A 56,912-nucleotide genomic window follows, 5' to 3' on the forward strand; every position below is an offset into this window, starting at 1 on the left:
TCCACTATATGGACATACATGTGTACATCGCACAACCACAAAAGAAACACACCGGGGAAGTCGAGATTCAGGTGAAGGTTGGCTCTGAGTTTAGCGGTGTTCAACTTAAACCTTTTGTGCAGTGACAGTCAGTCAGTACACCTGCACACATTTATTCTAAACAGAACGCCCAATCTTTGATCACACTTTAATCATTTTTAAATATCATTTCATTACTTTATCGTATAATAGTGTCTTGAATAAAACCAGCAGTAACAGCATCTTAAAGCACACAGGTAGCCGTATTGATTTTGGTGTTCAATATATAATTTCTGCTTAATACTGAGATGAATTAGAAAGAGCAGATGCTTGAACTTGAACAGAGTGATGCTTGTGTGCCATTTGTGCACTTGCAGCTCTTGAGAAGCTGTTTAATCTGTTTGACTGTAGAGTGTTTTCAGCATGTTTTGCATAGTGACATACTTGAAGGCTCAGTGAGAACAGTATGTGAGTTGCAAAAGCAGAATCTGATGGGGAACTGTTGAGTTTATCTGTTTTTCGTCACTCGCTGCATGTTGCCCGAGGTCTGATTGTGGAAGAGCAGAACAAGGTTGTTTTACCAGCTCTTGGACCAGCTTGAACACTGTCAGAGCAGCGAGGCGTCCCCTGTTTTCTAAAAATGAGTTCAGTGAGTGAGTTCGGAAATGGATTTTGTCTGTCAAGATCTATGCACTACAGATCTTTCAAAGCAGTCAAAATGAGGCAAAAATGATTGAGTATTTATTTTACATACGTATTTTATGAAAGCATTTTGTTTGTTTGCTGTTGCTTTAACGTTGGTCCAGTCTCACAATTGCTGGGTTGCAGGTGACATCACAGCGTTCTAAAGGCCTATACTATTGTATGGAGGAAAAATTATTTTGTTTTTGAGGAAATTTTTGGTCTTGTACAGAGAGATCATGGACCCAGTGACTGATATTAAAGATAATTTTTCTAATTCATACATTTTCTTTTGAGCTACGACTTGTGGAAGTGTAATGCTGTTAATAGGAAAAACTGGCTCCTGCCCCCCGCTGGGCCCGATGACATCATCACATTCTAGAACCTGCAACCCAGCAATTATTACATTTTGTGATATTCATCCATCATGTCCTCAGTGAAACCCTCTGCTTCTATCTTATCACTGGTGCCTAGTGTTTCTAAAAATACTGCAGAGTTCAGCTGAGACTTCACTAAGGTAATTTCATCCTGCAGGTAGTAGGTACATGCAGTGCTTGTTTTGACTGATCATATCACTTTCTCTGCGCCAAGGCTCCAATTGATTCAAGTTCTATAATTAACCACTTGAACCTGAGACATCTTCTTTTTTTTGTACCCTACCTTTTAGTGGCTCAGATGGTGGGGTAGGTTTTGTCTTATAGCTGGAAGGTTGACGAGTCGAATCTCTTGTAGGTGCAGACTGCAGACTATTGTTGCGTCGTTTAGCAAGACACTTCACCCACTTAGTCTCTGATGGTGTGTGAGTGAGTTGCTGACGGTTTTCGAAGGGGCCAATGCAGCCTGTCAGTCTGAATTAGTATAGCCTATAATAAAAAATGAGTCATTTATAAAAGGCAACACCGACTCTTCTTGCTGCAACAGACACTTTTTTGAGATCTCTTGGCCATGATTGAGATGCTTAGCTGCGCAGTCCACATGTTGTTATTATCCTGTAACAGCAGAGGGTGCCACTGGGCTTTAGATTAATGCCCAGCATTATCGGTCTCCTTTGTGATTTGCGTTGGAAAAATATAAATGTTGTTGTTTTGCCATCTTCTTCTCCGTTTTTCATGTTACAATGTGTTTGAATCGATATATTTTCAACATTTCCGACGACAGTGAAGAATCCTCCCTCGACGTCATCACGTATCCCAGACGCCCTCTAACCAGGAAGTGACACGGGTTTGGTTTTCGGCTTTGTTGACAATTATGATGGAGGAAGAAGAATTTGAATTAGCTGAAGATTTAGAGGCTATTTTGCATCTCACACCCGAAGTGCAACTTGCAATTGAGCAGGTATTCTTTAGTCATCTGATATTTAACTGCTTTGGTTTGTACGTGGTTGTAGCTTTAGTATTGGATCAGCTGTTAGCTGTGGGGCTATCATCAATTTCTGTTGGCTACATCATCATCTACCTATATGTATTTCCGATTGTTAATGCATTGTGGTGCACTGGTGCTGTTCGATTTTGGAGGGGAAGAAAATGTGCTATTTTTAATTGATTGAAGTGATTAGATAGAGGGCTCGTGTTTTACAAGTAAGGTGAAGAAGATGTTCACAAAGTGGCACATTTTCAATATTTCAGGGAGCACCTCACTTGAGAGAAGACTTCAGAGTTTTTTTTTTAAAATATATTATTATTATTATTGTTATTATTATTTTTCATTTTATTTTTTATCTTTTATCAAAGAATATTGCCCAAACATATGTATTTGCGGTTTGACTACAGTGTGATTATTTGTGAATTATTTTATTGTATTTTTTTCCTCTCTCAGAACAACGAGCAATGTCATTACAGCTGGTTTTCTCTTTTGGTCTTTTAGGTTTTTCCAAGTCAAGATCCACTGGACAGAGCAGACTTCAATGCAGTGGAGTATATTAACACACTTTTCCCCACAGAGCAGGTACTGTCTTTTCATTTGCTGTCCTTTTTTCATCTACTGTTGATGTACATTGTAGAGCTATGTCAAACACTATTATTTCTTATCAAATTAGATTTAAATAATCATTGCAACACTAATTCTAAACTTGTTTTGCGAACTTGAGTACCTGAGTAAATGGAAAGTGGATTTGTGTGAATTTGTCATCTCCACAAGGGGTCGGTATAACGCTACACTTTTTATTCTTACTTTAACTGCAAAGCAATAAAATGATTTCACTAAAAGTCTCCACTCATATTAAATGAATAAATAGATCAGTACAAGAATAATAAATTAGCTCTATTTTACTATTATTGTGTTGATTTATAAGGTTAAGCAAGTTATTATTTTTATTTGTTTTATGGTATTCATTAATGTAAAGCCTTTCTTTTTGATTCTTTCAGTCTCTAGCCAACATTGATGATGTTGTCAATAAGATTCGCCTCAAAATCCGGTGTGTATACACATAATAATAGACAATTTATATTTAATAATTACTCTTTGAGATCACTATTGTTTTACGTCATTCTGTTTTGCTTTTTACAGGCGCCTGGATGACAACATCAGGACAGTGGTGAGAGGACAGACCAATGTGGGCCAGGATGGCAGACAGGTGACTGTAATTTAAAGCCTTGTTGTGGTTGTTGTTGTTGTTGTTGTTGTTGTTGTTGTTGTTGTTGTGCATGGTATGGTCTTCTTCTATCTTGAATCCATCTTTTTCCATCCACAATGGGAACTTAAAATGCTCTGCGTCAAGGAACCATTCACTCACTAACATTCTCACACCTGTGTAGACTTTGGAGGCAAGGTGCGTGAAGTATCTTGCCCCAAGAAAACAGCGGCAGTAGCACTGTCCGGACATGGGATGGAACCACTGACCTTTGGATTAGTCAAAGATTATTCAGGGTTTTATAATAGGGACTGCTTCCAATAATTGCCCCCAACTCAGGCAAACATGTTCTTTTCCCCTCTCCGTACGGCTTCTGTGGAAAAGGACAGGATGACTCAGTTCCAGGCCGTGCTTAAACTGCAGCTCTATACGGAAAACGTGTCTGGGAAATGGATGCCTGTACACAAATAATATGATTTCTTGGATTCCATTTTTCTTCTCGTGGTTTTATGATAGGGAAAATGTTTTCATGTTGGTCGACCCCGTTTTCCTTCCCTGTCATGAAACAGTGCTTCAAACGGAACACGGCGCTTGATGAGAAAATTGCGTGTGTGTGTTCTGACCACTTGACACATTTCGGTGTGTGCTCCCGTCGCAGCGCCTGGCCTTGTTTGCTACTGTTTGGTTGCATGCAAAAACACTCCCAATTCCCCCAGACTAATAGCGCTGTACAGTCATACACAATCATTTTGGGTTTTTTTTTCCAGTCCCACTTAGCTATGCCAACTTTTCTAAGGAAACATTCTTCCTTGCAGAGATGGAAAGATGGAGATGTGTTGCAGAAAACAGTTAAAGAACAATACAACAGTTCAGTTTTTCTCATCCCATGAAGAAAACAAAGACGACCAAGTTTTATTGCGCTATGAACAAGTAAAATGCCAAATATACAGCTTTTGTTATCATTTTAGAGCAGAGAGTGATCCTCTTGACTCTCAGAAGTCTCAGTGCTTTGAAGTGTTAAGTAACTGTTTGCCATTTGATACTAAATTTGCTTTCAGATACATTGCATAATTCCAGTGTATTTGTCGCCTGAACCATGTTGGGTATAGGATGCGATATGTTGGATGCATCATGTTAGGATGCCAAACCGAGGCATGAAATGCACTGGTATGCGTTTGCTCAAGCTTTGTGTGAAAACAGATATGATCTTGGGCATGGAGGCGCCTGGGCAGTGGTCCTTCTGAGCTTTCCTTCAAGGCTAAATACAGGAAATGAGCTTGTGGAACAGTGACCTGCTGGGCTGAATGCACCAGTCACTTTTGCAACATTGTAAACTCGGGTTACATTTGGTGGCACTCCCTTCCTATTGTCCTGAAAGACATTAAGTTTCCTACATCATTGCATTTACACATATAATTGTGAGAGTGTTTAATATTTTATGTGTCATGTTTTCTGTCCGCATATTACAGTAAATTGTACTTGTCTCTCTTTTGGAACAGGCGTTGGAGGAAGCACAGATAGCCATTCAGCAACTGTTTGGCAAAATCAAAGACATCAAAGACAAGGCAGAGAAATCTGAACAAATGGTACGTACACGTTGCATCTAATGTCGCGTCACATCTCTGTGTCCAGTTGCTCTTTGGTTCATGCTCGTGCAAGCTCGTGATTACTCTCTAAAGGGATATTTCAGGATTTTTGACATGGGTCCTCATTTCCTAGTTATCCAGAGTGTTGTTGATTTCTGGAGATATTTTGAATTCATGTAGTCCTTATATTTGAAGAGTTAAGTAAGAAAGTCTATATAAATAAAGATCTTCTTCTTCTTCTTCTTCTTCTAAGTGGCGCTAGGCTAGTGCTTGGCTAGCACATGTCTATGGTAACTAGTAGCCTGCATTAAAAACCTCTTCAAAATCATCGGGTAGTCATCCAAACGTTGTATATATCTGATTTGTAGAAAGCTCCGCTGTGTATTCCACGTGTAGCAATGCCGGCCGCAGGTAGACAAACTACGGTAGATCCGGTAACCTTGCAGATCACTCCGCCACTGTGTAGCTTACAACCAGGAAGCTGATGTTGCTCAAATATAAGTTCTTAATTGCAAAATGGTTATATTTCAAAAATTACACAGACACAACACAGACATTTATATGGGTAGTCTGGTGTTATAAGTGATTTGCCTCAGGTGCACTGTGCTTGGGTCAGACTGTTTTTAATGCAGGCTACTAGTTACCATTGACATGCGCTAGCCTAGCAATAGCCTAGCACCACTAACCTCTTCAAATATAAGGACAGCATGAATGAAAAAAAAATAATAATAATCTCCATTTGTCAACAACACTGGCTAACTAGGAAATGAGGCCCTATGTCAAAAATCCTGAAATATCCCTTTAATTCTTGGGTGTGTCTTCCCTCTATTGTCTCCCGTGTTTTAATCTCCTTCCTGCACAGGTCAAGGAGATAACGCGGGACATCAAGCAGCTGGACCACGCCAAACGGCACCTCACCACATCCATCACGACCCTCAATCACCTGCACATGTTGGCTGGGGGCGTGGACTCCCTCGAGTGAGTGCTTTTGCTTGAAGGACAGGCACACTTAACATTTGCGCGTCAGAGAATTTTTAGTCCTCTTTTTTCATTTGTATTCAACTTTTTATTTACACATTTATCTGTAGATTTAACCATAATTTAGTTTTAGTCACAATTAATATTTTAGTTTAAATTTAGGTAGCAAGAAACACTTGAACTCATATCCAGTGAAATAAATGCTGATACACAGTTTTTTTTACTCAGAAGTGAGCATAAATATCTAAAATTGTGTGTTTGTAATTAATGTGTGTAACATTTTCTTTCTTTTTTTAGAGCAATGACTAGAAAAAGGCAGTATGGAGAGGTGGCCAACCTTCTGCAGGGTGTGGTGAATGTGCTTGAACATTTCCAAAAGTACATGGGGATTCCACAGATTAGGCAGCTGTCTGAAAGGTAACCAACATCGTAGGATTAGATCAGAGGCAGTGCTGCAGGATTTGGAAAAAAATAAATATCTAATTGTTATTTTTCTGGCAAGTCGGGCGAGTAGATCTTCAGAATTCTCATCACAGGGAAATATGTAAACATGAGCAGAAGCAAAACATCTTTGTGATATGTTTTTCTACAAGAGCGATATATTAACTTCTAAACTAATATAATAATGCCATGTAATTCAGCCGCATGTTTCTAGAGATCTTAACTGCAGCATTAGGTTTTAATTGTCCACGGTAAAAAATGGCAGAACTTGCAATATATTTGCCACCATTAAATGGTGATGCATTTGGCATAATTCTGTTGCACCATTGCGCTTTTGATAATCATCTTTCACTGTTGCTGAAATATCCAGTCCATCTGCTGGAAGGCAGAGAATGAAAGGTTTGATTATTCATGTAAGCATTGTGAAGTTCATCCGGTTTGTACACACCCAAACGTACCTTTGAAAACATTCAGGAAGGAAGCCAAACACATGCGGGATTCAGTCCTAATTTTTCTTCAGGATGTTACTTTGTGTGAAGACATTCATGTGGAGTTTGTTAACTATCTGTACACTTAAAATCCATATGATGACATGCAGTGCAGTGAAGATGTTAAATAAGTGAAATATGAATAAATAAGTTTAATCTGATTTTAAGCTATGCCCAGCCAGGTTTGTTGGGGATAAAATACTTGTGTACATTCACATGGTGTTAGACATTGTTCATCATGAAACATACATGTGTATAAGATTTCTGAAAACGCTCTACTTTTTCCAGAGTAAAAGCTGCACAAAGTGAGCTGGGTACTCAGATACTGGCAGATTTTGAAGAAGCCTTCCCTGCACAAGGCTCCAAGGTGATGGCGACCTGGCTGTGTTTCATTTCGCCAAACTTTACCAAATCATGCACTTAATACACGTTTACTTAATGCTTTTTTCTTGTAATCCTACAACCCAACAGAGAACAGGGGGACCCAGTAATGTTCTTCGAGATGCTTGTCTTGTGGCTAATGTTTTGGACCCACGCATCAAACAGGAAATCATCAAAAAGTTCATCAGACAGCACCTATCTGAATACTTGGTCCTTTTTCAAGAAAACCAAGATGTAAGTCACACTTGTCACAGATTCTATTCTTTCATTACATTGTACCTTGAAGTGAAAGTGTGTCTTGAGGGAATTGTTTTGAATGAGCACATGAAATCCCATGCCAACTGTTGCACAGGTTGCCTGGCTTGACAAGATTGATCGGCGTTATGCTTGGATTAAGCGGCAACTGGTAGACTACGAAGAGAAGTATGGTCGTATGTTTCCTGAAGAGTGGTGCATGACTGAACGTATCGCGGTAGAATTCTGCCATATCACAAGGTAAACTGCACTATCAAGATATTTTAAAATAATTTGACTTTGAAGACATTACAAAAAGTATTTCTTTTCTTTTTCTAGAGTGGAGCTGGCAAAAGTTATGAGAACACGAGCAAAAGAGATTGAGGTGAAACTGCTGCTTTTTGCCATTCAGAGAACCACAAACTTTGAGGGTCTGCTGGCTAAACGCTTCACTGGATGCACTCTGACTGATACACCAGGGGTAAGAAACATGAAAGCAGTACATTTAGCTTTGTTTGGTTGCTAAAGGCCAACCTCACTGCGTTTACTTTTGTTAAAAGGTTTCAATAGATCTCAGTCACTATTTGCACATCTTAAAAGCATTTATTGAATGATCTTTTACAGCAGAAGAGAGCAGAAAGTCCTCTCGAGCCCACAAATCCTTTCCTTGAAGATGAGTCAGGTGAGGATTTAGGCGGGGAGAAGGATGATGATCTTTCTAGTAAGGTAAGCAACAATCCTTTTCACGTTATTGTTTTGAAAATATTTGATTGTGCTAAAGCAATGTATCTTATTGAACTTCCAGCCCAAGAAACCTAAAGCACCAGACAACCCTTTTCATGGCATAGTGTCCAAGTGCTTTGAGCCTCACCTATATGTCTACATAGAGTCTCAAGACAAGTAAGAAACTATCATAGACCAAAAAACAGAAGTCATGTGACATGTAAAAGTCTCCCTGGATGATTCCTTTCTATTTTAATTTTAATGCGGGTCTTCCATTTTGATTTTTTTTTTTGCATCTCTATTGATCTTTCTTCAATGATCTCTCTTGATCTGACTTATTTTACCTTAGCTCCCATTCCTCTTGTCTGCATCAAGCAAGTCCTCAAGACTTCTCTTATTGTTTGACTGCCCAAAGAAAACCAGCGCTGAGTCCAAAGACCAGAAGCCCGTGCTCAGTGGGACATAACAATGAGAACAGGGGCCTGTTTGTTTCAGCTTTATTAGAATTAGGCCTCACATACGGCAGCACTTTGAATCCACCTCCTGTTGTATTAGTATTGATATATTACTTATTACTTATATTACTTATTTTTCCATTTGGCATCCTATTTTTTTTATGTTTCTTTGTAACTTGTGTCTAAAACTGTCTGTGTTCACACAGGAATCTTGGTGAACTTATTGACCGTTTTGTCGCTGACTTCCGAGCACAGGGCCCACCCAAAGCGGGCACAGAGGAAGGTGGAGCGGTGCTGCCAAGCTGCGCTGACCTATTTGTCTATTACAAGAAGTGCATGGTGCAGTGCTCGCAGCTCAGCACCGGGGAGCCAATGATTGCCTTAACGACTATATTTCAAAAATATCTACGAGAATATGCTTGGAAAATTTTGTCAGGCAACTTGCCTAAGTAAGTATTGAAACTCAATATAAAATGTACTTCTGGAAACACTACTCTTTAAACTATATATCATAAACAGTATTTTAGAATAAAAATAACATTTCTGATAGTAGCATTCCCATAGTCCTATAAACCTAAAACTGCCGAGCCTATAAGTGTACTTTATATAATAGTAGATGTTACTTATTATCTGTCATCTTTAGATGAATCGTGTGGTATGCTGTGTGTCTGGGTTATATACTCGGTCAATTGTATGGCTGGCTTAGGTTATTTTGTGGCAACGCCTAATAAGGCACCAGAACATACTTGTATCAACACATTGTTGTGTTTGGCCCTTCATCATAATTGCACATTGGCTGTTGCAGAGAAATAGTGTATATATGCCATAATCGAAGCCTCATGCACTTGAGTGTTGAGAGCGTTGAGACCCTGGAAAAGCAATTCTGCTATGTCTCTGAATTGGCGTATGTTCATTATTATTAGGTTGGCTGAAGGCACTGTATCCTTTAGTTCTGTTTTTTTGGTTATTCCTGCTGTCAATGAACATGACTGTACACTAACTGTATATTTAATACAGATATGGTTGTTTAGTGTGTCGGGTAATATCTTCTATTGTCAACAGGTCCAATAGCAACAGCGTAGGGCTGACCATCACCAGCCTGCTGAAAGAGAAGGAAGGATCAGAAACTGCAAAATTCACTGTAGACGAGCTTTGTCTGATTTGTAGCATCCTTAGTACTTCTGAGTACTGCTTGGCCACAACACAACAGGTAAGTGTCAAGCATCTACTGCAAATACCAGATTTTTGATTGATAGCATATTGTTATGCTAACAGTTTTATATTATTTGACTATACTTGTAATTATAATCTATTCACCTTCTGAAACTACAATGTTTAACATGTTTTAGCTGGAAGAGAAACTGAAGGAGAAGGTAGACAAGCCTCTTGTTGAGAGGATTAATTTGACTGGGGAAATGGACACTTTCAGCACGTAAGTTGCCTGTGACCTTCTACTCAGAATTTCACAGTTTAACGCAATTGTTTTGTTTTTTTCAGTGTAATCTCCAACAGTATTCAATTATTGGTCCAAGATCTCGATGCTGCCTGTGACCCTGCACTCACTGCCATGAGCAAAGTAAGTTCATGTTGAAAAGTAAAAAATTGCGTCTGTGTCAAAAACCCTTACTATCTGAGCCTTCTAATACTATGAAGTTTTGTCCCTCTGTAAATGCTACTGAATCAAGGGCTCTTCTGGAAACTAAACAGTCATCTGGATCTAGATCCAAATACAGGTTTACGACTTTAAGAATACAATTTCTTTTTCTCTAGATGCCATGGCAGAGCGTAGAGCATGTAGGTGATCAAAGTCCTTACGTCACATCCATCATTATGCACATTAAACAAAATGTGCCCATTATTAGAGACAACCTGGCATCAACTCGTAAATATTTCACTCAATTCTGCATCAAATTTACAAAGTAAGGTCTCACACAAAGAACCTGTTATTAGAGTGTTTTTGTGACAATTATTAATACATTTGCCTGTCTCATCATCAGCTCTTTTATTCCTAAATTCATCAACCACCTCTTCAGATGTAAGCCTATCAGCATGGTAGGGGCTGAGCAGGTAAGCACTTTCCCAATTAACTTCTAAATTTACATCTGAAAAGCATTGGTGTTAAATATTAACTAACAGAGTTTTGTTTTATGCTTTTAAGCTCCTTCTGGACACTCACTCTTTGAAGACGGTGCTGCTAGACCTGCCTTCAATTGGTTCACAGGTGCTCCGTAAAGCCCCAGCCAGTTACACCAAAATAGTAGTGAAAGGAATGACACGAGCAGAGATGATCCTTAAGGTGAGCCAGTTGTGGGTCTGTTAATACAACGTGCACTTCAGCACAAGCGCTTCTTTTCAAACATAAACTTGGTTCTTGAAGTCAAGTATTTTTAGTGGAAGGTAGATTTACTTCATCCTGGATTTATCATCATGGTCACTCTAATTTTATGGAATACTTGAGGTTTTTTATGATGACATTTAACTTGTGTGTATCGTGTCCTTTGCTGCTTTTTATTACTACAGTCTTTTAAGGTGCCTTTTAAGGCTCGGAAACCCAGATACAATAGGTGTGTTCTTAGCCTCTTAACAGAGATGATGTTAAAACTCTGTCAAAGACATTTAAACAATCACTTTGGTTGCCTTGCTAATGCATGACCAATGTACAACAAGCACTAACTGCTTTTTCCAATCACTGAAGTTCATGTCTGTTCTGAAACGAGAAGAACGAGTCCTCTACTCCTGTATATCGTGTTTGTGGCCGGACTAGCAAGCTAGAGTTAAAATATTTGTCTTGACTCAGTCAAGCAGATCATCATCTCATGTATAATTTCAGTCTGAATAACTCTTTAATTGTCTCTTTAGCCGTTCTGACAATTGCACTTCATGGCGATGTTTCCATAAACAACCCTTGCCTGAGATAGGCAGTGAATGGAGCAAATGAGCCAGCTTTACTGGTTTAATTAGTGCAGCAGTTAATGTGTCACACACAGGCATTTAGTTACACAGTATGGGGTCGACCCTGAGCCAAGCTGAGGGTGAAGGTGTTAAACCAAATTCATGCTGCCCTCTCTACCTAAAAATGCATAGATGTTCATTATGTCTCCATGAGTAAATTATGTAAACTATTATCAAGCGTCAAGAATTACCTTTTGTCCCAAGAGAAGAGTGGTATGTGGCAGCTGCCTATCTCAATCAAATCCACCGTCGCTTGGGAGTACAGAAATGTGTAAACAGACACAGTGCATATTTGTCTGTCCCTTAATTTCCCAGAGTGCTTCATTCTTTCCTGAATGTTTCCTCTTGAGCTTGTTAACAGTGAGTGGGACCAGAGCTTCATTATAGAAGGGTGCATATTATACAGATATACAGTAGATTGGTTTAAAGTTGGGTTTCTAGGGGATCCCTTGAGGAAAAATATAGCATTTTTTTCTACTTCTTCAAGACAAAGACTGGCACTATTTGTGAGAGATTTTTGTTACAAGAAAGATTGCAGTCACTACAAATCAGACAAAGTCAAAATCCATCCATCCATCCATCCATTTTCTTCCGCTTTATCCGGGGCCAGGTCGCGGGGGCAGCAGTCTCAGCAGAGATGCCCAAACTTCCCGATCCACACACACTTCCTCCAGCTTTTCTGGGGGGACCCCGAGGCGACACCAGGCCAGCTCGGAGACATAGTCCCACCACCGTGTCCTGGGTCTTCCACGAGGCCTTGTCCCACAATGTCAAAATGATTGCAGTATATTTATTTTTCTCAACCATCAATGGATTGATATCATGGTTGTTAATATGGCAAATTAGAGAATAAAAAATCACCCCAAATAAAACAGTGCTGGTTTTACAAAATCTTGTAAACCAAATATGTCCCATTTCTCAGATGACTAGACTCATGGACTACGCAGTGTTCATCTACTATCTTTCATTCAAGAAATGTATCATGCCTATATACAGTCTAAAACATTGGCGCGTGACCATTGACCAACCTCACAAATAGAAAGGTGGTGTACTAGAAAAGGACTTAACGGAGAGTGGACGTCTTTGTCATTGATAAAAAAATTAAATTACAAACTGATGCACAGACAGCAGGATGGATACAAATAAGTTCATAAGTTTGCTTTACTGGCCCAGAGTAGTTTATTTAGTTTGGAAACCCTTTTAACTACCCCTGTTCAGCTTAATTGAGCTACCCCTCTTACTCTGCCACTTTCTCTTTACCTTTCTCATTTTATTAATTCAAAATCCCTCTCCCCTTTGCCGCTTTACAAGGTCCTCACCAGCCGTTCCTTGGCTCTGGTCCAGGACAGTTGCAAAGAAAATCACTCTGTCAGCAGGCCTGTAAGAAAGCAAAGAATTCCACTCAATCCACTGCTCCCGTGCCTGCTTCCTACGCTGCACATTTCTCAACAAACATTGTTCACTTCTACCGGTAGCCAGGAGTGTAAAGGCAATATTCCATCATGATCAAACCGTTTGCTTATGATTTTGAAATGGAAACAGAGGTAAAACATTTTAAAGAGATGGTCCCTTGCTCTACAAAATGGGCGGTGGAGGTCTGTCAGCCATGTGTTTGTAGAGGTCACCTCTTCCACGTTTTCCATGCAAGTGTCTACCGTTGGAAAAACTCAAAGCATTCACACAAAGTTTACTATTTACCACTTTGTCCAGACACATCACGCCGTGCTTATAGGATTACGATAATTTTGCCCACTCATGCAAAGAATAATTGGTGTGGAAAACGCAACAGGAGGAAGTAACATAGGCTTTTATCTGTAAAGTAGAATTTTGTGGAAATATTTTACCACCACGAAGCCCCCTTGAGCTATTGAAGATGGTAAATGAACACAGAATTAACAATGCAGTAATCAAAAAAGTAGTTGATGATGTGCTCCTTAGTTTGTAATACATATTGATATGAACTCTAAACACAAGAAGGTGGCTAGTTGCATCACAACAAGAAGGTCTCAGGTACATTACTTGAGGTGAGGGCTTTCCAATGTCTGTCAAACCCAACACATTCGCAACAGGCTAAAACGTCCAGCTAGATCCAGTTCAAGATCTGGAATTGGTTTTCTGAAAGGTTGTCCAGAGGCACTGGTTGAAGGTGTCAAATTTCCCTATGGGCGCTATAAGTCTATATTCTGTTTCCCAGGTGGTGATGGCACCACATGAACCCCCTGTGGTGTTTGTGGATAACTACATCAAACTCCTGGCTGATGGGAACCCCGAAACATTCCAGAAGATCCTGGACATGAAGGTCTGTTTTGTCCATTTGCCCTGAGAGACTTTGTTCCTCAGGGGCCATTACAACATCACAATAGGTTTGTCTTTCATTGCTCTTGTGTCTGTGTTTCCTGTTTACTTGCAGGGTTTGAAACGCAGTGAACAGAGCAGTATGCTGGAGCTGTTTAGACAGCGACTCCCCACTCCTCCTTCAGGGGCTGACGGAGGGCCCTCACTGTCCTTCAGCGCACCCACCCCAGAGCAGGAGTCCTCTCGTATCCGCAGATTGGAGAAACTCATCAAGAAAAGACTGTGAACATTACACACTCTGCAGCTCGGAATGAAGTTTTCATCACGGAGACAATTATTTCCCATGCTTTTCATGCCCTGTAAAATATAAAAGAGAAATGTTTGATAGCTAATTTAATATAAGGAGGTTTGGCGAGAAAAAACTCCCTATTTACGGTTACTGTTGTTGGTACATACTGTATATCGCATCCCAACACAGTCTTTGCGACACAGTTGCTACACAGTGAGCCTGCTCTTATACCGGAACACATTTGAGAAAGTCTGTCATGTTTTTTTTAAGATAATCACTGTAATCAAATTAAACTGAATACTGTATTGTATTTGAAGTTGTGGGAAATCAAATTAATGTCTTGTGGGATGTTGCTTTGTTTGTTTGTTTTTTTATTGATTTGATTCTTGTCTATAGGCTACAACAACAAAAAAGATACATAGTGACTCTGCTACATCAGTGAAGGAAATCTAGCAACACCCTATTTAATATGTATTAAATTATTGAATGGTAATGCTTTTGCTGCTTCTGCTTGTTTTAAAAATCACCAATAATAAATGTGTTTTATAATCAAATCTAGGTTTGGAGGACTCGTTTTTATCGATTTATAATGTAATGAACCATTTAACTGATTTGAAAATCATAAGGACATTTAACTCAGCGGTAGGCTTTACTGGCTATATTGTAGCAGCCCGCATGTTAAAAGTGTGGGAGCCCATGTGGTTTCTGCAGCCTCTTGCTACTCCATAGTCCCTCCAATCAGGATTGAGGGTCTGATTTAAGGGCGGTCCTTCTCCATGTTTGCGGTTCCGAGGGCCCCTTTGAAGGGAAAAAGAGTTTGAAGAGCGGCCGCGGGTAGTTGCATTCCCACGTATCACTGAGCGACACTGATCTTTGTTTGACTCTCCGTCGGTCGGTGCAGTAGTGTGTGGGTTTCGTGATCAATCTGGACTATATTTGAGCGTGCAGGAGTATTTGCATGGACCCCAGATCTTTTTAGAGACGCTCAAATAAGGCAAACTGGGAAGTGCCTGTTTTGAAACCGGGTGTTGCACGCTGGCATTAAGCAACGTCGCTCTGGAGATGGTCGGCAGGTTGAACTTGCCAAATGTTTGTGAAGGTGAAGAACCGCTGGACATGAATTGCAAATCCGACAGAGGACTCGACAGTCCAGACTCGGGTTTACCGCCCAGCCCCAGTCCCAGCACCTGGCTGCTGCCTGGACCTGCTGACACTGACGCGGGCAAAGTCTCACTGGTATGCGCTATAGTGCCAAACTACTACTGCTGCTTGTCAATATGTGCAACCCATATTCTAGTCTTCTAGCTTAGAGACAACTGACTCACCCATACTGCTGGGTTGTGTTGTTGCCTAATATGTGAATATATTGTATTGGTCTATTGAAACTAATAGGCTGTAAAGTACCGGTGCCTGACAGCTGTGTTTCCTCACTTGCAAAGTAAACTTGTGACTGTCTTTTAGGCTCCATCCTTGTCTGCACCTGCGCACCCAGTATCACCACTTCAACCCTTGTCATATGGAGAAGGCATATCGCTCAGTCCATTACCTGATAAGGAGATGAGGTAAGTTCATATATTGCTATATTTTGAGACAATTTACATTCCACGTTTGCAAATCTTCTAACCTTGTGTCCTCAGATACACCTCTCATGTATGTTTCGACTCGGACCGTCACTTCATTCAGAAGGTGGATCTGCTGCCCTGGGGCCAGGAGTTGGACCACTGCAGACAGACCATCATGGCTCTGCCTCACAGTACCTGGCGACGTTACAAGACACAGCTGGACTTTGAGCCACGCTACCGGCCTCACCAATTCAGGAGCACAGCCATCATTTACCCAAAGAAAACCAGTGTGCGGTACACCACGGAGCTCAACTACGACCGCCACCGTCTGGCCAAGCTTTTCATTTCCAGTGTGGAGCTTGAGGCTTCTGGCCAAAGGAAGCTCCTACAGTGAAGTGGGTTGAGAACAAGGTCTTCTGAGACCACTGCCTTTGACCTGCTGTGTTTTAACACTTCAATTGTTTTAATGCAGATCCTTGTAAACCCAGAGGTGATACTGGACCTAATGAACCTAATTGGACTCCGATGTGAAACTGTTCATATTGTACTTGGTTTATATTTAGGCAGCCTCCTCGCATAGTTGCTTAAGTTTTGTTTTGTTTTCTTTAGGTGCCCCTTGCGCTGTCCCCAACCAATTAAACACCCCCAAACAATATTCTAAGTAATCTGTGTAAGAAATTCCAAAGTGTTTCATTTTCCTTAAATCCTTAACATATGATTCAAGCTGTTATTCTTGGAGGCTGATCATTTGTAATTGCAAAATTGGGTCCGGTTCTAATATTTTGTGATGAATTTGAATCAACTTATCCAGACAGAGGTATTGCATTGTCTTTACTTTGGTGTTTTGTTTTTTTAAAGGTTATAGTTCACATAATTTGTAAGCACACAAAAGCATGTGGTGATGTGTTAATTCACTGGGTGATGTCTGTTCTGCACTTTTACGTGTGTACACGGGCTTGTTTGTTTAATGCTTGACTTTCTTTCAGCGTTATGGGTTTGCCAAGTCAACACCTTAAGTGAAGTAAGCTTAATGTAGGATAATCACCGTCAAATAATGGCAACATTATGTGTGAATGGAATGCAACTTAGGGCCAGTATTTATTCTCATCAGGTTTTTATCCAGTTTTGTTTTTCAGTATTAATGAATATATTTTATAAATGTTCCAGAATTTTAATTTTTCAAATAAACTAATAATGACAAAAATCTTGTTTTTGTTTTTTTTGTTTTTACATTATATAACTGCTCCCAAAGTTTCTTGTTCGTACAGAATAAGCCACGCTCCAACTGATGTTTTTAGTCGTTGTTTATTTTGTCACAGCCTTTTCTTTTTGCTGGACCTTCGACCAACCACCGTGAAAAACTATATGAACAAAAACAAAATATTTGTCAATAAAATAAAACAAAACAAAACATACACACACATCACAAACCAATACACACCGTGTGCGCCTTCTGCACCAACATCTAGGAGTGGTCAAAGTCCATTTTCAGTCCCTTATGCTTCCAATATTTCCGTAGCTACTTTCTGCGTCCTTGCTTTGCAGCCACCGGAAGCCATTCGCGCCTTCCAATCAAAACACGTGACCCGCGCTCCGCAATTTTCCCAATCGACCACAAGGGGTCATCAACGCAGCACAGGCATGACAGAACAACTCAAACCACAATACAAAACAAAAATAAATACATTTGTTCTGCGACAGCTACACATTATATTTGCAAGATGGTGTCAGAGTTTAGGTGTGTGTCCATAGGTTGGTCTTATGGCGCCCACTAGAGGTTAAAATAAAAATCTTGGTGTTTTCATTTTAAAGACACTAAGCACATAATCAACTGCTATGGTCCAAACACATTCCCTATTTGTAACATCTTCACATTGATAACTTTATAAGCACATTTCCCAACTTGAGAAATAGCCGACTTAGATAGGCTACATAAGTATGCATTTCACAAACGTCTGCTTTGACAATATGGAATGACAAATACATTTAATTCTACTAACTAGGGTATAAGGTGTTTACCAGAGATGGTTTGTATGTACTCAGTTATATTTACTCTTACATAGTTTTTTTGTTTGCTTCTTTTTTTGTCACTACTGAAACATTGGCTGATCATATTTATGCTCAAACAGAAGGTTCAGTCATGCATCATCTGTCAGTTTTTGAGTCAATATGTTTTAGCAACTCTATGCACCCTAACATCAGATGTTGGTTTGCGACATCCCCGAGGATTTCCGAGAGCACGTGAATGTACCACGAAAATTCATGTGTTTTTTTTTGTTTTTTTTAAAGTTTTTTTTTACTTTAAGTGTGTTATTGGTTTTTGTGTTGTATCATTTTAAGTGAACGATATATATATTTAAAAAAAGGTAAACTTGAGCTATAATAATTATGACGTAAAGTCCAAACGTCCCAAGGCCACGCCCACCTATCTTGTTGGCGAGAGTAGCATGGCAGCATGTGTGCGTTTTAGTCTCGCCTCGGATCTGTTTTTCTGCCTGGAGTGTATTCAATCACTTCCAACTATTTCAAATCAAAAACGTAGAAAATCCGCTGGATATTTGTCGCTCGGAGTCCAACTGATTTGGGTCTGTTCACGCTAGCTTATGCGGCTAACAATCTAGCTGCTGTAAAACATGAAAACTTACAGCACTAATAAAAATGTAATGGAAATGTTCGAAACGGGAAACGTCCTGAAAATATGCGCTCCTATGGTTCGATATTCTAAGTGAGTACTTCGCTTTCCCTCTGTCTCTTATCCCACGCTGCTTGTTAATGTCGTTTACATGTTTCTATGATGTCTTGTGTGTCTCCAGGTTAGCATTCAGATCGTTGGTTAGAAAGTATGGCTGTGATATTTGTTTCACTCCAATGATTGTTGCTGCTGATTTTATGAGGTCAGACAAAGCTAGAGACAGTGAATTTACGACCAGCAAAGGTGAGTAATCATCAGCATTCATAATTGCATAGACATAAATCTCTACTGGAGTTTGTTTTTAATGCATATTTTGTGAACAATTGCGCTTTTCTTTCCACTTTGTGTTCAGATGACAGACCACTGATTGTCCAATTTGCTGCACATGATGCACAGACTCTTGGGGATGCTGCTTCTGTTGTCGCCCCATTTTCAGATGGAGTTGATCTCAACTGTGGCTGTCCCCAAAGGTCTAAATATGGCAAATCAGTATGACTGCACAATATGAGATACATTAGATGTTTGCTATGTAACCTTAATGCAACAGTAGCTGTCATCCTTAATGCAACAGTACATTGCATTCAAGTTAAACAAAAACTATAAGCAATGTGTTTTCAATCAGAGCCAAAGTCCAAGACTAAACTGGAACTGACAACAAAATCTTGATTACAAATGAATTTCTGAGCATTTGTTAGTTTAAGTTGCCATGCATATTGTTTTTGACTGTGTTAGTAAAAGCAAAAGTGTTCAGACTAAGTCATCTGGGAATTTTGGTAGACTGTATTTGGTTATTGCATCACCTAATGTTGTGACAACAATAATTTTGCTACATATTGTGCAGCCCTACAAACCTCCTTACAACACTGTAACATTCTGTGTCTACAATGTTTAAATTGTGAATTCTCTGGCATAGGTGGGCCATGTCCTCAGGTTATGGTGCATGTCTTATCAACAAACCTGAGTTGGTGAAGGAAATGGTTTTAAAAGTCAGAAATCAAGTGGACAATCCAAACTACACTGTATCCATTAAAATTAGGTGAGATTGGAACATTACTATAAAAAACCTTGCATCCTTTAAACCAGGGCAGCTCCTCATGCTCCTTCATGAGCAGCCCTGGTCTTGTAGTACTACAACATGGTGTGTAATTTCAAAATTTTATTATTTTGTATAATTTTCTGTTTGCAGAATTCACAGCGATATCAGAAAAACTGTGGATCTCTGCCAGAAAGCAGAATCCGCTGGGGTGTCCTGGATAACCGTGCATGGACGTACAGCCCAAGAACGACACCAGCCTGTTCACTACGATGCCATAAAGATAATCAAAGACAGCGTCAATGTCCCTGTAATTGCTAATGGGGACATAAAGTACCTTCGGGATGTGGAGGCTACACATCAGCTCACTGGCGTTGATGGTACGCACGTAACAATAGAAATTCAAGTTTAAAATAAAATATTATAAAATATTAATGATACAAGATAATTAAGTCTAATTCATATTGCTTTGTTCTTGCAAAACATAGGAGTAATGTCTGCACGTGGGTTGCTTGCAAATCCTGCCATGTTTGCTGGTTATGAGGACACTCCTTTGCAGTGCATATGGGACTGGGTGGATCTCTCTATTGAACATGGAACTCCATTCACCTGCTTCCACCACCATCTGATCTACATGCTGGAGAGAGTGACCTCTCAGCCAGAAAGAAAAGTCTTCAATTCTCTGTACAGCACCTCCGCTGTCGTAGACTACCTGCAAAAAACATATGGAACTGAACAGGATTATACAACATGACATGAATTATGTTTTATTCTCTTTTTAATGTAATTTGTTTGTGTAATAATAATAAAAAAAACATTTTACATATACAAACTTGTTTCATTATCAAGGCAAGGCAAGTTTATTTGTAGAGCACAATTCATACACAAGGCAATTCAAAGTGCTTCACAGGTGCATAAAATTACAAGAAAACTGATCAAATCAATAAAAACAACATAAAATTAATCAATTACAGTAAAAGGCAAGAGTGCAGATAAAATACTCTAGTCTAACTCATATGCATGGGCAAAAAGAACTGTTTTCAGCCTTGATTTGAACATTGTCAGAGTTGAGGCCTGTTTCACATCCTCGTGAAGACTTTCAGATCGAGAAGCCCGTGATGGTTCATACGGCTGTAACATGTCAAAGATGTAGGCTACTTCGGCGCTAAACCATGAAAAGACTTGTACACAAGCAGAGCTGTTTTTATTCTATTCTATTCTATTCTATTCTATTCTATTCTGTTCTGTTCTGTTCTGTTCTATTCTATTCTCTGATTCTATTCTTATCATTACAGTGCTAAAAATTAGACATGAATCAGACAGAAATACTTTATTCATTATTTACATTTTATTTTGATACAAGTTAATGATTTGAAGACAAGTCTTATTTTGAAGGATGAAAAGGATGTAGCCCTTAACGCAGCCAACTGGACCAAGAGTCAGTCGGTTGCGGAAGTTTGCCTGGCGATGTTGCGTGCACAGTGGTTGGGTTGCATTGGAAGTATTTGGTAAGTTTTAAGGATGGAGTGTACTCTTTATGTTATGTTATGTTATGTAGTAGTAGTAGTAGTAGTAGAAATGCTTCTAATATCATGTATAAGGAGCGGCACATTAGCTCTTCAGCTTGTAAAGGCAGTGAATGATTTGCTAAACTGTTGGCTTTTACTGTACAATCACTTCCTGCTTTATTCCCCGAAGTTTTTGGATTATTAGTATTTTTAAGTCACAACAGGTACTTCGAGACATAGCTAAGGGTGTAGTTTACTGCTAAGAATCTGGTTACACAAGGTGTGGGTGACTTCTGTACACTCACTGCTCCACCCACTGACCAGTCTCTACGTTTCTAAGCTGAATCGTGTATATTCGTTACAGATCTCCTACAAACATGTCGCTGCAATGGACAGCTGTGGCGCTCTTCCTGTATGCGGAGATGGGTGTCCTGTTCATCCTCTGTATCCCCTTCGTTTCGCCGAGGAGGTACAATGAGCACAGTTCTGTCAAAGTTGTTGACGGACATGATCTAACTCGGTGGTTCTAGAACTTTTCACACGAAGCACCACATTTTGAACCCTCCAAGTACCATAATAAGATACTTGAACTTCCAAGTGCCAGACTAGATCAAGATCAGAAACAGGACGAAACAGGGTCTGAAATATACCTACATTTTGCTAAATTTATGTCTAACCTGATTTCAATAGAGTTCGGGAATGTGATGTCATATCACTAAAGGCTCATTCATACTTCACAAGGCAAGAACTTCTTGTTCTTGCACCCTGAGCTGCAGAACAAAATGAAGTAATCTTTGCCTTGTAGCCCTGGAAACTAGTGTAACTAGTTCCATGATGACAAGGCAAAAATGTCTGTTCTGCAGCTCAGGGTGCAAGAACAAGAAGTTCTTGCATCTTGTGAAGTATGAATGAGCCTTAAGCATTATGGGATTAGCAACAATTATAAACTAATGGAGGTTTTAAAAGTTAAAATACTGGAGTTATTGTTCACATTAAAACACTTGGACACCACAGTGAGTTAGATGTATTTACCAGCAGTAACTCAGCAGCTAGCGGAGTTGTTCCACAGCTTTTTTGTCCACTTTTTTATACTTTTTTAGCTAATGTTAGTCCATGGAATTGTATGCTAGCAGAGATGGTGGATCTCCATGGTAACTGTGGAATTTCCCAAACTCTAGGCAGGGAAAAAGCACCTATTTTAAATGCATCACTAAAGCATAAATACATTCTCATGTCTCTGCAGGTGGAGGACAGTGTTTCATATGAGAATATGGGGCTATGTGTCAAGATTTTGGAATAAGGTTTTTCTCACCATGATCATCATCCTCATTGTTCTGTTTCTAGGTGGGTTTCACTCATTTGTAGCTTATGGATTTGGTGGCTCAATTTGGTTTGACACATTATGCACTTTTCCTAATAGACGCGGTGCGTGAGGTGAGGAAATACTCATCCAAAGATGCCGGAGCAAATGCTAAGCTGCAACCTAACATGCACGACCACCTCCACATGAAGCTGTTCAGAGCACAGCGGAACCTGTACATATCCGGCTTTGCTGTTTTTCTGTGGCTGTGAGTATTTAATGTTAATCCTGTTCACTGGTTAATAGGCTGTATTCATGTGACGTAACATTCCAAAGGGCCTATAGTGTAATATTGAGATTAGGACGGAAGCAGGTACTCAAGTACATGTGCAAGAGTGGATTTTTTTAAGTAACTGTACTCACTGGAGGAGTTTTATCACAGTCCTAATTGCGTCTGCTTGAGTGAAATTATTTTGAAGTTACAGTAGTCTTACTTGAGCAAAATATTTGGATTTGCAAGTGATGAAAACGTCATTTTGACATGAAAATGTATCATACCCTAAGATTGACTTCTATTTTTTTTTTATTGTGTATTCCCTTTTTTCAACAAACATTTCTCAATTAATCATTTGAATTACTACTTCTTTACACTTGCTATGGTAATGCTACTCTTACTTGGGTAAATATTTTGGATGGAGGACATTCACACAAATTCTGTTGCAGAATTAGCTGGCGAAATACAGATGTTTTGAACTGGATTCAGATCACAAAACCTGCCGTGATTCACTTAAAAATAAAACATGGATAAAGTTGGATGTCTTCTCTGTCAGCAAAATCAAACTTGGATCGGATTTTTTTTTTTTTCACAATGATATGCTAAAGTTATCCATTATCCAGTGATTGTTGTTAGTTGAAGGTTCATATGGCAGGTTTGTGGGCCTAATTTATAACAAAAACAATGGGGTTGAATATATGGATTTTTCTTTCTGCTTTATTGATTTGAAAAAAAAGGGGAGACATGACATCATATTCATCAATCTCCTGAACATTCGTACCAAGGGTGCACTCACGCTACTCAAATGAACTGCCCTAGCTCAGATTGTACCAAGGTGACTGGTCTTGAAGATGTCTTGTGCTTCTGGTCTCCATCTGACCATGTGATTTCTTTAGTGTAATGAAGCGTGTGATCACCTTGATCAGCCAACTGGCATCGGTGTCTGACACCACAGCTGCTCTGCAGACCCAAGCGGATGGAGCTAACCAGGCTGCTAAGAAGTACATGCAGGACAATGAGCGGCTAAAGCAGGTAAGGCAGACCATACTCACATCTACAAGCACCTATCAATTTGAATAGAGTTGTAGCACTGTTTTTAAACTTGTGTCTTAGACTCTAATGGAAGGAAAGGGGGACCAGGCTACAGCAGAAGGAATGGAGTTGTTACGCGAGGAAATGAAGAAACTGAAAGAAGAGTTGAAGGCATCTGAGGAAAGTGAGTATCACAACATCATGGCAAGTGTTGCTTATAAGACTAAGTAAAAAACTAAAATTAGAAGATTAAATGATAATGACAAAATTTACCTTTTTAAATGCATTACCCATATTTCAGCTGAGAAAGTTGGATATATTTAGTTTCTATCTTTCATCATACCCAATTTTTCACATGGATTATCAAGTGCACATTTCCGGCACGTATGTACAGCTCCAATTGCTGTACAATTTCTTTGTTGGGTTGTTAATGCGTTGATAACAATCATTTTTGTGCCTTCAGCTTTGACAAAGTCCCACAGTGAGGCCGATGTGATGAAGAAGCAAATGGATGGTCTTGCCAGGGAGTACGACCGACTGCTGAAAGAACACCAGGAACTCCAGGTAAAGGCTACGCAAAAACAACCGATTTGTTCAGACAGGAGATGAGATACAAGTTTGATTTTATTGGGGGAAAAAAACACATTTTTCCCCTAAATCCTAAATGAGCATTAAAACCTGCAGTCTGAATGTAGCTTCTGTCATTTATTCATTCCTGTTTTTTATCATACTGTATGTGCATTTTCTTTTTTGTCTTTTTTTTTTTTTTAGAATCGTGAAAATGTCGGGGACAAGAAGTCTGACTAGCAAGCGCAATTGAGCCCAAACCCAAGATGGCGACTGTCAGAAAGTTGTGAATAAGACGCGTCATTGTTATAAGAGGTGGGCGATATACTGTATGGCTCGTTGTGCGACGTGGTTGCACGTATTCCACTAAGATAAAGTTGCGCACCCATCACATTCATTTCCTGTGGAGATTAGCTTAGACCCGTTTGAATAAATATTTTTTCTGAGTATTACATGGTAGACAGCAAATTCCTGGAAGATGATCGTTTTCTGAGTACTTAACTGGTGGAGGCTTTGTCTTGAAGATAATGGCTAATAGAAATTTGATGCAGATTACATTTTAGAATGGTGTCACAAATCTGAACCATTTTGCATAAAACAAATGTCTTGTCTATAATATTCATTTTGTTTAGGGCTTTTTAGTTCACAGTGAACTCGACAGGAACTCCCTGTTCACCAAGTAATCGTGAGAAGAGCAATTCCAGAATGTCACTGCAGGCGCACGTACTGTAAGAGTAGTTTGTGAGAGTCTATTTGTGCAGTCTCACTCACATAATTATAATCAAATGCTGTATTTGTAGGCACCAAAATGCTGGGGAGGGGTACTATTTTTTGTTTCCGGGGAAATAAATGTTAAAAGTTTAAGCTTTGTGTGAGCAGAAGGCATGTATGGTTTTGTGTGCAGCCTTTTAAGCAATCGTACACTTCTGTCATAGCCCTACTGTTGGGAAGGTTATTGCTTGAATAGTAAGTTTTTACACCAATGACATAATGTTTACGAGATTTTACATACTGTTGATTCCACAAGTTTGTTCATTGTTTAGTCACTCTTTACTGAAATGTTGCGTTTAGTGATATCTGATGTTCAGAAAAAGATCAAGTTTTATGATCTTTTTAGACCTCCAGCAGTGCATTTTATTTTATGAGTCTTAAATTGCTTTTTTAATGACAAGTGACATAGTGCCTTGTGGTTTGCACTCATTTTGTAAAAAATTAAATACAGTTTCCAAAGTTGAAAAGAGTCTCCTTTATATCAAAGAAAAAACACACTTGAACAATGTATTGGCTATTAAAATATTTATTATGTGACATTAATTCTGTATTGTAAATTTGACAAAAATTATAAGTGTGTACATTCCAATCCATGTAAAAACAACTTTTGTAGTATGTCTCATACAAAACTTTAATTTTACAAACACAAAATTTTGGTAACAGGCATATCAATAAATTCTTTATGGGTGTGCCTTATGATACATTTTTAAATGTACAGAAAGTCACAGATTCTCGCCTATTAAATTGTGTATTTTTGAACCTGTCCTCGAGAAACTACCTGAGTTGGCTATAGACTAAAATGTCTATATTCTGTAGACTGGCATAGAGAAGCTTTGACCCATTGAACTATAACCTAAACCTTTGTAAAGAGGCTACTCTCATTTTAAAGCACCTTGATCTACCTAGCGCCATATTCTTCCATATAGTCTCTCATAGTTGACAAGCACATAGAACACATAAAACTCAGCACACAAGGACAATTGATCCAGTTTCTGCATATGTTGTGGAAAACAGTCTTAGTGAATTGGCATTTGAATATGGCCAGTAAGTGCTCATTGGTTTACAGAACACAAGCCAAATACCACCATCGTGTGGACTTCCCAGGCTACAGTTACAGATAATGGGGTAAATTACACTTGATCTCAAACGTAGGACTACACCGAAAACTAGGCCATCACAGTTTGTCGCATTAACAAACTTACTAAAAAATAATTCTCAAAAGGTACACACCACTATATTGGCAACACAAAGTATATACATGAAGTAGAGGTAAGCGTTGATATTGTTAGACCAGACATTTACATATGTCACGTCATGTAGCTAAATACACCTGCTACCACCTCTGCTCTTTCGGCCCTTGCTTATGCTTTTTCCATGTTTTACTGTTATTGTGTTTCAATACAGCGAGTGAAATAAGTACAGTATTCGCAGCATTTCGTTTTTTTTCCCACCAGAAATTCCCTTGCAGCAGAAATTTGTAACAACCCACAAAATCCACGCATGCAAATAAATCATATCATACATGTCCATAAATGATGCTATACATTCAATTTCTTACTTATTTGACCCGCTGTATTCACCTGCTGTATGCACATCTTCACTTCATAAGGTCACTTTATGTTGTTTTAGAAATACATCAGCAAGAAAAACTTTATAAATAAAAATTATTAAGAGGCAGTTCTGTTGATGCTGGTGCCGAGAATTGAAAGGTTTGCTGTCGACTGCATATGATCCATGAAAACACTTGTGCCATTATCCATTGTTAAAAATATAACTGTTTACATTGTGTTGAAGTAGTAAAAGCATATGTACATTCAGAAGATATTTCATAAATGTCTGATATAAATTCATAAAACTGTCATGTATTTGTTAGAAATATAGAAACTATCCTTTAAGTTAGGCAATCAGAGTGCTGTATGTAATTCCCTGCAACTCGTTGGTGTGCATTTTTGTTATTGTTGCACATAGTGCTTTTGTTCATAAAGTCTGAAGGAGGTCCACTTTCCGTTACAGACGCGTCTCTCTGTCTGTGCCGTTTTCACATATCCGCTGTGTTTGGTCCGAATTGGAAATCACAAACTCCTCTTTCTGAAGTGCTTCCAGCTCCGCTCCTCCGTTGGTCAATGTGCTGTGGAGGGCATTCCTCTCTTCTTGTTTCAGCTGCTGGGCGAGCAGAAAGAAGCCTGGGATGCAGATAATGAAGGAGACTGTGCGCAGGCTCAGGGTCAGGCCCAGGTAGGCTATTCTGTAAGACACATACAGATACAGACCACAGTTCTTAATTATCTCTTTTAGAAATAAATAATGTACTATATATGTATTGTAAAAAGCCATCAATCAATGAAAACTTTATTGATAGAGTGTTTTCATCAAAATTGTATCACAAAGTGTGTTACAGATTAAAAGCAATTCTGCTCTAATACTAATAATCATCTGTAGTTTAAGTGTTGGATATTTCTCTCATCCAGGGAGCTTTGTCAGCAGCACTAACTGTATCTTAGTTTTGGCAGCAGGCGGAATATAAGCCTCCGGGGAGAGGGGTTCCTGTACTAGTACCACACATCTTTGTTCTAAAAAGTGCTCAAAACTTGTTCAAAAATATACCTTACATGTAAATGTACATTTATTTGCTGAAATGTACCTCTTTAAATCATCAGTATTTAACTATTATAGATGATTTAATGTAATTTTAGCTGTGAAATAATACAAAAAAAATACATTAATTGATCAGCTGTGGGTTTTTTTGGACATTTTTGAAAGTTTATGTCTGAGGTGAATTCCAGTCAATGTCCTTGAAACAGATAGTACAACCTTTATATATTTTCAGACTACAAGAACATTTTACATCATAACAAAAGGAATTAAAAGAAGGGTACGAGTACATTCTGAGCAGTACATTCAGAAACCACTGTATACACTGCATGTCTCGTATTTCAAGTGGAATATAGAGGACATATGACATTTAACTGGAGTGGTGTTATAACAAGACAGTGATTCATAATAAACTAATGGATGGTCTGGGCTGTTGTCGATTAGTGATGTGGTACAGATTCACAAAGGGAGTAACAAGGTACTTCATTATCTCCGTACATTGAAAAATAATAATCAATAAGTAGTGCAGGGTAAAGTGTAGAAGAGAGTGGAATGTACTGCACAGTTGAGCTTAAAAGTTGAGTTAACATGGAATTTTAATAATATTACAGTGTAGAAGAAAACAATATGTTATCCTTATAATGATTGTAACTCTTAAGTGTAGGTTTTTTTGGCAGGTTAATGGAGTAATGAATGAGTAATGAACTACCTGTAAGCTGTGGTGTTGTAGATTCGACATGCTCCGATTCCTCCACACCTTTTCTGGCCCCATTTTAGACAGGTTGTATCAATGATGGCTCCAAAGTAAATGGGCGCAGGTATCCCTGCTGCACAGTCAAACACAGTCTTTATGTTCACAATGCACAGTTCCATTCTTATACTAAACTGACTGTATTACACTCACCAAGTGTGCGTGTTGCCAGAGCATGGAAACCCAAAGCCAAAGCCTTAAGCTGTGGTTTAATGCATCTGCAAAGGCCAAAACACAACATTTCCTTCACTTTAATGAATTCCAAAATTGTTTTGGCTTGGATTTGAGTGTATGCAAATGTGTTTGGGAAAGTACAGTAATAGACCTTAATTGTTGACAGTAGAAACAGACTTGCCTCAAGGATGTGAGTGGTCAATTTAGCATGTCATACGAGATTCTATATTTCCAGGCATCAGATCATCAAGCAAGTCATTTTCAGATAAAGTTCAACAAAGATCCGGTTCATATGTGTTACAAACATGTATGCAGGGAGTAGTTAACAGCAATCAGTGAGGAGTGTGTGACTAACTGCTTCAACCTCATTCTTAGAAACATACTTTCTGAAAAAAAGAAAATCCTTTTGACTCACAAAATAGCTGCCTCCCAGTGTGCAATTATATTTATGTTGTTGAGGCGTGATTTCAATTGGATAAAAATCATACAAAAAGCTAAAAAAGTTACAAAAAGCAAATCACAAAGAGAGTACAATATCAACAACGTACATAGTGTCTATAGGGCCTTGTGTTTAAATTATTGTGCTGTAGATCTCTACATACATGTTCTGAAATGCTGATTCCTGTATTACATTTTGCAAATGTATTCATTCATACTTTGAAAATGTGCAAAGTAAACTGAATAAACTGAAACTTTGAGGCAGTTTTTAAAATGAGCAACGTCTTACACCAGATGCCCTTTTAGATTCTTGCTAAGGTCTTATTTTAGTTACAGGAACTACTTTAGGTCAAATAAATAGCTCACATCTTCTGATATCATTTTCCAATTATTAATGGCCACCTGAAAACCTGTAAAGCGATCTTTCTTTGTTTTTATTTCTGACACTGGTGTAAGGCTAACCTGATGAGCAGCATGTATCCGGGTGTTCCTCCCAGGGAGATGATGAAGGACGTGAGGACGGACAGTGCGAGGAAGTAAGGGAACATGCGGTCGCAATCGTCTTTGTCGTTGCACTGTCCGGCCCTGGCTGTGAAGTTACCAGCCGCACCAACACAGCTACAGTTAGAGAAGACCTGAAGAGACATGCACGCATGGATATGAGAATAGGACACACGCTTGCTCTCTGGTACAAGTTTATCCATGAGCGACGCATACTACAATTAGACCTTGACATACCAGGATGTACTAATTAATACAATGTCTCCTGCAGTGGTTCTTAATCGGTGATAAAAAACGTAACCATTTAGAAGGTCATTTACCAAGTGTTTGCTCATGTGCAAAATAAGTAACGCGTGCAGAGTCATTTAGATATCTGATTTGGGTCCCTAAAAACTGTAAAACAGGCAATTTCAAATGGTATATTTGGTGCAACATGCCCACAAATACCCATATGCTATTTTTCAGCTTGCACTCACCATATAGTACCTGTCTAATCAGATTTTTGTGCATGTATAAAATGGTCATGTTGCAGATGGGAAAAGGTTCTAATATACCCAACACAGGTTTGCAAGCATGATTCTGTCTTGCAGGGCAGCGATGAACACCAATGGGTCTGTCCTTCTCTTGACTCGCTTTGAATTCAACGTGTTTTGACCTGGTTTACATCTGGCTGTACTTTGGGAAGAGATTGACAACCATTCTTCAGCCCACGTTCACATTATATTTTCATTTTTGTGAACTCACTGTGTTTTTCCCTGAGCCCGCGGAGCTGGTGCAGCCCGCCAGGCACGCAGACATATACGTGATGCCGTTGTTTCCACAAACGGGGTCCCACTCACTTTCGGAGCACGAGCAGGCCTGGTTACAGCTCTCAAAGACTGAGTGTTTATCAAAGGATGCGCCATCCACACTGATGATCAAACCACAAGGAAAAGATTAAAACAATTTATTATAATTGATCTTTTAGTATATGGGGGTTACAGAATGGGGTCCTGCATGTGCTGACTGAACAGCTACATAATGTTATAGGACCACATTCTCCCTATTCAGTACAGCTGCACAAAACCTCAGCATTGCATATGAAAACGGGCTCAGTTAGAGCGGGGGTTAACTGGTTAAGTAACAGTATCAACCTATCAATTACATGTAATGTGCGTAACATACTAACAGAAACAATTTCTCAAACAGGTTTTTAAACTTGAATGTAGAATGATAGCCATCCCAGTAACGTGCTTATTCTTAATGCCATTTCAAACAGAAGCCCACCAGGTAGCATCACACCACATGTGCTGTTAAAGCGCCTTGTTCCTGTGAGCATAAGCACAGAGAATCTATTTTGTAGCCCGAGAGCCAAAATAAACTAAAAAGAGCTTAACTGTTAGCAGGAAGCTAGATGTGATATGGTCTAAAACACTCTGAAACCATGTAACATCATCACATATTAATTTATCATGATGCAAAAATGGCATCAACCCCCCCAGCATGACAGGCTCCCGTGCACATGTGTGACCAGTGTTGAGGAGAATACTTTGCAATTGTATGTAGTTACAAAATATTGAATACTTGCCTTAAAGTGTATTTTGTGACGTATTCCGTTGTCCAATCATAGTACTGTATTCTGAATACTTCCACATTGATTTGCCTTATTATCATGTATAAAAGTGGTGTATGATTAAAAACATGCAGCTAGACTTGCTACACCAGCTGTTATGAACTTATTTGCCATTAATTAGGAATGTAAAAAGCACTTTACAAACGCCTCCACAGCCCAGAATGATGTAGAGCTAAACCTTTCCCTGGCTGTTTTGACCTTCTTTTTCTTTCTATTTCTTTGATATTAGGAAAGCAACTGTATTCTAAATACCCTCAAATGAAAGAGTAATTTTACCAGAAAACAGTTACTCAAAATTAGTATAACTGGCTGCCCTCAACTTGTATGACACTATGCACTACGATTCACATTATCATTATGCTTATTATCAGGGCTGTAACTATGAAGTGGGCAAATCACTGAAAAAGGCCCCAGAAAATTCATTGAAATCCCATAAAAAAGTCTTCTAAAAGCACTAATGACATATTTTGACAATATCTTTTTTATCTAAAATGTACCAGAATGTCGGAAATATTATAATAAATCCCCCCCCACACACACACACACTTTTGTAATGTTTCTGACACCATCCATTACATTTCACTCTCAGTATCCATGTTACTCATACACTCATTATGACTCATTACGTTGTCAAAGCGACAGCTACACAATTCTTTCACTGTAAATCCTTAAACCATCTCTAGGTGTATTGAGTTAAATCTTTGAAACATCAATCCAGCCAGTCCTTGTAACATGCGCTGTGTTGATGACTCACCTGCTGTACGGCACTGTCACCCCGGCAACGTTTGCGTTATCACAGCTCAGGGCAAAGAAGAAGAGCGACAAGACGTAGCCGATCAGTGATGTCCCAAAGGCGAAACGTGCCGCTCCCATGAGGTTGAGCTTGAGTCTCTTCATGAGTAAACCTCCCGAGAACATGCCCAGAGCCACGGCTGGGATATTGATCACGCCTGAAACACAAAGGTGTGGATGATTCTAAGAGATTATAAATGGAAAATATTGTATGGTTTGGAATACTGTAAAAAATATATATATATTGCTTCCCTATATTGATTTTAAATAATGTATTCCAATTATATATTTAGGTCATTGTGTCATCATATATGTTTTATCACATGAAAAATAAAAATCTAATTATTGTTATTATAACCCCTACTTTTGTTTGATGTTTTTCTTTTATTTCAATAAGAATAAAACAATAAAGACATGCAGTATAGATCTTTGCTTTTACCGGGCGTCACTGTGGAGCTTGCTCTTTTATCTAAACCCATGCTATTAGCGCAGCTCACTAATACTGCATTCCCTTTCATATGCATCCAGTTTGGTCAGCACAAGCATCCCCCTTGATAAGGCTATGAGAATACAGATACTTTCATCTTATGTTTCAAATTTCATTACAGATTTCATTTGAGATGAAACGTATTTTACACATTCATAAAACACCACTAGCCTTCCCATCTGCTCCTTAGAGGTAGGGCGAACGCCGAACAGCCACAAAGTCACATTTAACACATAATTTAGGAAAGGGGTGTCCAAACCTTTTTCATTCAGGGCCACACATTGAATTTCATATACCATTGAGGGCACAAACTGGTGATCAGTTCAGTGAAACATTCAACTGGGTGCATTTAAGAGAGGTTTAATGCAGATTTTTTGTTTGTTTGTTTTAGAGGCTATAATCGTGCAGAATTGAACATTTTCAGTGTAAAAAGTACCATTTCTGGCAATGTGTGCCAGTTCAACACACTGCAAAAAGTCATTGTGAAAAAAGTAGCATTTCAGTGAAAGTAGCACTTTTGTTTTTGATTTAAGACTCTAATTTCAGGAAATCTGTCAATGGGGCAAGATATTTACGCTTAAAAAGACACTGTGTAACATTTTGGACTATACTGATGCAATCAGTAAACACATGCTCCTAATGACCAGCTCAACACATAAAATGCTTTTACTGCTGTGGGTAATCAAATAATGGATCTAGATGAGGATCTAACCTATTTAAATCTCAAATTCTGCTGGATATGTACCCACTCCTGGTAAAGTTACTGCCATGCCTTAGGAGAGGTGAGCCGTCTGGTGACTTCCTTTATCTTGTGAGCTAATTTTATACAGGCTAAGAAAAATGGCAGGGAGCTACTTATGCTCCGAAGACCATTCTGTGAGTACAGTATGTGACTTAAGAGTAGTTCACCTCTGTCACTTTACTTTCTATATTCACGTAAATGTTTGCAGATTTTTGTTCAACATGTTCAGGACAAAAGGAACCTGCAACTAAAAAGGTTCATCAAGCAAAACACTCACACACAATAATAATAAATCGTGCAATGCAGTGCGTAGTATCTCATACCCATTAGAAAATTGGCCTTCGAAGCGGATTGCCTGAAATGCTGCTCGATGTACTTGGGCTTGTATGTGACCATGCCGATGAGGGAGTTGAGCTGAATGATTGTCACGCACAGGTAGATGAGATAGACGCGGTGGCCCAGGAGCGTGCGCAGTGTCGGAATGAAGTCTGCGGAAACATAAGTTGGACATTTGTGCAGAGCTGTTTCGCTGTTGCTGGAGGCATTACATATTCTGCTGTTGACACAATGTTTGCACTTCTGAATCATAATGGAAATAACCCACAGCATTTTCTGCCTACACTTGCTCTACTAAGATGACAATCATGGCACAACAAAGCAGCACTCGGGTCGTGCTCTTTGTATCTGTAGTTGATACCTGTAATTATTTCTTAAGTTATTACCTAAGTGATGCTGTTATTATTATTGAACATTAAAAATTAGTAGCTTCAAACACTCATCATCTTCATTTCATGTGTGTTCATTAGCAACACACTCCAATAATAAAATAAATACATGAATAGATAATTAATTTTGTTTGTAAAATTAGCTTTAGGATTCCACTGGATTTGATATCAAAACCATCTTTTTGAAGATAAAATTCACCTTTGGCCATTTCTATAAAATTGCTGTGTTCGTCGGCTTGATATTTTTGTTTTAGAAGAGGTGAGTTCTTGATGAAGCTGGTTTGTTCCGGTGGGCACTTCTCCGGACTCTGGCCCTCAGACACAGGCAGAGCGCGAGGTAAAAACCAGAAGGGAAAGGCAGATAGGAGCGTGATCACTCCTGCAATGAGGTATCCAAGCCACCAGGCCCCCACCCAGCGGGCGTCTGCAGGGGTAATGGTGATGCTCTCTGTGGAATAAGACGAACAAATGAGAAAAGCAACATTTCCCTTCAATGAATTGCAATAGAGCCTGATGTTGTCTGTAAAGTGACTGACTCTTATGGGATATTAGAGTCACTTCTAATGCTTGGAAGGCTTGTGTTTTACAACAGACCTGAACTTTTTTTGTATCTATTATTTACAATGCTTATTCTGTCACAAGACAAGTGCCACTCATACATATAAATCCTTCATCAATGGAACATGATCAATATCTAAGGATCTTTTTGTTAAAGGGATTATACAGAGTTTAAAAATGTTAAAATTAAGTATTTTCCTCCTCCTACATATTCCAACAATGTCCTAATGTGTAGAATGAGCCCAGCCCTGTCCTCTACAACTGCCTCTAAAGCTCTAAGCTTAATATAGAACGTGCAGTTACACGTAAGACCTGAGGTGGCAGTAGTGAGTATAAAAATGACCAACTTGCATCTAGTCCCTTTAACGTATCCAAATGATACATTTACAACATACTGGATATTATAAGATAAGATAAGAAAATCCTTTATGATTGAAGAAATTCACTTGTTAAATTCAGCTCTCAAGATCTCTCAGAGTGTACAAAATAGACCGGGAATGTGCAAACAGTTAAATAGTAGAAAAGGAGGTATCTTATGTACAATGAGTAGGAGCAAAAATCTTAAGGGGCAGAAATATAAACAATAAGATTAGAATAGACTATAAAAAGTAGTATATTGGCCTCAGTGCTTCAGTATTAGAGTATTAGAAGTTCTGGACTGAGCTTGTTGTCCATTAAGGACTTTTAAGCCCTCATTGTGAAGAGGGAAAACATCTGCTAAAGATATCCCAAATATGATAATTGACTGTGTGATCCATAAAGTCTTAAAACGCTGCTCTGTGGGCAATTAGCAGAAAGGCCAAAGTGTATGAAGCATTTTCTCAATACCATTAGACCAAAGGTCTGTGATTAAAATGCAGAATAACACAAAGAAGACTCACTCACCCATTTTTACGAATCCTATGTCAACATAGATCTTGGCACATAGTGAGCCTAAGAGGTAGCCAAAGACTGGACCAACCACTGAAATGGTATGTACACAGCCTGCCATAGAAAAAACAACTGTTAGAACAAATGCAGAGATTCTCAACTGTGGGGTTTGTCTTTTCTATTAAGGTCTATATCTATCCATCCATCCATCCATCCATTTTCTTCCGCTTTATCCAGGGCCGGGTCGCGGGGGCAGCAGTCTCAGCAGAGATGCCCAAACTTCCCGATCCACACACACCTCCTCCAGCTGTTCTGGGGGGACCCCGAGGCGACACCAGGCCAGCTCGGAGACATAGTCCCACCACCGTGTCCTGGGTCTTCCACGAGGCCTTGTCCCACTAGGACATGCCTGGAACACCTCCCGCGGGAGGCGACCAGGAGGCATCCGGAACAGATGCCCGAGCCACCTCAGCTGGCTCCTTTCGACGTGAAGGAGCAGCGACTCTACTCCGAGCTCCTCCCGGGTAACTGAGCTCCTCACCCGATCTCGGAGGGTGCGCCCAGCCACCCTGCGAAGGAAACTCATTTCGGCCGCTTGTATCTTGTCCTTTCGGTCATGACCCAAATCTCATGACCATAGGTGAGGGTGGGAACGTAGATCGATCGGTAAATCGAGAGCTTTGCCTCCCGACTCAGCTCCCTCTTCACCACGACAGACCGATACAGCGACCGCATCACTGCTGACGCCACACCGATCCGTCTGTCGATCTCACGCTCCATCCGTCCCTCACTCGTGAACAAGATCCCGAGATACTTGAACTCCTCCACTTGAGGTAAGGACTCCCCACCGACCTGTAGAGGGGAAGCCACCTTTTTCCGGTGGAGAACCATGGCCTCAGATTTGGAGGTGCTGATCCTCATATCTATGATACATTAATATGGGCTAAGGCAGGGGTGTCCAAACTTTTGTCATGGGGAGCCACATACTGAAGCGTACACAGGGTGAAGGGCCATAGATCGGTGGTTAGTGCCGCAAAACCTTTGACTAGCAGAGGTTTAAATTGCGCCCCACACCTTTATTTATGCTCAAAACCTTCATGCCAGCTCTGTCTCACAGTAAAAGGTTTGTTGTTTGGTTAGAATTGTGTAGAATTATTACATTTCAAATAAAAAGGACTATCTCTGATGATGTTCCCCGATTCAGCAAGAAGGCAGAGGGCCACCAAAAATTGGTCTGAGGGCCGCATTTGGCCCCCGGGCCGCACTTTGGACAGCCCTCGGCTAAGGCTATATCATAGGATTTATATGCTCATGTTATAAATAATGTAAAAAGGAAAGGGAAATTGTTTAAAGCTAAAAGCAATGAATACTTGCAAGAAATGGAAGCGAATTGAGTGCCTAAAATGAGTCAAATGATCAGCCTGAGCTTTAACCTGTTACCTGCCATCTTAGGGGTAGGGTTAGGTTTAGGGTTAGAGTTATCCAAATCTCAAAGCGTATTGACTTGAGAGTTTACAGCCTACATATCAGTGTGATACCTCATTTGAAAGCCAAGACCTTCTCATTTCTAAAACTATGTGTAAGATCTGTGTGAGTGAAACACAACTTACATCACATTTGCCGTTCGTAACCCTAATCCTATCCTGAACCCAAGCCCGCTAATCAGGGAACGGCAAGTAACAGGTTAAACAAGGTTTCTACAGGTGGCAGCCTTTCAAATCTATTGTTGTTTAATGCCATTTTAATACCTAAATACTATGTTGTAAACATTCACTCAAACAGAGGAACAAAAGGAGGAAGACATTTTGATATTCAAAACCATCTTGGAAATGACCAAAAGATAGTGTAAAGTTTCAATCAAATTACAGATGAATTAGTTTCAGACCATCTTTTTTGACTTTTTGACAAATGTATTTATTAAAAAAAGTATATTTATATATAAAATATAAAAAATATATTTTCAAAGAAATGTAATGCCAGTTTGAATCAAATTTAATGCTTTTTGAATCCAATAAAATGACTTTTAGGCCTTCATTTGGCATAATAAAGTTAATTACTTGCTTTCTAATGCCCCGCAGGCGCCCTGCTTAAAAAGGAGCACTACCGCAAAGCATCAGCTGGTAGTGAACAAGCGTTACAAAAAAACATGATTTAAAGCTGAAATAAAATGTTCAGCACAATATGACAAAATTAGGCTACATTATGTAAACATACTGCTATTGCCACGGTAAGTTATATAATATATTTGGAATTTTAATTTAGCAAATGCATGAACAGTATAAAGACTTGAGTTGCAGTATCTTGTTCCTTGTTCCATTTCAAACACAATACCTTACCGACATACAATGCAGCATTCTCTTCGGTCGCAAAGTCATCTATATATGAGATGCCCAGAGGCTGGATGGGAGTCTCTCCAATTCCACGAAGTACATTTCCCAGAAGTACATAGATCCACATGGAAAGGTTAGACTCTCCTTCACAGCCTATGCACAAGAGTCAGCAATCCTTCAGACACCAGTCACATTATTTACAGTATGATGAACAAAAGCTAGCATACGGCTGTAGCACGGACCTTTATGTGGAACCTGTGCATCCTGGGCAGCGCCTGCGAGGGATTCCACCGCACACGGAGCAGGGTTACGAGTGGAGTTACCCAGCCACCGCACTGACGTCTCAAACTCATAACTGCACGAGTGAAAACATGTGGATGGAGTAAACTAAGTACGATACAGATCATCATTCACGGAGAGTTTTTGTCTAAGATTTAGAGTAAACATGCATACTGTACATTGTAAAACTTGTCAACTTGTGTAACAGTACAGAAAAGAGTAAAGTGTCGCTTGTCTTACTCACCGGCCGATGATGAAGTGAGGCAGCGCGATGATGAAGGTGCCAATGGACATGAGAACACAGCCCATCGCAATGATCTTTGGCCTATGGAGTTTGGCACCAAAGTAACTGACGAAAGCGATCACCAGCAAATTTCCTGTTAGGACGCATACAAAAACATTAAGAGCAATTTTACAACAGCAGTAATAATAAACATCTCACAAAACACTAGTACCTATGAAGACAGAGCTGTACATCGGAAGTCTTACACTAACACAGTACTGTATGTGACATGGATGTGGTGCTTTTTTCTTGTTAGCAACGACCTGGACTGTTTCCATGTACAACAGATCTGAATGTTATTTTACTCATTACTTTCCCTCTGAGCCACTTTATTTCTATTCAGAGGGTCTGACTAATGGCGCACAGATGGATAGTTTGATGAAACAACAAATGAAGGATCGAGAATTAAGTTTGCCAATCCACAGAGTGAATGAAAAATCAGAGGTGGGTAGAGTAGCTAAAATAATGACTCAGGTAAAACCTGGGGAAAATGCTACTTGAGTAGGCAAGGCAAGGCAACTTTATTTGCATGGCACATTTCATGTACATGTACAACTCAAGATGCCTCACAGCAACACCAGACTTGCCTGACCTGCCCAGACACTCCTCCTTTCTGTTCAAAAGAAGAACCGTCTGGACAGCTCCTCGCAGCCTATCATTTCACGATTTTACCCACATCAGTCCAATCACGCACCGAGAGGCGGGACTTCATTCCCCCAAGTGGCGGAAGCCGTCACCACACTCTACCAAAACAATAAAGATGGCGTGCACGGCGAGTGATACAATGTTTTCTTTTGTCTGTTTTAAATCATTCGGGGGAAAAAATGAAACCCTAAAACCGGAACAAGAAACAGCGTTCGAAGCGATCCTCGTAAATAAGGACGTTTTTGGAAAGGCTTCCTGTCGCTCGTTGCTGCGACGTATCCAGTGTTGCTCTGATTGGTTGATGCCGTCTGTCAATCACACCCACCGGGAAATCGTTGAGATGCAGCCTCACCATGCAGCCTCACCATGTTTGGTGGTGACTCTGGGAACCACCAGGAGACCCCTCCCTGAGGATCTCAGGGTCCGAGGTAGTTCATACAGCTGCAACATGCCTCTCTGTCTACTCTGGTGCCTGACCATGAAGAGACTTATACACAAGCAGAGCTGCTTTAAAGGCTATTCTATGAGTGACAGGAAGCCAGTGCAGAGACCGGAGCACCGGACTAATATGGTCGTATTTCCTGGTTCTGGTCACGACTCGAGCCGCAGCATTTTGGATAAATTGCAGTTGTCTAACAGCTCGTTTAGAAAGGAGACAGTTTAGAGTACTGTCAGTATTGAGTAACTGTTTGAGTGTAAAAGTCTGATTTGTGATTCAGTAGTGACATAAATCATGAGAAGCAAAACATGAAATGACATAAAAATTGTGGTATTGCCCTGAAAAATATACACAAAAACATTCTAAAGAATAAAGCACATGAAGCTCAAACTATATCCATTATTTTTATGGAATCCACTTTAAATAAAATAAAATGTATTATTATTATTATTATTATTATTATTATTATTATTATTATTGTTGTTGTTGTTGTTGTTGTTGTTGTTGTTGTTATTATGCCAACACAAAGCTTTTGCCACAGTGGAATAACTAAGTAACTATTTTTTTTTACTCAAGTAAGAGTACAGATACATCATAATAATATTACTAGAAGTAGGTTGAAGTAAAAAAGTACCATATGGTAAAACTACTCTGAGAAGTACAATTACTTCAAAATGTTACTCAAGTACATGTACTTAAGTAAATGTAACTGAGTACTACTCGCAACTGCTATAAATCTATCAATAAATTAACAAAGGACTTCTAATGTTTCCTGAATCCCACAGGCAAGTTTAATAATCTAAAAAATCTACTTTGTTTTCAATTTAAATGATATTCAAATTACAATTGCAAGAGTAGAGATTTGACAAGGTCCTCCACACCAACAGCATGAGCCACGAGGAAAACAATTATTCCACAGGCCACGTGCCTTGACTCTTGGCATGTACTATTTACATAGTGACCACCAGAATGTTCTGGGACATGTCCCAGAAATACATTTATGTTGACCTTTTGATGGTAAACTTTTCAATCCATGTCAATGCCTGTAGACTATCACAGACTTTGACCCCAAATTTGTCCTGTATTGAACTTTGACCCATCTTTCATCCAGTGCTGGAGAAGCAGTTGGGATCCACAGTCCAGTACAAACCCCCATCACTGGATCCATGGTGGACACTGTGCATGTTTTGGGTTCTTCTGAACTTTTGAATATTTGAATTATTTGTTATTATAAAGCAGAAAGTTTCATTTATCCGTGCATCATGTTGCTTAAAGTCATGGGAGATTAAAGTGGACATTTCAGTGTCGCCCCTTTTGCCAGCAGAGGGCAAGAGTCGTCTAAGTAACCCAAACAACACATAAAACATGCACTGACACTGAGGCTGTTGGCTCAGTTTGCAGCCGTTGCCAAAAAATTATTTCTGAAAATTAAACATGTACTCAAGGACATCACTCCATTTGATTGCAAAATGATTTCAGAATAATGGCACACAATAGCTTAATTTAAGTTACGTTTTAAGTTACGTTTTCACATTATTGGTCAAAATCTGTATAGCCAACTATATTTTGTAACTTGTAAAAGAATAATATACCAGCTGTGATGCTTCAGATCTCCATATATGGGGCATGATACCGTATGTAGAGCAGTGATGTGTTTGACTCTCATCATCTATCATGCATGAGTTGTGTTATCTAAAGGCCAATGGAAATCATATTCATTATAATAAAATAATATAAAATATTCTATACACATGCACTGTAAGCTAATTGAACACAGCACATATTAAACTCCTTTCTCTCCCTCTCTGTGTTCTCTTTTCCGTTCTTCCATTGTGTCTATCACTTTTTTTTCTCCTTCCTCTCCTTCTCACTGCCCTGTTCTGCTTCCATGTTACCGTAGCAACGCTCCTATAGAAAATGCTTGTTGCCTAGGCCACAGAAGAAACAGTTTTCACCGGAGGGATGGAGAAAGATGGAGAGATGGAGGGGCGGAGAGAACTGGGCCATTCAACCATGTCTCCAGCTGAGCTCACCTTTACCCCCACGTCAGGGAACCATGAGTTCTCATTCTTGAGACAAAAGTACAAAGTCTTAATGAACTAACACACGTATGCTTGTGTTGGGCTGCAAGGCCTATGGAACATTTATGGACTGTGATGCCAAGGGAAAAGGTGACATAAGTGACCCAGATACAAGGTTCTTAAGTTTCTGAGGTTCGTAATAAAGCAACAAGACATTTTAATTTGAACTAATGAACAATTATTGGATTTAGTTAAAAAATAAAAATAAACAGAAAAAAATATGCATAAACAGCATTAAATCAAGTTGATAAATAAGTTAATTAATCAATCATGTGGCATATGTGATGAAAGTTTGCCTTTTACAGTTGGATTGTTGGGACAATGTGGCATCCTTTATTTCTAGAAGTACTCTATGTCTACGCAGCTAATGATGGTAATGATCATTATAGCAATTACTGCGCATAACGACATCTTGAAGGCCAAACTCCCACAAAGTCACAAAAAAAGTCACAAAAAATCTCTCTCTCAAATAGCAGTTAAAGGAACAGGCCACCATTTCTACATACTGAGATATGGTCTTGCCTGAGCTTAGACGAGTTGATGCGTACCTGTCAGGTCTTTGTGCATGTCCTCAGTCACGCAAAAAGACCAAAGATGTTGTTAGCATTTGGCCTCTTCCAATGTATTCCTATAGCTCCAACCGGGGGTGAAGTTGGAATCTACCACGCTCTTCCACGGGTACGCACACAGACAAAACAGGTACGTATCAACTCGTCTAAGCTCAGGTAAGAACATATCTCAGTATGGAAAAACGGGTGGCCTGTTCCTTTTACATAGGACCTAAATACGCACAAAGGAGTTTTTGAAGGTAATGGGCAATGTCAATTTGATGCAGAATATAAATTAAAATAGCGCTGCAATCTGAAATAATCTGCAAAAAAATTAAACTGTCATTCAAAATTTGATTCACACTAATAAATAATAAAAATCAATTTAAAAATACAAACATGAGTGAATACTTGCAACACAAATAAAAGCATGGGCTCCACATCAAGGAAATATCCAGATGTCGGATTTGTCCTTGTTTCACACTTGGGGCCAGATCTTGTGACTGGCGCAGTCCGTGAGCAACTCTAAACGCAACGTGGTGCACGAGCGATCTTACATGTGGCGCAGGTTTTGTGCTCAAGGCTGCGCCACTAGGGAGAGGGCGTTATTTTAAAAAAAGAGGCCGACTGAGGCGTGGTTCATTACAAGCAGCACTCGTGCTACTCTTCTATGGCAGCCTTCCCATTATGTTCCTCATTACATCGCGCTGCCTTGTCTTCTTCCTTAGAATCGACGTCAAATTGAAAACAAAAGCGAAATTGCCTTGAAAAGTCTGCTTGAGCGTACATTACGCACGGGGTTACTTTGATACAGTAGATCAACGCGCACACCCCTAACACCAAAATAACAACAGTTTTCCATAAATAAAACACACATGCCTTCAAGTGCCACAACACCACGTCTAATCTGAGTTTTAAGGTGACATTTCCATTGTGTGTCAGTCTTTACCTCCTGATGATGCTCCTTGTCTAGCCACAGCTCAGTCCAAAAGAAAGAAGCGCATTTTACAGGGTGCATAGCAACTTTTTCTTTCTTTTTTTCAATTCAGCCGCTCCAAGAATCCTGCAGCTGTAGCACAAATGTTCCAATACGCTACAGTTTTCTTGCAACTGCTGCATAACTCTGCAACTCCTCTGCAGCCGATATGACAGTTTCTGATCAATTAAATCCTGTACATTTCGTAACTTTGCTCATTCGAACGGTGTCCAACGCGAGGCTGCTGCCTCTCTTTCCCCGCCCGCTCATCTTGGATCTGCAGTGAGTGGCTGAACGCAGCGGAGGGACAGTTTTATGTCTTTCATCTTTATTAAACATTGCGCGCTGCATCATGCATGTTACGCGTTTACAGGAGAACCCCCCCTCATAAACCACCGCCTTCCGCAAGTCTGGGGAAAGCATGGGGAGGAGGCGGCACCACAACATCGCAATGCAAGTCTGTCTCCCCCTCCTGTCCTGCCCACTTTTTGCGCCAGGTATGATACTGAAGATTGCAAGGAGCGCCACCCATCTGTGCACTCGTCTGCTCTACAGCCTGCACTATGAACCACAAGATCTGGCCCAAAGAGTCATCCCGAACACGCCCCCTGTCCTGATCCACAAAGATCAACCAGTGTTCATCTCATATCTGTGCCATTTCTCCTTCCGAAGAACAGAATGAAGAGGGAGATTGAATGGGAGCTAGTGACATCAGGGTTGCCAATGGAAGAGGCAAACAGAAGTGACAGGACTCACCTATCTCGAAGCTCCCGTCAATGACACCAATCAGGTAGCTGGGGATGTCAAAGCGCCGCTCCAACTGTGTTATTGTGCTCTTCAGGTAGCTCCCCGACAGAGCCTTTGCAAAATAGGCAAAGGATAGCGCCACGAGGAACATCTGATGGCCAAAAGTCAGATCAGGCAGGGGGAAAAAAAGACAGAACACAGAACATTATTAAAATCTTAAACAACACAATACTGGAATAATGAGGACTTTACAACTTTCCGAATGGCTACATGACCTAATGAGTTATCATTTCTTATTATAGAGCAAAGTAAAAGTTTTCTGACTTTTTTTGCCTGCTGGTACATCAGACAGTCCCAGTGCTAATGGAAAATTATATTAACATTAAGTGAGACCATTATTTGACACAGAGGACATTGTGCTACTGATTTGATTATCAGTTCAGTTCAGTTTATTAGCCATTTGCAGTATAAAACCAGTGCTCTGTCAACCTTTATAAAGACATGACATAAAAACAAATGACTTAAAGGGTAAGGGTAAAATACTGAACAATTAAAAGCCCATGCAAAAATTAAAGTGCCTTGTTCAGAGTCATCAAAACTGTTCAGTAGGTGATGAGTAGGATTAGGTTCAATTGGCTCAATAGGCTCTTCCTCCACATTTCTGTATGTGTCACAGCAGATTAAATACAAAGCATGAACTCCCCTCATTAACCTACTTCTCCACAAACAATAGGAACACTAATGTTGAGGATGCACTGCCAACAAGTACAGCCTGCGCCTGTATAGGGCAGCAGAAACTACAGTCTAGCATTCTAATCTTATGAGCAGTAGCTCGGAGCCGGGTCATGTGTATTGACTGAAGAATACATGTTTTCAATGTGCTGAAATGCCACATGATCAGAGAGAGAAGAACGTTTCATTGCTCTGAGTTTAACACTCTGTGGTTACGGCACATTTAGAGCCTAAGAGAAGCAACAATGGTTTAAAGTGTTCTGTAAAATGTTTATTGATGAATCTGCACGGAGCAAAAAAGCGAACATGAATTTTGACTTGGAAGCAGTTCGTCACTAAAGGCTTGTAAAAAAAAATAAAAAGTTGTGGTTTGAGTCCTTGGACAAAGCCTCATGTGGAGATTCAGTTTCATGGGGGAAAAAACACAGCACATGAGAGTCACATTACGCAAATAATCAGTAAAAGAGACAGAAGCTAGTCCATAGAGGCAAGTTTAAATTCAAAGTCAGATATCGCTTGTGACGTGCAATGATCTCCACGAATGACTGACTTCGACCTACTAACCTCGAGGTGGCAGTCAGCTGACTGTGACAATAGGGTTTGTGACGCATCATGGTAATTATAAAAAGAGACACTTATTTGAACAAAATTGAAAAATGCTTTGAAACAGTTTTGAGGTTCCTCAGCTTCTACATGTGTTTAAATGTGTGTGTGTGTGTGTGTGTGTGTGTGTGTGTGTGTGTGTGGGGGGGGGGGTTCCTGTGTGGATACATTGTGAGCTCTGTAAAACCATGAAGCCAGCATATCACGTGCCTCCACAGGGATTAACCGGGAAGAATGTAGTGGTTCATGCTCCCTATAAATCAAAGACAAGACACACATGAAACTGCATATTGATAAGCAACTCAAAAGTAACTTAAAAGTTGAAATATATGTAACAACTGAGTGTGGAACTTCATTTTCCAGATTAAGTGTCACAGGCACTGTATCTGATTTGGTGGTAAAAAACTAAGAACAAAAAAACAAATAGGACTTCAGTAAAAGACGGCCATCTATCACATATATAAACATTACCACCCAAAAAGAAGAAGGAAAAAACAACAGTCGTTTAGCGACCAATTATAAGGTTGCAGGTTCAAGCGCATCTCTGACCAGTGCATGCTTAAACTATGAAATGGCTAAAAGACAGAAGCAGCATCATGGTTGAATGTTTGTTTCAGCTTTGTTTTTGTAGAATGAATGAGGGCTGTTTCAAATAACAATGCTTGGCAGTACAATCATTTTGTCACCTTTTTGTGTGCACGAATAAGCAAAGTTTGCATGTCGCAAAAGCCTCTTTATGACCTGTGCCCTGGTTTCATTGTGCGTTGATGTCACTGGCATAAGACGCTTACACTCTCAGAGGGTGGCACACACATGCGGCCAAGCACACAGTATTGGTGTTAATGAGGATTCTACATGTCGTCTCAAATACGAGATAAAAGAATCAACATTTTACGCAGACATAACACCACTGGATCCTCTTACATTGCTATTTTGAATTTATAAATAATGAGTATGAGAAAAGGGAATAGATGATGTTTTCAGAGCCTCAACTCAACTTCTTGGTCAATATTGCAACAAATACCATCTCAAAAAGGCTCAGTGGATTTTGGGACTCCTAGCGGAAATCCAAGTGAAACACTATGTACAGGATTAGACATAAAAGGGGTCATGCCATGTCCCACCCAGGAGGCCAGTGGTGAGCTGAACAATTCCAAGAAAAAAAAAGGATCAAAGTCTGGGCTGCCATTATTTTAAGCTGTCTGTATTATTGTAAGCTACTTAAACACCATTGTCTCACGTCACTTTGATGTGAGTGAAAGCAACACCAGCGTCTGATCGCGAATATGAGCAATTTCAGATGCTTTTTTGTCATTCAGGGAATTTCATTTCAGCTTCAGGAGGACACCATGTAATAAAAATAATAATAATAATCATTTATTTGTAGTTGGATCATTTGGATCTTAAAAAGGTGATGTTTGTCATACTCTGAGTGGTTTAAACAAGGCACTATAACCACAACTGAACGTAGCTGAATATGAGGATACGAGTTTCACCATGAATGTGTTCCTCATTTAAAGCTAATAAGAACCTCCGGACCCCCTATTAAACATTAAATTTAAATATAAATAAATAAATACATAACTGAATTACCCTTCCTTTGATCAAAATTGCTAAATTGGACAAGTCTGCATTTCCAGTTTCTACCTTTGCAATGTTTCTCTTCAATTCTCACCTTGCGGCCGCTCCCTGTAGGAGGTACGGCGGTGAATCCACTACCCCATCTACACTATGTTAAGAATTATTATGAAAATTGTATGTCAGACGGTAAAAAAGGTAAAAAAAAAAAGAATTAATTCAACTCATGGATGGTATTGTGTCTCAGGGCTCTTTGAATCACTGACATCAATCTCAGACGCCTGGGATAATTAGATTCAGAGCACACATGGGTTTGTGCAGATAAAGGCACAATGAGGACGGTTTCTGCCAGACAAATACATCAGATTAAGAAAACAGCTGCTACAAAGCAGCAAACAGGCATTTGAAGCTGCCTGGTGTAGGACCCTCCAGAGGCTTGCAGTTGTGCAAAAACCGTCTAGCCGCCCACCCATCACACAGTCTCTTCAAGGTAATGCCTTCAGGGAGGAGACTGCGGCATCTACGAGTCAGTTCCAGTCGACTGAAGAACCGTTTCATACACAAGGCCATCGGGAAGCTTAACTCCCATTCACATGGTTTGACAAAAACAAAAAATCTTGAATCAGGCACAAATCTCTTAACAGTACCATCATTACACTTAATCTTTTGTGAAATATCGAAGGTTTTCATACCTGGTCGAAGGCATTCAACTATTTCACACTTTTCATCAGCAGAGAGATCCTTTTTCTTTCCCTTATTGCTTGAAAATGGCGGTCTGCTTAATGATGGTGAAGGTCCTTTTTCAGTAGTTTTTCCCTTAACTGGGCTTACCTGACAACTAATTATCACAGGTGTCTGAGATTGATGTCAGTGATTCAACGAGCCCTGAGACACAATACCATCCATGAATTTCATTACATTGTTTTTTTTATTTTTTACCTTTGTCACTGAAATACAATTTGCATAATAATTCTTAACATAGTGTAATGCCATGTTCTGCCTTCACACAGCAAGTAACTTAACGCCGGCTTTTAATACACCCTTTAAAATATCTTAATTCATTCCCAACACTCTTTTAACCATCCCTCATCCTTGTGTGCCCTCATTCGGGCCAGTCTGAAACATTCGATCTGAGCTGTCGTGTGACACTGATGGCGGAGTCTGAGGTAGGGATCAACGATGTAACAATGGCTAACCACTGTCACTGCTCATCCCTATGTTAATAATTCATTGTGTGCATTACTCCTATCACTACAAGCCAATCTGGTCATGGTCTACCAAGTTTTTTCTTACGTGGCATGCTGCTGCAGTGGCTAAATAACATAATAAATTACCTTAATGTGTGTATCATAAAAAGGAAACCGTGCATGCCAAAGGGCTTAGCACTGATGTTAAATATATACTCCAATGACATTTCCCTAAAGTTACATTTTGAAAGTGTACTCTGTTACTTTGGAGTAGGTCTGTCGTGGCCCATCTAATTGTATTATCCAGTTAGTCCACTGAATGCAAGCAGACACAGAAAACGAGCATGTGATCTCGGTGGAGGAAGCACTAATTTTCTTTAAGAAGTCTGAAAATAAACGAAAACATGACCATTCCAATATACTTGCATCAATGTATGTGCCAGTAACATAAATAAAGTATTTTGGACTGACTTCAAACAAAACTGCATGTGTAACTGGTGTGTTCTGAGATCTTTTACATATCTGGGTCTTGTCTTTTTACGTGCACTGATCTCAAACACATCTTGATCAGTATTGTACATTTTGCTGGTTCTAAAATGCCGTATTGATTCCCCTTGGCCTGGCTTCTGCGTTGGCAGGTGCTCACTGTCCATTTATGCCTTCACTCTCCACTAAATAAACAACACAGCGGCCTCTCAGCACTAGAAGACATTGTTTGTAGAAGAAAAGCTCTTTTTGCACACAGACCAACTAGCACCTCGCTCCCTCTTCCTCGCTGCTGATGCGAACTTCTGTGAACAGTGAGGTCAACAAACTCCAGACAGAAATGAGCCACTCAGTTTGGAAATTGATCGCATTGATCTTTTGACTGTGCAAAAGCGTGGCTGCTGTGTCACCATGCCACTGTACTTTAAAGGTGCATTATGAACATTTTATATGAGTGCCTATTTGACCTTTCAGTGACTGCTGTATGCCGCTGTATGAGTTTACTTTCCATCACAGTGGCCTTTAGAACGCTCCAGGATCAATGTTTATTTAGGGTTTCTGGTAGGTTTTCACTGCGCATCGAATTGTCTCCATGGTTTCGTATACGTTCCATCCAGAAAAACTACCAAATTGATCCTGGAGCGTCATAGAGGCCTGTGTGATGGAAAGTAAAGGAACCAAACTAACCACCCAGACACCCATTCCTGAAAGGTCAAATACGCACTAATAACTTTTTTTTCTCTCTCACTTCACTGCTGTAATGTTGTGTATAATCCACCAACACACATGCTGTCAATTAGTCGCACTTCTTTCCGATACCTTGAGGCTCCCGCTGGAAGTGGGGCGCGCGGCTTTGACCTTGGCGTCGCAGCGTCCATTCTCCTGCACCCCGTCTTGTTCTGCAGTCACCTCCATCCTCAAGGAGCGTCTCGGAGTCTCCTAACCACTCGGCTCCCACTCAAGGCAGTTTCTTGCCGGTGATGCATGCAACCCTGCAAATAGATAATTCAAGCATGTGACCCACTTCTCTTTCTCGGAACAGACACAAGGACAACTTCACCAGCAGATGATGGCAGAGATTAAGATGTAAGACAATGCATTTACAATTCACAACATAGCTTAGAAACCCGGATTCATTTGCGTTCATTTGAATGTATCTCAAACATGTTAGCAAGGGGGCAACAAACACTTATAACGCATATTGTATTACACAAAGTGACACTGCACTGACTGTAATACTGACTTTTGATGTAGTCCTCCTGGTTTAGGCCAAGGTAGGTTTTAGTGGGCTCCATCATTGAAATTTGAAAAGAATATTAAAATACTTCACCCTATTTTCGTTTAATCAGAAATAATTAAACTATCTCCTGCAAAGTGCTACCGCCCAAGTTCACCCTGGTATAAAGTTTGAAGTATGACCTACTCTATGATAACCCTGTGCTTAATGTAGAAATGTGGCACTTGACGTCTAGGGCAGCTATAAATATTGAGGCTAAAGTGTGCAGATTTGTTCACAGGAGAACCATTGTACCATGTACTTTGATGTAAGCATTCTTGTGGGAAGAAAGAGTGGCCAGGTTGTACTTTCGTCATTTTTGGCTTTGGATAGTTTTGAATAGTTGTAATAATGCGTTATATGTATGTGTGGAATAAAAAGGATTCGGTTGACTTGCATTGGGACGTCTTGGCCAAACACCTCTGAGGCTGAGTGCAAATGTTTGAGAAGGGGTCTTGGGGATTCCGGGAGCAATTTTACAGCAGAACAGAAGGAACGTCCAAGTTCCTGATGGAATTGTGCACACTCACTATAGAAACATTTTGTTGTTTCTTTGTATGACCTGGAGGCAGACAGAAGAGAGCTTGTACTGGGGTTGACCCACATTTTTAAAAACACATCCTAGTCAGTGCAAGTTTAGTGTAAAAGTTGTAGAAATACAGCAATACTCCCAGAGAGAGGATGTAGGGACAATGTGGCAAGTTTTATCATGGGCTGGTTGTCACTCCTGAGAGCCCAACAAGGGGGTGCTGTGATAGTGTCTCTTAAAGGAACAGGCCACCGTTTTTCCATGCTGAGATATGTTCTTACCTGAGCTTAGACAAGTTGATATGTACCTGTCTGGTCTTTGTGCGTGCCCTCAGTCACAAAGATAGATACAGTTACAGCATAACGGCTCCAAACGGGGGTGAAGTTGGAAGCTATCACGCTCTTCCACAGGCACGCACAAAGACCAGACCGGTACGTAATCAACTCGTCTAAGCTCAGGTAAGAACATATCTCAGTATGGAAAAACAGTGGCCTGTTCCTTTAATTCTTTGTAGAGTTTTAACTTTTGGTTGTTATCCATTGTTTGTTTATTTATACCATGTGCGTATTTCTTTCTTTCCTTTTTTCTTTTCCTTTCCTTTTTTGTATCAATCTATTTATCAATTTTTTTTCCAGACAAAACCCTTAATGGTTGTGTTGTTACTGGGACTACATTATTAGGCCTGGAAGTAGTTTGGGGAAAATAAAATATAGTAGGGCTGGGCAATTAATCGAAATCGCAATCTCTACTTTGGTCAAACTCAATAATCGTCATGGGATTTATAATCGGCAGGTTTACAGCCATTTCTTTGGCAGAAACAGCACCTAGTTTTGGAGACAATGGAAGACGTGTCTGTGTTTAATGATACTGGATCATTGCTTGAGCTGAAGTTTGTATAAAATGTTTTCGTCCAGCCCTATAATATCCAATATCTGACAACGGAATCATGGGTTTAAATTAAGTCATCAATTAGCTGGCAATAAACCATTTGTTGCTGACTCATGTTTTTGTCAGGTGACGAGCTCACTGATCTGGGGATGGTTGTGACAGTCAATGGTTGTAATGATTTGCTGCTAATTCTTAAACTGATTAAATATATTTCGTGAGATTGCTACTCAGTGAAGCTAACATTATACAGGCTGGAACGTGGTTGAAGCACATCAGGCACTTTCATGTGGTTATTTCAAAACTTAAAATTGGTCTTTCTCACATGTGTTTGACAACAGGGGACTATCAACCACACGCAACAAAGCAAGAACAGGCACTCAAATTGAATTGGCGTTGGCTTTAACCTGTGCTGGTATTTGTCCTAGAAAAAAATATCCTCGAGAGATACGACCTATGTTGCACGTTGCTCTCTAAGGAGAATGTTCCCTATAGAAGGAGAATGTTCCCTATAGAAGGAGACTCAGGATAGTTCATATTATTCTAATGCAGCCTTGGCCTGTTTCTTAATGTGGCGCATCTGGGCTGTACTTGTAGGTACCTATGGCGCTTTTGGAATAATAAGGTTGTGTTCTCAAATGACACTTACCTTGGTGCCCCGTGAAGCTGTGATCCCGGTATAGTCTTAGCTGCGATGCTCGAGAGCCAATTGGATGGCAGCGTATCCCGATTCAAGTTTGTTTGGGAGAGACTTTTGCTGCAGATGATGGCAACGCGCGTAAAAGGTCCTCGCGCGACATTTCCAGTTCATTTCCACTTGAGTGGACGGGTGAAAACAGCTCTGATACTCCAATTGTAAGGGAATTTAATCTGATAAAATACCCCCGTCTCTTCCCCGAGTGTTGCCTGTGAGTCGTTACGCAGCTCGTTTGGGGCTGACCCTGACGCAGACAGTGGAGATGAGGTGCTCATCGAGGAGGGAGGCTCGTCTGTATCTGCAGCCGTCACTGGCACACGCCTTCCCCCTGTATCTACACCCGCCTCCAAGCCATGCCCTCCTCCCTCCATCCCGTCTATGCCTCTCCTGCTTCTCGAAAAAAATGGCAAAGCTTCAAAATACGTAGGGGTAAACTTATTGTAAGTGACGTCTCCTATAGGTAAAGGTCCACAACGAAAGTTTAAATATTTTCAGAGATGTGTTTAATTGATGAAGCTATTAAAAAAGACTGTAGGCAAAATATTATTATTATTATTATTATTATTATTATTATTATTATTATTATTATTATTATTATTATTATTATTATTATTATTATTATTATTATTAGGCACGAGCGCAATCAGGGCTGGCTCTTAAAGGAATAGGCCACCGTTTTTCCATACTGAGATTGATGCTTACCTGTCTGGTCTTTACGCGTGCGCTTAGTCACGCAAAAAGACCAAAGATGTTGTTAGCATTTAGCCTCTCCTCCAAAGACCAGACAGGTACGCATCAACTCGTCTAAGCTCAGGTAAGAACCTAACTCACTCCTCTCATCGTGCACATAACCATGCGTAGGAAAAATGAACGCTGGAAACTTGGACAGCATGCGAAGCGCTGACAAATTGAGCGCGAAACACTCACAAATGCACACCTCTTGTTGTGTGGAAGGCTAATTGTAATTGTACAGAGCCAATCAATGGCCGACTGGGAGGCGACTGAGAGCCGATAATCGCCGCTTTGCAGCTATATTTATTATTATTATTATTATTATTATTATTATTATTAGGCCTATAGAATAAACACATTTTTAAAACTCCACTAATCTTTTCCCTTTTAAACATAATTCAAACAAAAAATTCCGTCGGCCTAATTAACGGTAAAAATGATAGCAGACATTGGCACTGTGGTACAATATTTTCAGATTGTAGGTTATCAGGGGCCCCGGAATATGCAGGCTGAATATGAACCCCCCTTGCCTTATAGACTAAATATCTATGCTACACAAGAATAATTCTGTTAACTTTATCATTGTATTGTGCTTATATTTGGTCATGTAATAAAATGATGTGTGCCAATCAATGTTGTTTACCGCACATTCTCCTTTAATAAAAACGCTGTGTTGTTTTGATCCTTCAAGCCGTAAATATTGATTTAATAGAACATGATAACATAATGTACCATGAGCTGTTCTTCAAACAATGAGTATAGATTCTAATTCATTATTCTGCATCTGGTTGTCAGGTGCTATCTGTGTAAAGCTTCATGCTGTTGCTATGGTGACTGAAATATGAAAAGCCACAGAGCATTGTAATAATTGTATGTATTGTATGCAATTGTACAGTCATGTCATCTGGCCCCAAACCTTATCTATGTGCAACGCTTCTAAAGCAATTAAAAATGAAGAAATGCAGGCCGACCAATGATTTGTTTACTACTGGTGATCAACGTCCGCACCTTGCCACTCACTTTTGACTTGACTTCCCAGAGCAAAAACACAAGCATTTATTTGGGGTGTCTTTATCTGGGAAATACCTCAAAAAACACCTCTTTACTGAGAGAGACTCACCTCTCCTGAGACCTAACTCGTAACTTTGCTGGGAGCAGGACATCACATGCTCATTTTCAAGGAGATGTGGCCGCTTTGCTTTGACTAAAGGTAAAGATCATGTAAATTCGGTCCTTTCCCAAGTGCTTTATTGTGCTATTTTTTTTTTTTGCGTGCTTTAAAATAATTTAGTTGCTCTTGTGATGTTCCATAGAGAGGCTTCAAAAGATCATTAAGAATTTATGAATTTTGTAGTTCTTTCCCCTGGCTATATGACTCAAATCATCTGAGAAATATTGTTAGCACTTAGTCAAATGTGGAAGACTTGCTCAAGTAAGCATGTTAAGTAAGTGCTTTATTTGTCAATGTGCAATTGTACAACCAAATTGTGTTCAGGTGGGCATTATGGGCCAACCATTGACAGGCCAACCTGACCAGCATGTTTATGGAGTTAAGGGAAACCGGAGTACGAGGAAACCTGTCTGGCTGCTTTCAGTGCTCCTCTGAAACGGTGCACCGCCTCCTGGGTTGATCCCTGTTTCAGAGCACGGTGTCCCACACTGGTCTCTTTGGGAAATTTGACGATCCAAACAATCCTTTGAGGCATCTGGGGCAACCTGCGAGGAGCAGTGCAGCACCCAGGGACCAAATCTCCCGATGTGGAGCCAGACTAATGGTCAGAACTACCTGGCTGGAGGATTATATTGTGCATTTTACTTTTCTTTTCATTCATGGTTATCAACACCATTAATAACCAGTCAGACACGGATGCAACTTTTATAAATCTTATTATTCAACAATATTCACATTACAACATCAACACTGCTCTGCTAGTGACAGGGTCTAATAATCCCAGTATATTGTATAGTTACTCTGTTATACATTGTCAAGAGGCACTTCCAGCATATCTGGCAATAGAGGAGCTACAGTATCGTGTCTAAATTACAAAACAGTAAAAATAAATATTTTTTTTTCTAAAATTTTGTTATAATTTTGTATCTGTACAGTATATAATATCTTTTTACAAAGTCAAACAAAGCAAGAAATTAAATGTCACTTAAATACTGGTGAATCACACAATATTTCCCCCATTCTTGTAGGTATTGCTACAATGTGTTAAGTGCAAGTTATTAGAGAAGAAAAGTCTCTGAAGCGCCAGCTGTTATGGTGTTACAGAATCTCACCGTTCCTGTTTGCTTTGCTTTAAAGGTGTTTTTTGTTTGGTTTTCTTCTGGACAAACAAGGGAAGCTAAAGAATACAGCATTCAACCAATGTATATAGACTATAGGAACATACATGTTTTCACATACATGTGAAATGGCACAGGAGTTCTCTTTTGTAAATGGCTCAAACAACAAACAATATAAAAAGGAATGTTTTGGTTGGAATCTATAAAGGGACTACAAAGGCTCCGGTGTGAGAACAAAGGACTTGGTCAGTGCCACTGTAGTGTTATGGACTGATAATAGACTGCTGTTCAGCAAAATACGGCCCAGATGTGCCTCCACAAATCTGAGCTTCAAGTGGACACACTTGGAACATAGTTCAGATCAGAATAAAACACAAAGTTGGAAAAGCTTCTTTGGTTTGCACAATGGAACCCAGAGTGCAGTCTTCACACGGGCTGTGGACATTGCATTCTCCCCAAATATGTAATGTATTATGTGGTGGTCTGTGGAGCAATAAAAAGATTTTTTTTTTTGGAAGCCATAAACTATTATTACAACTTAGCACAAAACATTACCACACTGACTGACGCACATGATAAGAGTGTGATAAATCCAAACTTTTCATGATTCAAGATTAAGTTTTCAGCTGTGTTGCCAGGAAAAAATGGCAATTGCTTAAAAGTTACCACTAAATCCGTCATAAACCTGTTTATATTTCTAAGTGGTTGCCATTTTTAAAGTACTTTTGCATGGAGTACTCACTGGTTTGAACCATTGCGTGCGGAACGGTTGTTAGGCCCGTTTTTCAGATTACGTTCTGCTGTACTGTGGTGCTCATACTGCACTAGCATCACACAATGATCAGCTTGGAAGAAGTCTCGCTGTTTGCTGTAGTGTGCGCAGTTGGTGAGATGGCACTCGAAAGATGTACCAGGTGAAATAGATTGATAACACAAGTCTAAACATAATAGCAACACTCATTATAAAAGGGTTACGGGGGTAGGCTAAGTCCTTTGCATTAGTAGTAGTATATATTAATATTGCAGGTGTGGCATCGTTGCAGAAAAGTATTTACAGTGCACAAAGCTCAAGCTCATTCACATGTGCAGGTTGATAAGAAAAGGTTGGCACCGCTTGGTTATTTTAGACTGCAAATATTTTTTTTCTAGTTTAAATTCTTTTATGATGAAAAGTTAGTGTGCATTTATAACTGCTGCTACTATGAAATTATACAAAGAGGCAAAGTTACTCAGAGTGCTTCAGAAACAACAGCCATCTTTTTAACAATCCAGTTGTCTTGCTACATTGGGGCAAGCTACAAGTCTGCCCCTGCGCCATTCAAACCTCTCATCCCAGTCCTGTTGTTTTTCATACTTACCTGCCACCTCTGCTTCTTAACTCTTAGCTGTCTTTGCCCTAGCCTCTCGCACAGGTGGCCAGTCAGCTACTGTACAGTTTCTTTTGGTTTGCACTCTCAGGCAGAGTGAGGCCCAAATGAGCCGTTGTGTCCAGGTTTTCAGCAACGCTGGCCTGCTTTATCCTGTTTCCAGCCTGCACTCCTGCACGCCCCTGTCCCCTTCACATCTAATGCCTTCTGTGCCATCCTGTAACAAAGCTGGGGCAAACTGTCCACTACACAACTGCAGTGTAGTGCCCAGGAAATGATCTCCAGATCTTGAGCTAGGTTCGGTCGGGACTACATAACTGGAGGATTTAGCCAATCATAAACTACTACTACTACCTTTTTGATGATACCATTTAAATTTTGTTTTGTTGTTGTTTTAATAAAAGTTGTGGAAAACCCTCTTTCTATTGAGATAGGCTGTTTCATTTCATTTTTTTTTTAAATGATTTATTTACTTTGTGTAGTCATTAAAATGCACTAGTCCAAAGGCCTTGTATGTCCAAAGCCAAATCTCTAGTAGTGCCAAGACAAAGGGCTTGGACAGATATTGGCTAAATATTACCTTCCATTACATACAACAGGAATAAAGGGAATGCAAAGAACTCCCCGCTGACTCGTTAGCGGCTGAACGTGTAAGGTAAACGTTTTTGTTTTGCCTCATTATGCCTCAGCGTGTTACCTATTCACACATTGCTCTGTTGCGGCTCATGCCTTGTCTGCTTCAGCAACTCAAAGGGAAAACATGTTCGGCCACTGGCTGCATAAACTTTGAATCGGAAAAAAAGCAGAGGTGGGCTATGTCTGCTGGAAGAGAAGGAATACATTTACAGCAATTAGGTGTAAAAGAAAAAAATATACACATGGGTAGATTATTTCAATTATTTAAATTTCCATTATTTGTAGTTTCTTTTTAGAATGACCTAAAACTGTAGATAAACCCAACATTACACTGATGAATGGTTTGTTTTATTTTTTGTCAAAGCTGCAAACAACACTGTCAATGCGAAAAAAATTGCACAATGACTTTTCATATTTTGAGCCCTCCCAGTCACAGTGATTGGAGTGCGGGGGTACAGAAAGTGTAAAATATATTTCCCAACCAGAGGTCCGGGTACTGCGAGGGGTCAATGGGTA

General features: G+C 39.8%; 4 protein-coding genes across 5 annotated transcripts; 3 read left to right on the forward strand and 1 right to left on the reverse strand.

Moving 5' to 3' along the window:
• The first annotated feature begins 1,903 nt into the window (after positions 1 to 1,903).
• vps53 (VPS53 subunit of GARP complex) lies at positions 1,904 to 14,207 on the forward strand. Of its 2 annotated transcripts, none has more exons than XM_079573914.1 (22): positions 1,904 to 2,034; positions 2,563 to 2,643; positions 3,063 to 3,112; positions 3,205 to 3,271; positions 4,768 to 4,854; positions 5,717 to 5,832; positions 6,130 to 6,249; positions 7,050 to 7,128; positions 7,233 to 7,376; positions 7,495 to 7,637; positions 7,716 to 7,857; positions 8,001 to 8,102; positions 8,182 to 8,276; positions 8,761 to 9,003; positions 9,617 to 9,764; positions 9,904 to 9,986; positions 10,052 to 10,130; positions 10,325 to 10,473; positions 10,552 to 10,621; positions 10,713 to 10,850; positions 13,701 to 13,805; positions 13,917 to 14,207. In XM_079573914.1, the coding sequence occupies exons 1-22, from the start codon at positions 1,948 to 1,950 to the stop codon at positions 14,085 to 14,087; spliced, it is 2,499 nt and encodes an 832-aa protein (XP_079430040.1). In that variant the 5' UTR covers positions 1,904 to 1,947; the 3' UTR covers positions 14,088 to 14,207. The 2 variants fall into 2 exon arrangements, with proteins under 2 accessions (XP_079430040.1, XP_079430041.1); XM_079573915.1 differs by having other exon boundaries at positions 8,004 to 8,102.
• A 710-nt stretch (positions 14,208 to 14,917) lies between these two features.
• rflnb (refilin B) lies at positions 14,918 to 16,275 on the forward strand. The gene is made up of 3 exons (XM_079566113.1): positions 14,918 to 15,326; positions 15,552 to 15,652; positions 15,728 to 16,275. Exons 1-3 carry the CDS (start codon positions 15,153 to 15,155, stop codon positions 16,044 to 16,046), a joined length of 594 nt encoding a protein of 197 aa, XP_079422239.1. The 5' UTR covers positions 14,918 to 15,152; the 3' UTR covers positions 16,047 to 16,275.
• A 1,799-nt stretch (positions 16,276 to 18,074) lies between these two features.
• On the forward strand, positions 18,075 to 24,875 carry dus4l (dihydrouridine synthase 4-like). The gene is made up of 14 exons (XM_079552614.1): positions 18,075 to 18,377; positions 18,466 to 18,587; positions 18,697 to 18,814; positions 19,258 to 19,380; positions 19,531 to 19,757; positions 19,866 to 20,128; positions 20,773 to 20,819; positions 21,250 to 21,354; positions 22,129 to 22,229; positions 22,306 to 22,453; positions 23,356 to 23,491; positions 23,573 to 23,675; positions 23,955 to 24,055; positions 24,263 to 24,875. Exons 1-14 carry the CDS (start codon positions 18,286 to 18,288, stop codon positions 24,296 to 24,298), a joined length of 1,722 nt encoding a protein of 573 aa, XP_079408740.1. The 5' UTR covers positions 18,075 to 18,285; the 3' UTR covers positions 24,299 to 24,875.
• A 564-nt stretch (positions 24,876 to 25,439) lies between these two features.
• Positions 25,440 to 51,659, reverse strand: LOC306976255 (solute carrier organic anion transporter family member 1C1-like). The gene is made up of 15 exons (XM_079574160.1): positions 51,325 to 51,659; positions 48,805 to 48,977; positions 43,409 to 43,550; positions 37,925 to 38,057; positions 37,644 to 37,756; positions 37,408 to 37,554; positions 35,087 to 35,185; positions 33,843 to 34,091; positions 33,242 to 33,406; positions 31,652 to 31,847; positions 30,030 to 30,195; positions 29,247 to 29,419; positions 28,326 to 28,390; positions 28,131 to 28,248; positions 25,440 to 27,074 (listed from the first exon to the last, which is right to left on the reverse strand). The coding sequence occupies exons 2-15, from the start codon at positions 48,898 to 48,900 to the stop codon at positions 26,837 to 26,839; spliced, it is 2,100 nt and encodes a 699-aa protein (XP_079430286.1). The 5' UTR covers positions 48,901 to 48,977; positions 51,325 to 51,659; the 3' UTR covers positions 25,440 to 26,836.
• Between the last annotated feature and the right edge of the window lie 5,253 nt (positions 51,660 to 56,912).

Source organism: Gobius niger, assembly GCF_951799975.1.
Source record: "Gobius niger genome assembly, chromosome: 1".
Lineage (NCBI taxonomy): Eukaryota > Metazoa > Chordata > Actinopteri > Gobiiformes > Gobiidae > Gobius > Gobius niger.

What these genes read in the sequence shown, in the direction of transcription:
- vps53 (XM_079573914.1), top strand. Translation starts at nt 1,948, where the DNA reads ATGATGGAGGAAGAAGAATTTGAATTAGCTGAAGATTTAGAGGCTATT. An exon ending in AAGATTCGCCTCAAAATCCG is followed by an intron (nt 3,113 to 3,204) that starts GTGTGTATACAC and finishes TGCTTTTTACAG; the next exon opens with GCGCCTGGATGACAACATCA. An exon ending in CTCTGACTGATACACCAGGG is followed by an intron (nt 7,858 to 8,000) that starts GTAAGAAACATG and finishes GATCTTTTACAG; the next exon opens with CAGAAGAGAGCAGAAAGTCC.
- rflnb (XM_079566113.1), top strand. Translation starts at nt 15,153, where the DNA reads ATGGTCGGCAGGTTGAACTTGCCAAATGTTTGTGAAGGTGAAGAACCG. An exon ending in ACGCGGGCAAAGTCTCACTG is followed by an intron (nt 15,327 to 15,551) that starts GTATGCGCTATA and finishes ACTGTCTTTTAG; the next exon opens with GCTCCATCCTTGTCTGCACC. An exon ending in TTACCTGATAAGGAGATGAG is followed by an intron (nt 15,653 to 15,727) that starts GTAAGTTCATAT and finishes TTGTGTCCTCAG; the next exon opens with ATACACCTCTCATGTATGTT.
- dus4l (XM_079552614.1), top strand. Translation starts at nt 18,286, where the DNA reads ATGAAAACTTACAGCACTAATAAAAATGTAATGGAAATGTTCGAAACG. An exon ending in TCAGCTCACTGGCGTTGATG is followed by an intron (nt 19,758 to 19,865) that starts GTACGCACGTAA and finishes TGCAAAACATAG; the next exon opens with GAGTAATGTCTGCACGTGGG. An exon ending in GTTGAAGGCATCTGAGGAAA is followed by an intron (nt 23,676 to 23,954) that starts GTGAGTATCACA and finishes TTGTGCCTTCAG; the next exon opens with CTTTGACAAAGTCCCACAGT.
- LOC306976255 (XM_079574160.1), bottom strand. Translation starts at nt 48,900, where the DNA reads ATGGAGGTGACTGCAGAACAAGACGGGGTGCAGGAGAATGGACGCTGC. An exon ending in GAATGCTGCATTGTATGTCG is followed by an intron (nt 35,186 to 37,407) that starts GTAAGGTATTGT and finishes TTTCTATGGCAG; the next exon opens with GCTGTGTACATACCATTTCA. An exon ending in CATAGGATTCGTAAAAATGG is followed by an intron (nt 34,092 to 35,086) that starts GTGAGTGAGTCT and finishes CTTATTCCACAG; the next exon opens with AGAGCATCACCATTACCCCT.